This window comes from Camellia sinensis, chromosome 3 (assembly GCF_055761805.1).
Source record: "Camellia sinensis isolate YWXY chromosome 3, ASM5576180v1, whole genome shotgun sequence".
NCBI lineage: Eukaryota > Viridiplantae > Streptophyta > Magnoliopsida > Ericales > Theaceae > Camellia > Camellia sinensis.
The window spans coordinates 193,218,491-193,290,579 of record NC_138963.1 but is presented as its reverse complement, the minus strand read 5'-3'; the positions used below and the strand labels follow the sequence as shown (position 1 = coordinate 193,290,579).

The 72,089-nt window shown below is 40.2% G+C and overlaps 2 pseudogenes across 1 annotated transcript; both read left to right on the top strand.

Annotated features, from left to right (window-relative positions):
* The first annotated feature begins 26,658 nt into the window (after nt 1-26,658).
* On the top strand, nt 26,659-30,848 carry LOC145822126 (serine hydroxymethyltransferase 2, mitochondrial-like; annotated as a pseudogene).
* A 2,438-nt stretch (nt 30,849-33,286) lies between these two features.
* LOC145822125 (putative pentatricopeptide repeat-containing protein At3g15130) lies at nt 33,287-37,206 on the top strand (annotated as a pseudogene). Its single transcript, XR_014363369.1, has 3 exons — nt 33,287-33,432; nt 33,535-33,874; nt 35,878-37,206. The product of XR_014363369.1 is annotated as a putative pentatricopeptide repeat-containing protein At3g15130 (transcript).
* Nucleotides 37,207-72,089: the final 34,883 nt, after the last annotated feature.

The following is a 72,089-nucleotide window of genomic DNA, read 5'->3' as shown; positions in this document are numbered from 1 at the left end:
TGCATTAGCATGCGCACCTCATTTGCATAGAACATGCATTCGCTCGAACTGTTTTGTGCAGTTTACATTCGCGCTTTTTTGCGCATCGCACTGTTTTGTGCATTTCGAATCAATCACACTGTTTTGTGCATTTCAAATCTATCGCACTGTTTTGTGCACTTCAAATCAATCGCACTGTTTTGTGCATTTCGAATCAATCGCACTGTTTTGTGCATTTCAAATCTATCGCACAGTTTTGTGCATTTCGAATAAATCGCACTGTTTTGTGCATTTCAAATCTATCGCACTGTTTTGTGCATTTCGAATCAATTGCACTGTTTTGTGCATTTCAAATCAATCGCACTGTTTTGTGCATTTCAAATCAATCGCACTGTTTTGTGCATTTCAAATCCATCGCACTGTTTTGTGCATTGCATATCGATCACGCTGTTTAGCGTATCGCACTGTTTTGTGCATTGCATTCCATCGTGCTATTTTGCGCATCTCATTGCATTTCGCATGCATTCCATCGCACTGTCTTGTGCACTCGCGTTGTCTACCGCATCGCACTATTTTGTGCATCTATTTGAGCACTGTTTTGTGCATTCACTCTGCATCGCACTGTCTTGTGCACTTTATGGTCAGGCGAGACCTTAAACACGCACGGTCTAGGAGACCCAAAATCCTCTAAAGGTGCAAGTCCTTCGGTGTTTGTCGTGCCCGAACGACTTTTGATAAGTTGCATCATACATGTATCTTAAGCCGCGTGTTGTCGCGCATTCCATGCAACATGCATTTTATACATCATTTGCATTTCAAAAACAAAAAAAAAACACGCATTGTCATGCATTATCGTAAATAGTTGCATTGTCATGCATCATTGGAACATAGTGCATATTGCATTGTAGATCGCATGCATTCATTGCATCACCTTCCGCCTATGGCTTGCGCCTTTCCATGTTGAGCTTGGTCTGGTATGTGCCCATACTTTTCATGTCAAAGCATAGTTCAGTGGACCGTTTTATGTCAGACACGGCTTGTGCGCGTACATGCCTTTCCTAGGCAAGATTTGGTTTGGCCCGCGTGCCATATCCATTGCATTGTAGATCGCATGCATTCATTGCATCACCTTCCGCCTATGGCTTGCGCCTTTCCATGATCGAGCTTGGTCTGGTATGTGCCCATACTTTTCAGGTCAAAGCATAGTTCAGTGGACCGTTCTATGTCAGACATGACTTGTACGCGTACATGCCTTTCCTAGGCAAGATTTGGTTTGGCCCGCGTGCCATATCCATTGCATTGTAGATCGCATGCATTCGTTGCATCACCTCCCATCTATGGCTTGCGCCTTTCCATGTTGAGCTTGGTCTGGTATGTGCCCATACTTCTCGTGTCGAAGCATAGTTCAATGGACCGTTCTATGTTAAACATGGCCTGTATGCGTACATGCCTTTCCTAGGCAAGATTTGGTTTGGCCCGCGTGCCATATCCATTGCCATCTTCCTAGCATATCCATATATATTACATTGTAGTGTAATTTTTGCATTCGGCATTAGGATCGTTGTCCTTTCCCCAGCGGGTCGTTTCCCCTCTTATGTCATTCCACCCAATACTTGTTCTTGTGTCCGTCTACATTACTCATAGTTCAGTAGACCGTTCTATGGTAGACGGACTTGTTACCTCCATCAATCTATTTGACATAGGTGTGGTTCCGAACCACTCGTGATTGGGTAGTGATTCAATTGTTTTGCACATAGTTTGCATTGTTTCAATTACATTGCATCTTCATTTGCATCGTTTATACATTGTTTTGTATATATTGCATATCATTTTGCTTTCATTTGCATTGTCATGCATGTTGCTAACAATATTGTACCTATTAAGTTTGTTTTCTTTACAGGCACGATATTGTATGTACTGTTCATTTAAGGCTGGTGCAACCAGATGAGCCGCACAGGCATTGTACCCTCCGAGTGAGACGTATCGAGAATTACATAATTCTCTTACATCCTTTCTGTATTGTAGTGTAGTTTGGTGTATGCTAGCTTAAAGTTGTCGCATGTATGCTTCATTACAGCTTCCTTTGCATGATCATAAGTTATGCTCGACTTCGTGCATTGTCTTGCATTTTCCCCTGCCTTCGGGCGCATACCTTTTCTGTCTTGCATGTTTGTCTAAGTCTTCGGCCTTGTCAAAAATGGGTCGTCTTTGGGCTTTGACATTCACTCTCGTCATTGTTATGACTTTCGAGTTCTGTCAAAGAGGGGCAACTGTAGACACCCCATTTTTGACCGTCCTCAAGACTTGGACGTCATCATTTGAACACTCGGTGATCATCCATGTTTGTGTTCGTTTGGAGTTCCCCAGAGGTCTCGGCTACGTGCCTTGCCTCAGGACCTCCGAATTCGACCGTTTAGTGTCTGGTTTTGCACCAAACACTTGTGTTCTACCTTGGAAGGGAAGGGAATACCTTGTGAGGCATCCCCACACACCACCGGCCATGGCCAGAGGCCACCGGCTGGTTTTTGCTGCCACCGGCAATGTATATTGCCGGTCGGCACTATTTGTTGCCCGTCGACACTCACTTTTGCCAAAATGGCATCTTTGGCCGGCCGAATACTGTGTATCTGCTTTTGCAAATATTTTATCACAACTGTCTTGCATTTGGCTCCCCTCCATACACGTGTATGGAAGGATCTCCCTCTTTAGAAGCTTGTCTTGTAAGCTTTACAAGACAAGAAGCTTTATAAGAGGAGCCCTTGTCTCCTTTGTTGAGGGTTAGAGACTTTAGACATTTTTGGGGAGAGAAACACAGAGAGAAGCTCTGGTTTTAGGGTTAGGGTTCATACATATCTCCTATCTCTCTTTTTCTCCCTTTGTGTTCTAGGTGTTTTAGTCCATACTATTGCACACAAACACCTAGTGTTTCACCTTCCATTGGCTCCTGAGGTTCTAAGGGGCTGGTTTTGGTGTTTTGGAGTTGGATTCAAGCCAAGGAGGGCTGTTGGAGCACCATTTGTGAAGGTGGTCTACAAGGGTGAGAAACTTCCCTTTTATTCCCCATTTTTGCATTGCTTTTCTACCTATCTTAGAACTGTTTTTGTGCTTAGTGTATAATACAAAAAAGTTCTATTTTTTATCCCTCTTGATTGTTTATTAAGAGTGTTTTGTGGTTTGAGGGTGTTTGACCCCTCTTAGGCCTTGAAAGGCCCCATTTTGAGCCATTTTGAGTGAGTTTCGAGACTTTGGTGTTTGGGCCTCTTCACCACTGAAATCTTGAGGGATTTCAGTGGCGCAGATGGTGCCTTGAAGTCTCCAAAAGGGGAGGGCCACCCCCTCCCCTTGTTGTCCTTGAAAGGGACCCTTTTTGGCCTCTTGAGAGAGCATCATATTAGAGCGTGTATTGATCATGTCTTGGCTGTTTTCCGTGCTTATTATGCCATGATATAACCTTGTTGTGTGTTGGTTTTGGTACACCATACATGCTTAGCATACCTACTATGTAATGCCTTGTTATTGCCTTAATATGCCTTAGGTTGTTAACCCTTATTCTAGCATGTTTTAGGCTTAGTCTTGTGAAGGTTTTGTGCTCATTTTGCCATGCTTTAGGTCTGTCCTAGGTTGTTTGGGTCGGATTTGGCATGTTTAATATAGCCCCTTTGCATTTCGGCTTGTTGGCCTTAAGTGTGTGAATGTATAGCATGACATTTTTGCATTGATTTGGTGATTTGGAACCATCCACCATGTCATTTCAGTCCCCTTTGCATGCCTATATGTTTGCCTTGGATGCCTCTTTAATGTTTTGAAAGCTTGTGTAGTATGCTCCATGCTTTGGCACTTGTGCATGCCTTTGAATTTGAGCCACTTAGATGCCATCTAAGAGTCCCTTTTGCATGGTCTAGGTCTGTCTTGAACCTATTTTAAGTCCTCTTAGCCTTGTGAGGCTTGGTTGGCTTAGCCATGGTTCAAGTCTCTTTGACTTGCTTCAAGTACTTGAGCCATTCATTGCATGCTTGGTCCATTTTGTTTGCTTGGTTTGACACCATCCTAACATGAGTTTCAATGCTTACCTCGCATGCCATATGTCCATGATAGCCTCATTCAAATGTGCTTGAGAGTTGCCTCATTTAATGCCTAAGTGTTGGTCCAATCTACTTGCATGTGTGTATGTATGTTTGATTCCAATTCCTTGACTTTTGGCCATTGTTTTAGACCTATTTGGAGTTGCCTAAATCATGTATAAGTCCATCTTTTTCATCCGTTTGCATTGCCTCATGTTTGCTTGTATGCTTGTATAAGTGTCTTGCCATGTCATGTTGCATCCTTAGTTTGCATGCTTAGGTTGCATTGCATCTTGCATGCATGCCTTGTTCCTTGACTTGGTGATAGGAATTGGGCCTTGGTTCATTTGTTTGGTTTGCATTTCATTTGACATGAAAGTTGCACACTTGATTCTTTGGGCCATCATGCATGGAAATGCGTCATTGGTGGTCCGAGAATCGAGACATATGCCCTTTTGAGTCACAAACATGATAGGAGACATGATTGGTGCATACATTGCTTGAATTGTATTGCCATGCAAGTTCTATCCTCTGCTGCTGTGAGTTGCAGGTTCTGCAGGCATTATTTGCCGACCGGCAGTATACATTGCCGACCGGCAGTAAATCACCAGCCGATGGATTCATTTTGTGCCGGTGACCAAAATTCACTGCCGGTGGTAATTCTACTCAGTCGGTGGTGATTTCCAGTATCCAGAGAAGTATCCTTGAGATTTTGGCAGTCTTCAGAGAGGCAGAGCAGGGAAAACAGAGGCAGCCTATGCATGGCGGTGCGCTTCCGAGCAGGACCCGAGCATGCACCGCATCTGGCTCTCCTCCCGAGGCGGTTTACTGCTTTTCCTAAATTAGTTAATTTGCTTAGCTGATTAGGCAATTTGTAATATTTAATTAGCTTGCGTAGTTAATTAATTTGTATTATTTATTTGGTCCCTCCGAGTGAGGGAAAATCTGTAATAAGTGTGTGTGAGTGGTGTGTATGTCTTCCAATCCCCACTTCTTTCTTCCCTTTTACTTACCTGCTTTGATGGTTAGTATTAGGGCACTTTTAAAATTAGCATACCTTATGCTATGCATGCGTGCATTCATGCATTTGTATTGCATGCATTAGGCTCGGTACATCACGCTAACTGCATTTGTATTTCAATTCCAAATTGAATACGTGCATCAAATTGATCGCATTTCACATGCCATGTTTAGGTTAGCCGAGCCTACTTTGATTGCATCCTGTGTGTGTCGCATTAGGCAATTCAACATGAACTAGGACATGCATGTTTGCTAACTAGTTTACTGTTTTGGCACGGAGTACGATGTAAGTATTTATGCTTTAGCATATCGCATGCGTGTGAATGCTATCATGACAGCATGCTTACCATGTGGCTAGATGCTTATGTGATAAACTGTCTGAATGCCTGTGGGTGAAGGTTGGATTGTCTGAGTTGGAAAAACTCGTTGAAATCCGTATTTTAGCCTACTTGCGAGTAGCAAATTCCAAAACATTTTCCAAAACAAACGGATATGCAATGCTTGTTTCCAAATTAGGCAATCTAGTCTATACTTGTTTGTTGTGCGCATAACATAGTAATTCTAGGCTAATAATTGGACTAAGAACACATAACGTTTTCAAAATCAGATATCATGGTTAGTAGAGGCCGGTCTTCGAACCGGGCGAGAGGGGGTGCTCATAGCTGACCTTCCCCGATCGTACCCAAGCTCCCGAGCCAAGGCAACTTTGGCAACGACGGACACGTGGCCTTCGGCACCGAGTCAGTGTTTCCTAAATTTCCCCATTAAAAAATATTTAGGTGGCGACTCTGTATCTGGCAAAGAAGTCCATGTTTGGCACTTCTTTCAAAAATCTGTTTTTCTCAAAACGATTTGCCGGATTTGGACTCTTTGGTTCAGATTAGGAACCGTGACAATTCGAGAGTCCGAACTGTAGTAAGCCCAAATGAACAGAACGGGACTCACCCTCCCGGGGCGTTCGGGGACCTCTACAGTTTCTGGCGACTCTGCTGGGGATTTAGAGAGCTTGACTCAAACTCGTGATATCTTGTTTTGATTTCATTTATGTGTCTCTTTGCATTGTATGTGCATTGGTGCGCCTAGGACACCGCGTTTGCCATCTGCCATTCCTGAACGGTTTGCCGGAGGCTTGTCTTGTCAAGGCATGACCATAAGGCTGACCGGTTGTGGGCTCTGACAGTATGGGAACACAAACCCCGGTTTTACCGGGGCACCCTTTTCGACCATTCGACCTAGTGCATATTCGGATCCATAGTGACCATTCCAAGCTAGGACAGGTTGCTCACCCGATGTTAGGTTGTTTGAAGCTGCTGCGTGCATAGTGAAACCCTAGCTCCTGACAAAATAGGACAGGGAAACCCTACCCCAACATAGGGGTGTTTTGGCTCTCTTTACTTGCTATGTGCTTTTAAAGTGTATCTCTACAGGAACGTACATACCAGTTTGCAAGTTTGAGTATCGGGCCCAAGGGCACCTGTATCAGTGTTGTTGAGAATCAATTATCTGCGGGTATCAGGGATCAGTTTTGGGGACAGTGATTCTGGGGAACAGTGATCAGTAGTGGAGTACAGTTGTTCGGCTACACCTGTGTTTGATCCGTTTGGGGCTAAAATGCTGCTTGTTTTCCCTTTCAGGGGTTCAGAGAGTTCAGAGGATTGGTGCAGAAAAGCTAGTGTTCCCCTTTGATTGAGGCAGGACTTATGGCGGCACAGAATTCAGAAGAGATCGTAGTTATGACAGCTGCATTAGATCAAGGGATTACCCTGTAAAGTGAGGCCAACATTGATATGTCGCATCCACCCAGGTCGCCTGTTGTGCACCCGGTCTGGGCCCCCCAGTTGTATCAGGCTCGTGAGCCCACCACCTTTGAACTAATGGGGATGATAGGTGATCTCCAGAGGTCTGTGGCGGATCTCGCCTACGGAATGTCAGCTTCACCTCCAGCCGCACCATATGCCGGGAGTTTTGTACCCCAGGAGCCCCCGCTGTTGGGGCGAATTGTGATCGAACTTAGCCAATCGGAGATGGCCTCCAGCTATGGCAATGACATATCAACATCAACCCAAACCCTCGATCAGGCTGAGGCCATAGGAAAAGACAAAATGAAGGCGAATGCCGATCCTATTGAACAACTGTTGTGGGCAGTTGAGGCTTTGAAAGCCGGGGGGATGAACAAGCAACGGATATCCGTAGTTATGGCAAAAACTGTGGAGGATGCTTTCCCCACTCCACCTGAGGGTAGTTCAAGTCAGTCGGAAAATCGGGATAGGCCCCGTCATGCCAGAACAGTTCCTTCTATTCCCAGCCCTGCACCTGGGAAAGATCAGAAAGCTAAGGTGGCGCCAGCCGATCCTTTTGCCTGTGCGGCTAGTAAGAACACTCAGACTTCAAAATACCTGCCCCGAGGGCGCAGGGCCTTTCATGCTCTCTACATGCCTCTGTCCAAGGCACTTCAGATCCTTGCCGAGAGGGGACATCTTAAACCCTTGGAGCCTTGGCCACTCCCGAAGAATCTTCCTGCCACGCATGATGCTGCTCAGTACTGCGCGTACCACCAGCAGACAGGCCATCCTACTGACAATTGTTTCCGCCTCCGTCATGAGGTGCAAGATTTGATTGACAACGAGGTTATCCTCCCGCCCACCTCAGCCAAGTCCGTTACCACCCAGTTGTTGGATTTTGAGGACACAGATGCTGCAAGTATGTAAAGTGAACCACCTGCGGGCGGCATTCGGTATATTTTGGATGTAGCGTCTGGCACGCATTTTTGAGCATCGGTGAAACCAAGTTTTGTAAATTCTGGCTTGGGCATCGAGTCAGTCTTTTGTTTTGAGTCTGTCTCTTTGTTTTGAGTCAGTCTTTTTGCTTAAGGGTCTGTCTTGTTGTATCGAGTCAGTCCCCTTTGTATAGAATACCAGGTGATTCTGGGGTTGTTGTCCCGAACACCGTTTTGTCTTGTAATTATCTGTTGTTGTTTTTAGTCTGTTTCTACCAAGGGGCCAGTTACACCAACAAATTTGAATGAAACAGCTATTGCTATCTCACTTTCGTGCCTGCTTTCAGTATAAGCGCCAGAGGATTTGAACGGGCTGACAGTACATCTCGCCTGCTCTCCTGCGCGCCAAACTCATTGCATTAGCCTAAGTTTTTCAAAAACCCCTTTTAACACTGCGGTGATAAAAACGAAGAGGAAGGAATTCCTCGGGTTTTGCAAAATTTTGATCATTTTGAGAGAAAGAGAAGCATGCTAAGTCTTTTAACGAATGAAACCATGCTTGTCGGCGTGAATACTGAGAAGGGCCCTGGCTTGATCCAGATTGGTTCCACACTATCTTCGGCGCGAGCGATTCGTCGTTTCCTTAAAAACTTTCAAAAACAAATGTTTTACACGGCCCTGTGAAGACCTGTGTGGAACCGCTCTTGAGATTGTGCAGCCTAGGATCGCTCTCAGCCTCAAGATTCAACCCGTCCGTTTCGAACCTTGAACCCGTTCAGCAAGTTCAACGGTCAAACGTCATGCAAGGTCTGTATGGCCAGTTCTGAAGCAGCCCTCGAGCAAGAGGCACTAAAGCCAAATTAGAAGGACTAGATCTCACCGGAAGGAGATTGTGGAGCAACCGGGATGGATTCTTCTACAAATCATTGCAATAGCCGTTCTCCTAGATGCAGAGAGGCTTCAACTTCATACTTGTTACACTTTTACGCTTTGAGAGGCTCGCTGGGCCGAAAACCCGGAAGAGCGACCCAGGCAAAAGTTAGGGCAAGAGAAAAATACAAAAAAAGAATAAAAGGAAAAAAAAGAGAAAAGAAAAAAAATGAAAAAAAAGAAAAAAAGAACAAAGAATGAAAAGATACAAAAATTAAAAAAAAAAAGAAGAACAAAGCTCGCAAGGTCGAAAACCCGCATCGGGCACCTTGGCAAAAGTTAGAGCCTGAGAAAGTGAAGGTTAAAATACCCGAGTGTACCTTAACCGGAACTACGTAAGGCTTGATTCCCATGTTTGGGATACGTAGGCAACTTCATCTTGAAGTCCAGCCCCAACGCTTTCATAGTGTCTCGGTCCATGCAATGGTTTCGACTTCATCCCAAAGTCTAGTCGCCGACACCTTCCAAGGTGATTGTGTCCATATATCTGTTATCACTGTCTTTGTTATCTCTGTGTCCAAGAGTTCGACCACCACCAATGAAGACTGCTTGCGGATCGCTGCGGCACCATCCAAACAAGGGGCAACTTTCCGTTGCCACGAGTCGTCGTGAGCCGCCATTCAAACCAGGGGCAACTTTCCGTTGCCGTGCGGCGTTCTTCAAGCCAGGGGCAATTTTCCATTGCCTCCGATCCGAGGTGGCGCATCTCAAAGAGTAAGTTCCATGCTCGTTGAGCATCATCCGTTTGCAAAAATAAGTTTTTGAAAATTTTTACTGAGGTTGACTATTTCCTCGAAAACTATTTCGTTTTCCAAAACTGGACCATTTTCTCGGACCCAAAAAAGAAAATTTTCAGTGCTTACAGCCTGACTTGCATGGTTTTCAAATCAAAAATCGAACAAGTATGTTAATCCGACTCTCATTTTGATCAAAACTGTTTTAGTAGAAAATAAAAAAATGGTCAAAGTAATGAACTAAGGGCACAGTTGAGCCAGGAGTCCTGTCTCCCCCCCCCCCCCGGTTGTCAACATACTTGCCAGGAGGGCACTCTACCTGCCAAAAGAAATAGCTGTGAGCTAATGGCACCAGGCGTGAACCCGCAACTTCTTATTCATTCATTAATCACCCTGGGGAGGGACGAAAAAAATGAGAGAATAAAGAATAGAGAGGTGTAAGTTGAGAGAAAAGTAAGAAAAAGGGTTTTGAGAGAAAAACCGAGCCTGAGGGCCGAGTGATGTGAGAATCACAAATCAGAAAGGATGGAAAACAATACCTAGAGAAACCGGCTCCTCGTGATCTGAGGTCCCTCGTCTACGTTGACGCGCCTGTGTGTCGTGCCTTTTGTTTTGTTTACTTCAACCTTTGTTTTAGGTCTCTTCCGAGCATGTCTCGTTGTGTTTAGGTCGTGTACCTCTTTGTTTGAGTCCTCCCCGCTGTGTTCAGTTGTAGGCTCGATACTCCGGTTAAGAAAACACCTTTTCTGAAAGTTAATCGTTTATGCTCAGAATGTTGTGCCATTCTCTATATTTGATTGTGTTTCAACTCCAGCTGGTTTCACCTCCGTAGTCCGTCTTGTCAGATTGGGCTGTTTGTTCGGGATTTGCTATGTGCAAAATGAACCGAATGTTGTGTTATGGGTTGTATGCAGATTAATCCCCAACAGAGTGAGGGCTGTGTGTCCAGAATCAGGCAATGGGTTGCTTGGGTTATTTTGCTGTTGGCTGTTTAGTTATCTGATTATTACAGTGCAAGTGTTCAATTTTCAGACAACCAATCAATTCCATTTACATTGAGGTGTAATATCGTGTGATGCGATGCAAAGTATGAAAGGTAAAGATATACGGATGTAACATTTTTAAGATAAAAAGTTCATTTCATTATCCATCTTTTTCAAATACACAAGTTTTGGAAAACAAAAATCTGCCTGCGGCAGTACAAAGTATCCTAACTACCAACAAAAGAGAAAAGTACAAGAAAGAGGAAAAATAACAAAAATCTATATCCATGTCAAGCACTCCAAGGGCTATCAGTCTGTCCTAGTCCTCTTCCTGGACGAAGGTCCAGGAGCATCATCAGCATCGTCGTCAGAGCCTGAGCTAGTGCTGCCTCCGGTCTCCTCCTCTGATGACTCCGCCTCCGACTCTGCCTCCGCCTCCGACTCCTCCTCATCGTCATTATCAGGGACTGGAGCTCGCGAGCTACTCCCGACATGAGTGCGCCCCGCCTTGGTGCGGGGGAATGCTCTGCCCTCCTCATCTCTCCCTCGGGCAGGGACGGAAGGTCCAGCTGGAGCACCTCCTGCCATAGGAATCTGAAAGGGAGGCTGAAAAGTACATAAAAGGGAAATGCATCAGTATACTGTGGATAGTTTATCAGTGCAGAATGCAGTGTATGAGTACAGTGTATGAATGCCGTGAGCAGTTTATCAGTGCAGAATGCAGTGTGTGAGTACAGTGTGTGAATGCCGTAAACAGTTTATCAGTGCAGAATGCAGAGTACAGTGTATGAATGCTGTGAGCAGGTTATCAGTGCAGAATGCAGTACAAAATGCAGTGTATGCAGTGTATCAGATGCTGTGAGATCAGTGTATCAAGTGTTGTGTCGTGCATCAGATTACGTGAATCAGCTTGTGAGTGGTTTGAGGCCGTGATCAAAAGAACATACCGGAATGCTGTAGAGGGCCAAGAGATCAAAGGTCCGCTGTAACATCCCCATCATGGAGGCATTCATCTCCAATGACTGCCGGGTGTACTCAGAAGAAGCCTGCAAAAGTATCAGATTCATCAATATTCTGTGGAATATCAAATAAACTGAAATGAAATGACTGTACAAAAATGCAGTAATACATACCGGAGGCAAGTCGGGAACACCGACAAACTCGTGATCAGCCGGCGGAGGGGCGAAGGGGATCTGATAGGTCGCCCCGCCCTGCCCTCGGAAAGTCAATAAAGCGGGCAGAGCAGGCCAACCGGTCCCCCGTCCTCCCTGAGCTCCGCCCCTGCCGCGGACTCGAGCCCTCCTCGAAGCCCCTGCTCCAGCTCTCGCTCCTGCCCCAGCTGCTGGTGCCACAGGCCTGGCTCCCTCCGCTCGACGGCCACCGCTCAGAGACCGCATAATGTACATCTGCACGTACACTCGGTAGTCGCCGATGCCTCTGAAGCGGGACGCCTCCCAGCCGATAGTGTAATCGGCCATCTGCTCGGTGGTGAGCATCTCGGTCTCCCTCATGTCCGCAGGAGGGTGAACCGGGACTATCTGCTCCGGTAACCCTAGGGTCTGGCGTAGGAAACGGTCACCCAGGTACCAAGCCCGACAGACCGGGCCCTCCAATAAGATCCGAAAACGCGAGGTCTCCTCAACACCGGCAAACCGGTCCCGCATCGTCGCCGGCAATGGAGCCCAAGGCTGCCAAGTGATCTGAAAGTGACATACAGTCTGTTATCTACTGTTTTTGAAATATGCAGTGGAAAGACGAAGCTTAAATGAACTGCAAGTAAAACATACCTCGGCAGGGGTAATGGTGTCGAAGTAGCGGCGGAAAAAGCCAAATGTCTCTCGCGGCCTCCGGGTGCATCTCCCGTCAAAGCGTCGCGAGAATGGGACGACCAGAGGAGTCTCCGTGACTGGTACGAGTGCAAGCCTAGGAAAGTAGGCACAAACCCACAACTGCAAGGTAAATACCAGCGCATTTATCAGATAAAGCAGAATATAGAGTAAAAGCAGAAATAGCAGAGCCGTGTGTTGTGCAGTGTATTGTGCAAAGTGTACAGTGTGTACAGTGTACAGTTGGTGTAAAGCAGAGTATGTGTGTGTCGTGTGTACAGTATACAGCAAGTATAAAGCAGACTACAGTGTGTGCAGTGTACAGAATACAGAAAGCAGAAAGCAGAAATGTAAAAAGGGAAGAAGACATACCTCCCAGACACGCCAATAGCCCCCGAGCAACTGTCCGCTGCCGCGGGAAGCTGAGCTCATATACCCGTAGAGAGTGGCCAGAGCGGCGCCACCCCAGTCGTAATGCAAGATGTCTCTAACGTCCACCAGTGCGCTGAGCAGGCAGAGAGGCACGGTGTTCGCCCGATCGGCGAGGATGGTCGTCCCGAACAAGAACATGAGGAAGCTGCGTGCGTACCTCTCCACGGCCTCCGGAGTCATCGGGGCTGCATCAACAAGGGTGGGCTGGACCCTGAACTGCACCTCGAACCAGGAATATCGGACAAAGCCTGGACGAGCGAGAGGTGGCGCCTCACCCAACAGACAGACCTGAGCAGCAGTCCACTCATCCATGTCGATATCAAAGGGGATCGGATCACCCCCTACCTCGATGCCTGTGAGCATCGAGAAATCGTAAGGGGTCATCGTCATGTCCCCTGCCGCGGAGAAATGGAATGAATCGGTGGTGTCCCACCACCTCTCCACCAGAGCGGCGAGGAGAGGTCTGCATGTAGTGAGCCTGGAGAGTCCTCTGCAGAAAGTGCCGAAGCCCGCCTGGTCCACTATGCGACGGACCGCATCGGGAAGCTCGGCGTACCACTCCCGAGCGCCGGTGTTCCCATACCCGCGGATGGTATGGGAATCCCCCTGCAAACGGAAAATAACGATTGCAAGGCAACATTCAAAATGCCGTTCTAAGAAGCATACAGATATAGCATGCCGGCAAGTTTGGCAGATTTGAGCAAATGCTGGGTACCAGTGTGTATGCAGTGAAATACAGTGTGTTTGGGTGGTTCAGAGCAGATGTAGCATGTGTGCAAGTTTGACAGATTTGAACAAAATATCGGGTGTCGGTGTGCTTACAGTGAACTACAGCGTGTGATGCGTCAGCGTGTTCGGGTGGTTCAGTACAGTATAGCATGTGTGCATACTTTCAGAATCAAGCAAATGCTGGGTACCAGTGTGTATGCAGTGAAATACAGTGTGTTTGGGTGATTCAGGGCTAGTGCAGTGTGTGTGCATGTGTCAGTCCCAAGCAGATATTAGTTGTACGTATGTTTACAATCAACTACAGTATACAGGGTATCGGAACTAAAGCAGTTAAAGAGTACAACTAGCTACGACAGTTTTGTGCCCTACATTGCAAAAAGTAAAGTAGAGAAAAGAGAGTTACCTCGGAAGCGCCGAAGGACAGGTGGGAGGTAGGCTCATGCAGTAATAGCTCGGGTGGCACGTGACTCTCGAAGCTCCGAAATTGGCGTAGTCCGTCGGGGGGCAGAACATGAATCGCCGACAGGTAGGTCGCCGGGTCGAACGGGCGCTCGCTCAAAGGTAGGAGCTCGACCCCGGGATCCATCTCGTGATCCGGGGGAGTCCTGCCGCGTGAAATGTCATCCGCCATGTCAAGAATGATGAGAAAATAGCCGAAGGAAGGAAAACCGGGCTAGTATACGGAAAGCCAACCGAAAAGTCAACCCCCGAGAAGGTCAAAAATGGCCGAAAAGGCCGAAATGTGAAAAGGGTACGAAAATCAAGAGGAAAGTGAGGGGAACAAACCCCAAAAAGGTGGGAACGGCAAACGAGGCACCGAAACAAAGATTTCTTCGGTTGAAAATGTCCGAAACGCGAAGAAAATCGCAAATTCGACGACGAAACGGGCGTAGAACGCGAAGAAATGGGCAAAAGAGGAGAGGAAAACACTCTAGAGAGAGAGGGTGTGAGATTTCGGCGGAAGAGGAAGTAAGGAATAGGGTTTAGAAACCCTATTTTAAAAAACCCGAGGTGAAATGCCGAATCTGCCCCGACTCAGGAACTTTTTGCCGGTCGGCAACATTTTGTGCCGGCCGGCAGAATATTGTGCCGATGGAATTATTTTTCAGCCGGTGGCTTCCCCTCACGGCCGGTGGTGTTCCCACAACCTTGTTTAGGCCATTTGAGTAGTTTTTGGCCTTCATTGCTCAAGAAAGTGCAAGAAAGTGTATCTTCGACGCTCAATCGGCCTCCGTTTTGACCTCGGACCGCGTCTTCTGTGCGTAGCACTCCAACTCATACAATGTTGTATCCTTTGGTATCCTTTTTGGCTCTTACGAGATCCAAAAGTTACCCCGTGTGCGTTGCACGCGTTCATCGCACTATCTTGGTGCATTACATCGCGCTATCATGCGCCTCACAGTTGCATTGTCATGCATACACTACATGCGTTGTAACACGCACCCCTTGCATTGTCATGCACATCTCTCATGCATTGTCATTGCATTTTTATTACTAGCATTGTCATGTATTTCAATACATACGTCGCCTCGCGCATCGTTCGCGTTGTCGTGCATTCCCTTACCATGCATTGTCATGCATTCCGAAACACGTGCGTTGTTACGCAGTTAAGTCCGTTCGCATCATTTTACATTCCGCGTGGCATGCGTGTTATACTCGCATCAATTTGCATCTTATGAGGCATGCGTGTCTCATTTGTTTCATTTTGCATTTTATGAGGCATGCGTGTCTCATTTGTTTCATTTTGCATCTTATGAGGCATGCGTGTCTCATTTGTACTATTTTGCATCCTGTGGGACATGCGTGTCTCATTTGTATCATTTCCATTGGCACGCGTGTCTCATTTCCATTGGCAGGTGTGCCCCATCTTCTTCATAGACATGCGTGTCACATTTTCGTTGGCATGTGTGTCGTCATTTGCATTAGCATGCGCACCTTATTTGCATAGAACATGCATTCACTCGCACTGTTTTGTGCAGTTTACATTCGAGCTTTTTTGCGCATCGCACTGTTTTGTGCATTTCGAATCAATCGCACTGTTTTGTGCATTTCAAATCTATCGCACTGTTTTGTGCACTTCAAATCAATCGCACTGTTTTGTGCATTTCAAATCTATCGCACTGTTTTGTGCACTTCAAATCAATCGCACTGTTTTGTGCATTTCGAATCAATCGCACTATTTTGTGCATTTCCAATCTATCGCACTGTTTTGTGCATTTCGAATCAATCGCACTGTTTTGTGCATTTCAAATCTATCGCACTGTTTTGTGCATTTCAAATCAATCGCACTGTTTTTTGCATTTCAAATCAATCGCACTGTTTTGTGCATTTCAAATCTATCGCACTATTTTGTGCATTTCAAATCAATCGCACTGTTTTGTGCATTTCAAATCAATTGCACTGTTTTGTGCATTGCATATCGATCACGCTGTTTAGCGTATCGCACTGTTTTGTTCATTGCATTCCATCGCGCTATTTTGCGCATCTCATTGCATTTCGCATGCATTCCATCGCACTGTGTTGTGCACTCGCGTTGTCTACCGCATCGCACTATTTTGTGCATCTGTTTGAGCACTGTTTTGTGCATTCACTCTGCATCGCACTGTCTTGTGCACTTTATGGTCTGGCGAGACCTTAAACATGCACGGTCTAGGAGACCCAAAATCCTCTGAAGGTGCAAGTCCTTCGGTGTTTGTCGTGCCCGAACGACTTTTGATAAGTTGCATCATACATGTATCTTAAGCCGCGTGTTGTCGCGCATTCCATGCAACATGCATTTTATACATCATTTGCATTTCAAAAACAAAAAAAAAACACGCATTGTCATGCATTATCGTAAATAGTTGCAATGTCATGCATCATTGGAACATAGTGCATATTGCATTGTAGATCGCATGCATTCATTGCATCACCTTCCGCCTATGGCTTGCGCCTTTCCATGTTGAGCTTGGTCTGGTATGTGCCTATACTTTTCATGTCAAAGCATAGTTCAGTGGACCGTTTTATGTCAGACACGGCTTGTGCGCATACATGCCTTTCCTAGGCAAGATTTGGTTTGGCCCGCGTGCCATATCCATTGCATTGTAGATCGCATGCATTCATTGCATCACCTTCCACCTATGGCTTGCGTCTTTCCATGATCGAGCTTGGTCTGGTATGTGCCCATACTTTTCAAGTCAAAGCATAGTTCAGTGGACCGTTCTGTGTCAGACACGACTTGTACGCGTACATGCCTTTCCTAGGCAAGATTTGGTTTGGCCCGCGTGCCATATCCATTGCATTGTAGATCGCATGCATTCATTGCATCACCTTCCGCCTATGGCTTGCGTCTTTCCATGATCGAGCTTGGTCTGGTATGTGCCCATACTTTTCAAGTCAAAGCATAGTTCAGTGGACCGTTCTGTGTCAGACACGACTTGTACGCGTACATGCCTTTCCTAGGCAAGATTTGGTTTGGCCCGCGTGCCATATCCATTGCATTGTAGATCGCATGCATTCGTTGCATCACCTCCCATCTATGGCTTGCGCCTTTCCATGTTGAGCTTGGTCTGGTATGTGCCCATACTTCTCGTGTCGAAGCATAGTTCAGTGGACCGTTCTATGTTAAACATGGCCTGTATGCGTACATGCCTTTCCTAGGCAAGATTTGGTTTGGCCCGCGTGCCATATCCATTGCCATCTTCCTAGCATATCCATATATATTACATTGTAGTGTAATTTTTGCATTCGGCATTAGGATCGTTGTCCTTTCCCCAGCGGGTCATTTCCCCTCTTATGTCATTCCACCCAATACTTGTTCTTGTGTCCGTCTACATTACTCATAGTTTAGTAGACCATTCTATGGTAGACGGACTTGTTACCTCCATCAATCTATTTGACATAGGCGTGGTTCCGAACCACTCGTGATTGGGTAGTGATTCAATTGTTTTGCACATAGTTTGCATTGTTTCAATTACATTGCATCTTCATTTGCATCGTTTATACATTGTTTTGTATATATTGCATATCATTTTGCTTTCATTTGCATTGTCATGCATGTTGCTAACAATATTGTACCTGTTAAGTTTGTTTTCTTTACAGGCACGATATTGTATGTACGGTTCATTTAAGGCTGGTGCAACCAGACGAGCCGCACAGGTATTGTACCCTCCGAGTGAGACGTATCGAGAATTACATAATTCTCTTACATCCTTTCTGCATTGTAGTGTAGTTTGGTGTATGCTAGCTTAAAGTTGTCGCATGTATGCTTCATTACAGCTTCCTTTGCATGATCATAAGTTATGCTCGGCTTCGTGCATTGTCTTGCAATTTGCCCCTGCCTTCGGGCGCATACCTTGTCTGTCTTGCATGTTTGTCTAAGTCTTCGGCCTTGTCAAAAATGGGTCGTCTCTGGGCTTTAACATTCACTCCCGTCATTGTTATGACTTTCGAGTTCTGTCAAAGAGGGGCAACTGTAGACACCCCATTTTTGACCGTCCTCAAGACTGGGACGTCACCATTTGAACACTCGGTGATCATCCATGTTTGTGTTCGTTTGGAGTTCCCCGGAGGTCTCGGCTACGTGCCTTGCCTCAGGACCTCCGAATTCGACCGTTTAGTGTCTGGTTTTGCACCAAACACTTGTGTTCTGCCTTGGAAGGGCAGGGAATACCTTGTGAGGCATCCTCACACACCACCGGCCATGGCCAGAGGCCACCGGCTGGTTTTTGCTGCCACCGGCAATGTATATTGCCGGTCGGCACTATTTGTTGCCGGTCGACACTCACTTTTGCCAAAATGGCATCTTTGGCCGGCCGACTACTATGCATCTGCTTTTGCAGATATTTTATCACAGCTGTCTTGCATTTGGCTCCCCTCCATACACGTGTATGGAAGGATCTCCCTCTTTAGAAGCTTGTCTTGTAAGCTTTACAAGACAAGAAGCTCTATAAGAGGAGCCTTTGTCTCCTTTGTTGAGGGTTAGAGACTTTAGACATTTTTGGGGAGAGAAACACAGAGAGAAGCTCTGGTTTTAGGGTTAGGGTTCATACATATCTCCTATCTCTCTTTTTCTCCCTTTGTGTTCTAGGTGTTTTAGTCCATACTATTGCACACAAATACCTAGTGTTTCACCTTCCATTGGCTGCTGAGGTTCTAAGGGGCTGGTTTTGGTGTTTTGGAGTTGGATTCAAGCCAAGGAGGGCTGTTGGAGCACCATTTGTGAAGGTGGTCTACAAGGGTGAGAAACTTCCCTTTTATTCCCCATTTTTGCATTGCTTTTCTACCTATCTTAGAACTATTTTTGTGCTTAGTGTATAATGCAAAAAATTTCTGTTTTTTAGCCCTCTTGATTGTTTATTAAGAGTGTTTTGTGGTTTGAGGGTGTTTGACCCCTCTTAGGCCTTGAAAGGCCCCATTTTGAGCCATTTTGAGTGAGTTTCGAGACTTTGGTGTTTGGGCCTCTTCACCACTGAAATCTTGAGGGATTTTAGTGGCGCAGATGGTGCCTTGAAGTCTCCAAAAGGGGAGGGCCACCCCCTCCCCTTGTTGTCCTTGAAAGGGACCCTTTTTGGCCTCTTGAGAGAGCATCATATTAGAGCGTGTATTGATCATGTCTTGGCTGTTTTCCATGCTTATTATGCCATGATATAACCTTGTTGTGTGTTGGTTTTGGTACACCATGCATGCTTAGCATACCTACCATGTAATGCCTTGTTATTGCCTTAATATGCCTTAGGTTGTTAACCCTTATTCTAGCATGTTTTAGGCTTAGTCTTTTGAAGGTTTTGTGCTCATTTTGCCATGCTTTAGGTCTGTCCTAGGTTGTTTGGGTCGGATTTGGCATGTTTAATATAGCCCCTTTGCATTTCGGCTTGTTGGCCTTAAGTGTGTGAATGTATAGCATGACATTTTTGCATTGATTTGGTGATTTGGAACCATCCACCATGTCATTTCAGTCCCCTTTGCATGCCTATATGTTTGCCTTGGATGCCTCTTTAATGTTTTGAAAGCTTGTGTAGTATGCTCCATGCTTTGGCACTTGTGCATGCCTTTGAATTTGAGCCACTTAGATGCCATCTAAGAGTCCCTTTTGCATGGTCTAGGTCTGTCTTGAACCTATTTTAAGTCCTCTTAGCCTTGTGAGGCTTGGTTGGTTTAGCCATGGTTCAAGTCTCTTTGACTTGCTTCAAGTACTTGAGCCATTCATTGCATGCTTGGTCCATTTTGTTTGCTTGGTTTGACACCATCCTAACATGAGTTTCAATGCTTACCTCGCATGCCATATGTCCATGATTGCCTCATTCAAATGTGCTTGAGAGTTGCCTCATTTAATGCCTAAGTGTTGGTCCAATCTACTTGCATGTGTGTATGTATGTTTGATTCCAATTCCTTGACTTTTGGCCACTGTTTTAGGCCTATTTGGAGTTGCCTAAATCATGTATAAGTCCATCTTTTTCATCCGTTTGCATTGCCTCATGTTTGCTTGTATGCTTGCATAAGTGTCTTGCCATGTCATGTTGCATCCTTAGTTTGCATGCTTAGGTTGCATTGCATCTTGCATGCATGCCTTGTTCCTTGACATGGTGATAGGAATTGGGCCTTGGTTCATTTGTTTGGTTTGCATTTCATTTGACATGAAAGTTGCAGACTTGATTCTTTGGGCCATCATGCATGGAAATGCATGATTGGTGGTCCGAGAATCGAGACACATGCCCTTTTGAGTCACAAACATGATAGGGGACATGATTGGTGCATACATTGCTTGAATTATATTGCCATGCAAGTTTTGTCCTCTGCTGCTGTGAGTTGCAGGTTCTACAGGCATTATTTGCCGACCGGCAGTATACATTGCCGACCGGCAGTAAATCACCAGCCGATGGATTCATTTTGTGCCGGTGACCAAAATTCACTGCCGGTGGTAATTCTACTCAGCCGGTGGTGATTTCCAGTATCCAGAGAAGCATCCTTGAGACTTTGGCAGTCTTCAAAGAGGCAGAGCAGGGAAAACAGAGGCAGCCTATGCATGGCGGTGCGCTTCCGAGCAGGACCCGAGCATGCGCTGCATCTGGCTCTCCTCCCGAGGCGGTTTACTGCTTTTCCTAAATTAGTTAATTTGCTTAGCTGATTAGGCAATTTGTAATATTTAATTAGCTTGCGTAATTAATTAATTTGTATTATTTATTTGGTCCCTCCGAGTGAGGGCAAATCTGTAATAAGTGTGTGTGAGTGGTGTGTATGTCTTCCAATCCCCACTTCTTTCTTCCCTTTTACTTACCTGCTTTGATGGTTAGTATTAGGGCACTTTTAAAATTAGCATACCTTATGCTATGCATGCGTGCATTCATGCATTTGTATTGCATGCATTAGGCTCGGTACATCACGCTAACTGCATTTGTATTTCAATTCCAAATTGAATACGTGCATCAAATTGATCGCATTTCACATGCCATGTTTAGGTTAGCCGAGCCTACTTTGATTGCATCCTGTGTGTGTCGCATTAGGCAATTCAACATGAACTAGGACATGCTTGTTTGCTAACTAGTTTACTGTTTTGGCATGGAGTACGATGTAAGTATTTATGCTTTAGCATATCGCATGCATGTGAATGCTATCATGACAACATGCTTACCATGTGGCTAGATGCTTATGTGATAAACTGTTTGAATGCCTGTGGGTGAAGGTTGGATTGTCTGAGTTGGAAAAACTCGTTGAAATCCGTATTTTAGCCTACTTGCGAGTAGCAAATTCCAAAACATTTTCCAAAACAAACGGATATGCAATGCTTGTTTCCAAATTAGGCAATCTAGTCTATACTTGTTTGCTGTGCGCATAACATAGTAATTCTAGTCTAATAATTGGAATAAGAACACATAACGTTTTCAAAATCGGATATCATGGTTAGTAGAGGCCGGTCTTCGGACCGAGCGAGAGGGGGTGCTCATAGCTGACCTTCCCCGATCGTACCCAAGCTCCTGAGCCGAGGCAACTTTGGCAATGACGGACATGTGGCCTTCAGCACCGAGTCAGGGTTTCCTAAATTTCCCCATTAAAAAATATTTAGGTGGCGACTCTGTATCTGGCAAAGCAATCCATGTTTGGCACTTCTTTCAAAAATCTGTTTTTCTCAAAACGATTTGCCGGATTTGGACTCTTTGGTTCAGATTAGGAACCGTGACAATTCGAGAGTCCGAACTGTAGTAAGCCCAAATGAACAGAACGGGACTCACCCTCCCGGGGCGTTCGGGGACGTCTACACAATGCAAAGAATTTCCTAAATGGTTCCAAGATCGCGTAAGCTAAAATTCCTTATAGTATAGTTTACACATGAAGTTTAGTTATGTAAAAATAACATGACACTTGTTTTTTATGTAGATGAACCAATTGCGGAACAAAAAGTCACCTGAAGCAACTAATGAGATGTGGTCATTAGTAAATGGTCCTAATGGCTCAGTGAACACATATTCGGGATGCATTTGTAATGGTGTCCAATTCCATACTCTTGACCGTGACAATTGTCGTAAAAGTCAAAATAGTGGATTGGTAGTGGAAGGGGACCATGAAGGCCGATTGATAAAGTTCTATGGCTACATATGCAAAGTTTGGAAAAAGACAAAACACCTCAAAGTTTGGCGAAATTATGAATCAGCCCCCGAACCACCATATGGATGTCACAACCAGCTTTTCTATGATAAATAGAACCTGTGACAACAAACGGAATGTAATTTCACTTGTAGGTTGGGAGTTAGAGCCAAAAACACCTCAAACTTAACCGGAAAAGGGCGTTAATGGAGTGAAACTATGAAATAGCCCCCAAACCATCGTGTGGCTATCACGAATAGCTTTCCCATCACAAATAGGACATGTGACAATAGAGGGAATGTAATTTTCACTTGTAGATTGGGAGTTAGAGTCAAAAACACCTCAAACTTTACCGAAAAAAGGGCGTTAAGGAGGCGAAACTATGAAACAACACCCAAACCACTGTGTGGTTGTCATGAACAACCTCCCCATCACAAATAGGACCTGTGACAATAGACGGAATGTAATTTGCACTTGTAGGTTGGGAGTTAGAGCCAAAACATCTCAAACTTAATTGAAAAAGGGTGTTAAGGGGGCGAAATTGCGAAACAGCCCCGAACCACTGTATGGATGTCACAACCAGCTTTGTTGTGACAAATAGGACCTATGACAATAGACAAAATGTAATTTGCACGTGTAGGTTGGGAGTTACAGCCAAAAACACCTCAAACTTAATCGAAAAAAAGGTGTTAAGAGGACAAAACTATGAATCAGCCCCCAAACCACCGTGTGGTTGTCACGAACAGCTTCCTTATCACAAATAAGACATGTGACAATTAACGGAGTGTAAATAGCATGCGTAGGTTGGGAGTTAGAGCCAAAAACATCTCAAACTTAACCGAAAAAAGGCATTAAGGGAGCGAAATTGTGAATCAGCCCCTGAACCACCATATGGATGTCATGGCCAGCTTTTCTGTGACAAATAGGACCTATGACAACAGACAAAATGTAATTTTCACTTGTAGGTTGGGAGTTAGAGCCAAAAACACCTCAAACTTAATAGAAAAAGGGTGTTAAGGGGGCGAAACTGCGAAATAGCCCTCGAATCACCATATAAATGTCACAACCAGCTTCGCCATAAGAAATTGGACCTGTGACAATAGACGGAATGTAATTTGCACGTGTAGGTTGGGCGTTAGAGCCAAAAACGCCTCAAACTTAATCGAAAAAGGGGTGTTAAAGGAGCGAAACTGCAAATCAGCCCCTGAACCACCATATAAATGTCACGGCCAGCTTCACCATGATAAATAGGACCTGTGACAACAGACAGAATGTAATTTGCACGTGGAGGTTGGGCGTTAAAGCCAAAAACACCTCGAACTTAACTGAAAAAGGGCGTTAAGGCGGCGAAACTGCGAAACAACCCTTGAACTGCCCTATGGATGTCACATCCAGCTTCTCCATGACAAATAAGACCTATGACAATAGATGGAATGTAATTTGCACTTGTAGGTTGGGAGTTAGAGTCAAAAACGCCTCAAACTTAACCAAAAAATGACGTTAAGGGAGCAAAACTGCGAAATAGCCCCCGAACCACCATGTGGTTGTCACTAACAGATTTCGCATCACAAATTGGCCTTGTGGCAACAGACGGAATGTAAATAGCACGCACTGCTACATCTTGTAAAGGTACAAGAAGTGCCACATGACAAACTGATCAAAACTACGTTGCTATGTGTTTAACTTTTCTATGGTTTCATTATAGGAGTTCACCTCATGATATGATGATTGGCCTCTCAAAGTCAAACATAACAAATTATATATTGTATGCGTCTAAGGCACCGACTTTTGTAACATAGATAATCTTAATATTGGAGCAAGATTATTTCTTTCGTTTTCTGTTAGATAAAAATAACAATATGAAGCTTCGAGACATTGGTCATCTATGAAAATAATAGTACGACAATGGAAAGCTACTTCTCTATGATGTAGTATATGTTTACAACCACCACAATTTATAACCACAACTACGGCATGTAGATAAAAGGGAAACCTCACCAACAGTAGTTTAAAGACTGACAACTTTATGAAAATAACATCCACGGATTCTAATAATTGCCTTTGTATATTTATAGGCCAATGAAATTATAGAAAAGATTTTTTGTGCAGTTGGTTGGAATAAATATTGCATGATACATATATATGCTTTTATTTCCAAGAAGGCATTTATAAATTGTTCTACCTTAAATGCATGTTACATCATTTTCCCTATGTTTAGATCAATTAATATTTTGTAACCAATTGCTATTTTTATTTTTGTAGATGGCTTTTTGCGTGGACTTGTGGATAATCCATTTTGCTGTATAGAGAAGAAATTACACTTTTGTATAAAACTAATACTTTTGTCATCCTCAGCTTTTGTGTAGTTCACTATTACTGATACAGAAAACTTTTGGAAACCAACTGGTAATACCTGTCGTGGTACGTACATCACCTTTTGTCGTGGTACATATATCACCTTTTGTCATGGTACATAGATCACCTTTTGTCGTGGTACAGATTACGATGGTAATTTGTACCATGCCAAATGGCTATTTCGCATGCAAGTACATGTATTTTTTATATACGGAGGGCTTGATTTTTGTATGATTCTATATTTTTTATGGAATTGTTATTTTAGTTCGGACAATAGTTGGTTTGTATGGACTTTGACATTTAAAGTTATTCATTTTTTTGTACATGGATGCAGATGTGAAATGATGGATAGTACACGTATTATTTTGTTTATATACGTATTACAGGTTGCGTGGAATATAGACAGGTTGTGAAGAAATTATAATTTTGTGATAATTGGCGACTAAATTGTTAGTAGCTAAAAAAAAAGTCAGAAAATAGTTTTGGCTACTAAATGTTTAATAGCCAAAAAAAACAATCAAACATTTGGCGACTAAAATATTTTGTAGCAAAAAATAATCAAACATATGGCGACTAAAATATGTCATAGCTAAAAAAATAAGCTGAAGAAATAAAAAAACTTTTGGCGACTAAACCTTTTGTAACAAAAAAATGTGAGACTTTAGGCGACCAAATGTTTAGTAGCCAAAACACAAAATGTTTGCCGACTAAAATCTTAGTAGCCAAAAACATAAGACTTTAGGCAACTAAACCTTTAGTAGGCAAAAAAAAAAAAAAAAAAAAAAAATTGACTTTAGGCGACTAAAATCTTAGTAGCCAAAACATTGTTATTTACTTTAGGCCACTAATATATTTAGTAGTTAAAAATCTTTTCCGTAACTAAACACTTAGTCGTTAAAAATAACTGAACTTTTAGTGACAAAAAAATTAGTCGCCGAAAATGTGATATTTAATTTTATTTCAAACCTTTTGGCGACTAAAAACTTAGTCGACAATGTAGTACATTTGGCGACTAAAATAATTTTAGTTGCCAATGATCTTTCCCAACAATTCTTCCACAACTAATTCTGCGACCAAATATTTTTGCTGCTAAAAGACCTCGGCGACTAAATAGTGACTTTTGGCGAGTAAAAATTTAGTCACCAAAAGTGAAAATTCTTGTAGTGTTATGAACAAGGGAAGCCACAAAGCGAAGGAGAAAATATATATTCACATGGATTTCCTTCTATAATCACAAATGACAAAGCAATGTGTAATTTTTTTGCCTAAATCAACAAATAATGAAACAAGAATGCAACAATCTGAGTATTTGCTTTCATGTTCTCCAATTTCTTATCCACTATTTATGGCATAAACAAACAGAAATGACAAAACTTATTACCTCCTTTGAGCAGAAAGTTTGAGAAAAAGATAGAGAGGATGAAAGAGTTTGTGAGTTTTGGAATGCCTTCTCTATGGATTTGTTGGGGTACTAATAGAACTTTTAGCACCAAAATAAAGGAAAAACTTTACTGCCAAAAATAGAACTCAGGAGGCAAAAACAAATAAAAATTTGAAAGGCCCATGAACAGCACCTCGCTTGTCCTGGCGAGAGGTACTGTAGCTCATAACCATCTCAGCGATGCTTAAGCAAGTCTGCTGGAGCAGTCTTTCACCCTTCCAAGCTTGCTTCTATGGCTGAAAAGAGAGAATGGCTATACTGCAGGAGATGCTCTGATAGATTTTTTTTCACTTACATTTTGTAAATTTAGTATAAATTTTTTTTTCCCGGTAAATTACAAATACACCAATGAATTTTGTTTAAAATACAGATTGTCTATTGTAGTTTTAAAAATTACATATTTCCCCTTAAAATATTTTTATAGCATAACAAATGACCATTTTATTAATAAATTATTAAGTCAATTAACAATTTTTAATAATGCCAGAAATATATCTTAATTAATAATGCTGGTAATTTTATTATTGCGTAGGAGAGTAATTAGAAATTTAATTTTTCTTGTCAATTCAATTAAATAAAAAAAATTGATAATGAAGTATTTATAATTTTCAAAACCACAAGGCAATCCATATTTTAAACAAACCTTAGGGGTGTAATTGTAATTTATCCTTTTTTTTTTTCCTTTTTTTTTTGGTTTTGATATTGTGCTCTGCCTAACATTGTGGTAATGCTATATTGATTTATAGTTTATGGATGTGCATTTTGGTTATAGCAGTATGTTCAGTTGTTTGGGATATTAATTTGAAGCTTGATTTATAACTACATACAATTGAATAAATTGTGGGCACGAACTTGAACTCATACCTTCGGAGAATTTCACATCGGTGTCAGTAATGCAAGCAGTTGGGTCAGTCACGATCAACAAGTGCAGTGAAGGGTATCTTGGTGCTAGATACTATGGAGGAAATGAGTATGAGAATCCACTTTCCTTTCCAGTTACAACACATACAAATTTGGTCGTACCATGATGATAATTAATCATTTATTGAATTGATCAATTTTGTATGTACCTGGTGCATCTGATGTGGGTTTTATGATTAAGTTTGATGATTAAAATTGGTTTTATGTACTTTAAGGTACATCGACATGGCAGAATGGGGAGGCAAATGCAATTACAGAAAAGATTCATGTTTGTATTATGGAGCAATGATACATAAAATTTTAGAGCTCTAATGATGTGGTAGGAAATAAAAAAAATAAAAATAAATAAAATCAAAGTCAAAACATCACATCACATTGCGATCCATTTTCATTAGAGCTCATTAGAGCTCCTTTATTAGAGCTACCAATCATTTTTCTTATATTCTGAACAGTGGTAAAAAAAACGATTGAGACTCTCAATTTTGAGGACCTCATGACCTCCAAAATGATCTACACTACTCATATATTTGTTTTTTTTTTTTTTTGTTTCTATGTGATCCAGATCATTTTGGGGTCATGAAAATCTTAAAATTGGGGTCTCAATCATTGTTGTTAAAAGCATCACATGCCTTATTTCTTGCAGCCAACGTGCAGTCATCATCTGGATCACCTGCTAACTTTCAAGTTTACACTGCACTATTAAAACCACACGAGAGAATCATGGCACTTGATCTTCCTCATGGCAGACATCTTTCACATGGATATCAGGTGATGTATTCTTTTAGTTTAACTTCTGTAAGCTAGATTTGGTGGTAATATCGCATTCCTACTGATTAAAGTGAAGAAATTTGTTTATTGCTCAGTTTTGGTTTATGCTTTTATTTATTTGCTAGAAAAAAAAAAAAAAAAATAGATATATCAGGAACAGAGATGTTGAGAATGAAATACAATATGACTCTGAGAATATCTGTTGGCTTATGCTCATCTTCCAAGTTTTTGTTGTGAAAATGTCCATTGACATTGTTAAAGAGATCCAATTTATACACCATGATGGCTCTATTTTCATAAAGCAACTCTTCAAATGTCATTAGTGTCAGATTTAGTACTCATATAAACTTAACTCTGGTGTTCACGGATTCGAGTCACGAAAACAGTCTCTTTGCTTGCGGGGTAAAGCTGCGTATATCAACCCTTCCCTAGATCCCGTTTAATCGAGAGTTTCGTGCACTGTATACGCCCCTTTATAAACTTAAATCTGGTCTAGGAGAAAAATTCCTTTGATTTTCTGGATAGATATGAATAACCTGTAATTTGCATTAGTGTCCTCTTTTGGTCTATTTATGGCAATGTAATTTCCTTTTCAAAAAGATAATTGGAGCAGGTGTTGAGAGTTCGAAACCTTGAAATTGAAATGCTTCTTGTGGTTTTTAGTGTTTTAATTGTACATGGGGCATAAGTTTAGTAATTATGTTTTGATATTAAATGTAAAAGTCATAACATCTTATCATGATATACTAATTTGTCATTTTATGCATTTTTTCAGACTGACACCAAAAAGATATCTGCTGTCTCAATATTTTTTGAGACGATGCCATACAGATTGGATGAAAGCACCGGTTATATTGATTATGACCAGGTAACTTCTTATTCTCTTTGTGGGGAAGCTGTTCTTATGATTGAAGCAGATTTACTTTCTTGTAGGTCACTGTCGTTAAAATTGAAGAATTTATAGGAAAAAGTGAATTTAATTTGTTCTGTGTTTCAATAATCTGCTGGAAATCCCGCAGTGGCTATGTAATTCGTGAACGTTAATCTACCAAGATTGAAAGATAGGATTCTAAAACTTCCTACTCTACAAGTTTTATATTATGACTTGCGACTTTTTTCACCGTGGTTCTGGTTAACTACTGAGACCTTTTGCTCCAGTTTTGAATAGCCTCCTTTTACTTTTTGGATTTTTTTTCTTTTGTTGCTGCACAATTTTCCCCCTAAAATTATTTCAGATTTGGTTCATAAAACAAGTTCACTTGTATTACTGCAGTTGGAGAAAAATGCCACGCTCTTTAGACCAAAATTAATTGTTGCTGGTGTGAGTGCTTGTGCACACCTATATGATTATGCACGTATTCAAAAGGTAACTCCCTTGCTTTGACCGTCATTGTCAAAATCTGAGAGTCAACAACATATATCTTTCTTTCCTCTTCTTGTTTTTCCTGCTTGATATCTTAAATAGATAGAAATCATGAAATTTTGTTCCTGATCAATTTTACAGGTTTGTGACAGGTAGAAAGCTGTCCCGTTGGCGGACATAGCCCACATTAGTGGGTTGGTTGCTGCTGGTGTTATCCCCTCTCCTTTTGAATTTGCAGATATTGTGACAACTACAACACACAAGTCACTTCATGGACCACGTGGAGCGATGATCTTCTTCAAGAAGGGGGTGAAAGAGATTAATAAACAAGGACAAGAAGTAAGTTTGTAATTTTGAAACTAGTGAATAAGGAAAATTTCTCGTCATCTTCATTATTGGTTACTTGGGTGCTACTTTTTCAGTTACTTGGGTTGCTTTTATTATTGCCCTTTAAGTTCCAAATTAATTCATCAGGTGCAAGGTTTTCTCAATTTTGTATGCCATTTATAGGTAATGTTTGATTATGAAGAAAAAATCAATCAAGCTGTCTTTCCTGGACTTCAAGGTGGTCCACACAATCACACTATTTCTGGTTTGGCAGTTGCACTGAAGCAGGTTGAAATTCTTTCCTGCCTCATTAATCATTTTATTGGATCTTATTCTAACCAGATGATGTTATTTTACTCTGTTTACTTTCTGATTATAGGCCATGACATCAGAGTATAAGGCTTACCAAGTGCAAGTCCTTAGTAATTGCTCAAAATTTGCTGAGGTACTACCATGGGCACCTTTCTAAGCTTACAAACCATTTTATTTTCATTGCAATGTTTCACTGTCACTTTTATCGCTGAGATGTTTTATTGTCTGATCAAGTTTGTTGTGGCAATTTACATGTTACAAAAGTTCGCTAATTTTGCAGACTGTGTCTGGCGGAACTGATAACCATTTGGTCTTGGTGAATTTAAGAAACATGGTAAGAGGATAATATCTTTCTTTGTTTTGCAACTGCTGCTTCATGAGTTTTTTGACTTTCCCTCTTACATTCAACATTAAGCAGAGATAACAGTGATGAGGTTGATTTTAACTAGAAAAAATTATTAGAGCTGTTTTTCCCCCCAAACAAAATTGGACAAGAACATTAACAGGAAACCTTCTGTGGTATGTTTGTAAGAAAAACTCTTCTAAATGATAGGAAATTTGCGAAGTTTACTTGAAAATTTTACCTTCGAAATATTTTTATGTTGCTGTATAAGCAGTCTGATAGGGAATTTTGTACATGAATTATCTGCTTCATTGCCACAAATGTGACAGGACCTCCACATATGTCCATACTTGCATTAGACAATTAGGAGTCATCCCAAATTCCAGTAGCCTCTATATTTGAGAGAAATTCAATTTGATGCTGGTTCATGTGGATTCTGAATAGTTTACCAAGATGAAGGTGATCAGTTGTTTCTTTTGAGATTGTTATCTACAAGGTATTGTTGGCTCTAGAGCTGAGAAGGTTTTGGAATCAGTGCACATTGCAAAACACTGTTCCTGGGGATGTGTCTGCCATGGTGCCTGGTGGTAATCGTACGAGTAAAGCTCTTTTCCTTCGATCATTTTGCATGTACTAGTTATTGTTAATTACTTCATCATGAAGAACTGTTTTATCTGGTGATTCAGGAACTCCTGCTCTCACATCTAGAGGATTTGCCGAGGAGGATTTTGTTAAAGTAGCTGAGTTCTTTGATGCTGCCGTGAAATTGGCCTTAATATAAAGGCTGATACCAAAGGTTCTTGATTCTATTAATTGTCTTCAATGTTATCTTTAGAAGTGATTATTTATGTAAAATCAGAGATTTGTAAACGGAAATAGTTTTATACTTGCTTGCACACATGTCCAATTCTAAAATCAGGAACAAAGTTGAAGGGTTGAAGAAATTTGTGTCAACTATGAAGTCAGATGCCTACATTGCAAAGCTTTGTCATGAGGTTGAGGAGTATGCCAAACAGTTTCCAACAATTGGTTTTGAGAAAGAGCTATGAAAGATAACAACTGACGGAGGATCTTTATAGTGCTAGGTATGTCATACCCAGTGGCCTATTTGAGCAGATGTTTTCGATTGTTGTAGTTTTTTTGCTATCTTGATGCTAGAAATCAAACTAAGAACCAGACTCGTGTTAGAAACGTTTTGGAAAAATCTGGGTAAAAATAGAATTTTTCTTAACTTTGGTCTATTTTTTTAGGTGGGACTTGTGCGCCAAAGTTGGCGGGTCTAAGTGGTAACGCGTTCTATACCACGTTGTGATTCACGTGGTATATTTAGTTGCTCAAAACCATTATCGGGTGAATGGAAAATTGAAGCCAAAGTGAGCTCCATGGAAATAGATTTTTTGATGGAAATTCCTTAAGGTTTGAGAATTGGCTTGTCCCACATTGATTTGGTGGAAAACTTTGAACGGGTTTATAAGGCTTGGAGTTGGAACTTGGGGTAGACCCTAAGGGGCACCCAAGTTTTGTAGAGAGAGGTTATGGGCAAAATGGACTAAACTCATTGGACCCAAAAATCACCTCTCTTTGTTTTTATTCTGAGCATGACATTTCTGGATAGTTGTATGAAATATTTTCAATCTTGTGTCTATACTCTTCAAATCAATGAAGTTCCATAAAACATTTTCAATTGTATTTCACAGTTTTCATTGACATCAGCTTTGTGGATTTCTGCTAATGTAATTTATATTCTGTAAATCTTGGTAGTTGACAAATGATGTATGTATGACCATATAAAAATATTGTTCTTGAACATTGCATTCCTGGATCTTCCTCGACCCATTTCAAAGACACGGGAAGGAATGCATTTTGTGTCCTGCATGCTGAAAATTAATTAGAACTATAATGACCCTTATACTATTTTTACTCTTCTGTCTTGAATCCTTCTCACCCATTTGTTTTTGTATCCATGTTTGTTGTTGAACAGATTCATATGAAACGGGATGTCGATTCAGGTCAAAACAGTCATGGTGGAGTTGGAGTTGGGAAGATTTATGTCCGCCTCATCATGCCGAAAGCACGTTGACTATACATGTGCAGTCAGAATGTACAAGAAAATTCAATTGATGTCTTACATTTTTTTTTCTCTCATTAGAAAAGAGGAGTAAAAATAACAAAAAGAATGATTGTTTTCATTGCAGATGTGTAAATTTTTGAATTTTTAATTGATGCCATGCAATGTATAAACTTTTTTGAAGTTGTAAACTTTCAATTTTTTCCAGTTGGTCAAGTGCAATGGCTAGCTTTTATCTTCATCCATGAAAGCGTATTATAGGGTTACCAAAGCCTGCATCCTAGATACTCTTTAGGCTGTGTTTAGATATTGAATTTGTAAAAAGAAAGAAAAATAGTTGGAAAAAGTGAATGAAAAGAAATATAATATATATATATATATATTTTTCCTTCCACAATTACCTTCACAAATCTGAGATCTAAATACAACATCTTTTATCTTGGTTTTGGTCACTGCCATTTTGCATTATTCTCCTTTAGATTTCTATGCCGAACCACTAGGGTTGTTGTTTATTCTATAAACCTGGAATGTGCATTAATAGAAGCATCCGAATTTTTATTATTATTTTTTTTCCCCCTTGCAAATAATCTATTCTAGGAAGCTATTTTTCAACATTTTTTCTGTTTATTTTATACTAATCATGATCAAACTCAATTTGAAGTTCGATAATAAGAAACAAATTCAGCTCAATAATCAAGCTCTTGATCTACTTGTTAATTTTATTATATATATAAATTATATAATATGTCTTGTTTTATATCATTTAAATACATTAATAAATGAGTTGATAGTATTTAAATCAAAAATGCTAGAGGTCCCAAAAATTCTACCAAAAGTTTTACTAAATATCTTGTGGGACCCACATAGGACCCACATTGTGTGGGTCTCACACCCATGTGAGACATTTGGTAAAATTTTTAATAGAATATTTAGGATCTCTAGCATTACTCTATTTAAATTTAAAACATGAGGAGAGGAGAGATGATTAATTGTGATCAAAATTCAGAGGCGTGTGTGTCAGGCAGAATGTTAGGTTTGTCCAGTTGACTAGATTACACATTTCGATCAATACTTAGTGTTTTTTTGTCACACATGACTGAATTTCATTATGTGTCTGGGTGATAGATCTTTCATTTGAGTTGAGTTAAATTTGGCCATTAATCAATTATCTCGAAATCAGGACCGTGGATGATGTGATATTCCACGGAACATCTTTTTTTCTTTGATTAAAGAAAAAAAAGAAAACTACAGTTGGAAGTGTGGGATAATCGGTAAGGAATAACTGATTGACTGATAAAGCGATAACACATTCTTTTCCCCCCCACAGACTTTTTTTTACCTGAAGAGATGTTTCCTTCTTCACCCATTGTCTTCAACACGAACAGATCAACAACAACAACAAACATGTACCAGGTAATCTTCTACACACATATATAGATATATGTATCTATACTGTATTTATCATCTTCTTCTCAATGGCGTCTCTACCTTCTGTGTTAGTTGCCAACACTCTCAAGCTCGAACCAGACCTCCGTAAACTGCCCTCTTCTCTTCCCATCGAAAAGGTAAATCTTTCTCTGTTTCAATTTCACTTTTTTTTATTTATTTTTTTTTTATCTCTAGAAAAAACTTTCTCTGATACGATTGATTACTTGATCTCTCATCAGCGAAGTTATAGTACCAATACCCAATTGGGTAAAGCTTTGGACCCAACAAGTTTGGATTTCCGAGAAGCGCTTTCGCTGATAAGAGAAGGGACGAGTGTCGAATCGTCGATTCCGCTCTTGCAAGAATGCATAGAGAGGAATTCAGTTTCAGAAGCTCAAGTCATTCATGGCCACATTGTGAAGACTGGTACACATGAAGATTTGTTTCTCTTGACTTTTCTTGTCAATGTTTATGCCAAGTGTCGGGCTATGGAAAATGCACGCAAGGTGTTTGATAATTTGCCCAAAAGGAATGTAGTTACTTGGACGTCTCTTATGACTGGCTATGTTCGCAATTCCTGTAACGCCCTCAGAATTAACCCATTATATATATATATATATATATCATTGACATGCATTATTTAAAGAAAACACTTTAATAATTCATTATAATATCCATTAGAGTCTTACTAAACAAAAGCATTACATGTAACATCAAAGTAAATGCCCTACTGACTTACATCTTTCCAAGCCAACACTTGGACACAAAAGTATAAGTTCTAACTCAAATATAAATAAAGCCCTAGGCTTGAGTGTTTACATGTACTAACAATGAAAAACAAATAACTAAAAATAGTCTTCAAAATCCAAGTCCTTCCAAGCTAAGTCCTTGGAGGTAGCTTATCCCCTGAACCTGAAAATGATGTTCCCATAAAGGGTGAGCCACAGCCCAGTAGAAATATACTAAACCAAATATAAGCAATGAATAAAGCAATAGCATTCAATAGATGGTTAACCAAGATAATCAATTTCTTCATTTTACAGTCTCATGACACTATTGCCTAAGACACGTTTTACTTTCCAACTTTATCAATATGGCTCAGAACCTGGCCAAACTTACAACAGTGAATTATATATATCATATTCACATTCTTCCAATGTCAACAAACAAATGAGACTCAAGCTCAAATCAAAACACTTCATACTTCCAGATTGATACACATTTTAGTGCTGTATCAATAAAAACACTTCTATATAAATAAGCACACATAAAAGTGATACTAATGGAGTCCATCCCCTATCTCCTCCCAAACAAAATCCGGTTTAGAGGTCCATCCCCTATCTTCCCCTAAACCGTGGAGTACATCCCCTATCTCCTCCCACACAAAATAATATATGTAAACACATAACATATAACACACAATCAATACACATAATGTCTGTATTAATTCAGCAGTCAAAACGAATGACTCAACCAATGTGATTAGTTTCAGTTATCCCTAATCCACATGCAGTGTCTACAACAAGCACGGCTATCCTCCACCGATAGCCCAAAACAGTTATTTCTAAACTGAAAATAACTATGTCAACAATTCAATTGACAAATGATTCAAATTAACCAACTACGCCATTAAATCAATGAATTCCCCAATTCCATGAATTTAACCATCTTTTCCCAATTCCATGAATTAATTATACAAATTAATTTAATAATACAACTAGGGTTTTTTTTCCAAAATTTACCAAAGTATCCCCAACATATCAAAATACCAAAACTTAGAACAAAACTTATAGAATGGAGTAGGAAATCCCTACCTCGAAGAAAATAACCCAAATGGTGAAGACAGAGATGAGTGACCAAATACCAATGTGCTCCAAATCGCCAAATGTTCAGATCAAATGAAAGCCCTCGACTCCCTCTATCTTTTTAATAAAGCAACTAGGGTAGAAACACACTCTAAATAGATCAAACCTAAGAAAGAAGGTGAGTAGGGAGAGAGAGAAGTCGGACCTAGGGTTTGGAATCAAAAAGAAGATGAAAAACTGGACAGGCTCGCTCGAGCGAAGACTTGGTCGCTCGAACGACCAGACACGGAGAAGCTACGCTCGAGCCAAGGAAGCCTTGCTCGAGCCAACAACCCAAAAGCTCGCTCGAGCGAAAGAAAACTCGATCGAGCGAAGAACTCAAACCCTCAGGTCTGTAACCAGACACACGCTCGAGCGAAGAACCTATCGCTCGAGCGAAGAACGAACTAACTCGCTCGAGCGAAGAAAAGCTCGCTCGAGCCAAAAACCTCTGCTCACAAGTCTTACTACAAAACGCAATCCTCGCTCGATCGAAGAAACCCTGGCTCGAGCGACGGACCAAAACAAAGAGCTCGCTCGAGCGAAGAACTGCTCGCTCGAGCGAAGAGTCAAAATTCTGGGCAGCAACCCTTTGCTCCCAAGCTCAACCAACTAGCTACAAACCTGCCCATTGCATCCCCCAGCTCAGAAATAGGAAATTAAAGGACGATAACAATCATAATACAATGGCAGGAGCTACGGAACCTAAGTCCGGATACAATATTCAGATGGGAAAAGACCGGGGTCGCTATAATTCTCAACCCAAGCTCGCCTTCCCGGTTTTCATTGAAATGTTGGAAGTTGGTGCTTATCCTACGAATTATACACTTGGAGTTGTTTTAAATGCTTGTTGTTTGATGCATGCAATTGGGTTGGGGAAGCAAATCCATTGTTACATCGTAAAGTATGACATTGAATACGACACAAGTGTTGGGAATGCACTTTGTAGTTTATACTCCAACTGTGGCAGCTTGAATTCTGCGGTTAAAGCATTTTTGAGAATTAGGGAACAGAATGTGATTTCTTGGACCACGGTTATATCTTCCTGCGGTGATAATGGTGATTCTGGAATGGGTTTTAGTTTGTTCGGTGAAATGCTTTCTGAGGGTGTAGAGCCGAATGAGTTCACATTGACTAGAGTCTTGAGTTTGTGTTGTGTAATGCAGTCTTTGCGTATAGGATCGCAGGTTCACTCGTTGACCATTAAACTTGGGTACAAATTGAACCTACCCGTAACAAATTCTATTATGTATTTGTATTTGAAATGTGGACATGTTCGAGAGGCGAAGAAGTTGTTTGATGGAATGGAGGAAGTCAGCTTGGTTATATGGAATGCAATGATTGCAGGGCATGCCCAAATGATGAATCTTGCAGAGGATGGTATTTCCGCACACCATAGCGGAGTTGAGGCGCTTAACATTTTTCTAAGATTGCACCGGTCTGGCCTAAAGCCCGATCTATTCACCTTCTTAAGTATATTGACTGTATGTAGTAGTTTGGTGGCTTTGCAACAAGGCGAACAAGTTCATTCTCAGACTATTAAGACTGGGTTTTTGTCTGATGTGGTTGTGGGAACCGCGCTAGTGAACTTGTATAATAAATGTGGAAGCATCGAGAGAGCAAGTAAAGCTTTTGTAGAGATGTCTACAAGAACTTTGATATCTTGGACTTCGATAATTACAGGGTTTGCTCAACATGGTTGCTCACAACAGGCGTTGCAACTCTTTGAGGATATGAGATTAGTAGGGGTTAGACCGAACAAGATCACCTTTGTGGGTGTTCTTTCAGCTTGTAGCCATGCTGGAATGGTTGACGAGGCATTGGCTTATTTTGAGATGATGAAAAACGAGTATAAAATCAAGCCCGTGATGGACCATTTTGCGTGCCTGATCGATATGTTTGTGTGGCTAGGTCGCTTAGATGAAGCTTTTGAGATTATCAAGAAGATGGATTTCGAGCCCACCCAACGAATTCATATGGTCCACTATGGTTGCAGGCTGTAGAAGTCACGGGAATCTGTGTCACGACCCCAAACCGCCCCTAGTAGTTTGGTGCCGTGATGGCTAGTAATCCGAGATTACCGAAGGCCAACTTTCAAAATTCGCACACAATCAGAGTATAATAAACGGGGCTCACAAATGCGGAAGCAATAAATCAAAATACAAGTGGTCCGTAAGAGCAGTGCATAAGTCAAATGAAATGGCATACATCCTTACATAACTTTACAAATTGAATACAACAAGGTAAAATACGTATTACATCTTGATCAAAAGGCTTCTCGAGCCGACATATACAAAATGCAGTGAATACAAGCCAAGAAGCATGATTTTCAAGATTCGCCGACATAGACAAAATGACATCACCGACGTGAATACAAAACAAAGCCGACAAAAATCATGGATCCAAAACAAGCTTTCAAAAACACAGCCTAGGCGTCGCCGACGTCCTGTTCATCACCTACATATATATAGAGAGGGTGAGCTTGGATACTCAGTGAATGGTACTAGAAATAAAGGTTTTGCATGAATATAGCCGAAGTCTTTCAAAACGAAACATGCCAAAACCATACGAATATTAGCCGAGGTCCTTTCAGAGCAAAACACATCAAAACTTTATCAAAACAAGAGATGAACCGTATTCATCTATCAAGTCTTACAAGTCTCAAGGGATGCTTACTGGCATCGGCAAAACACGAATCAAGCTTTCCGAACAAACAAATCCACGCGGTAAACCGTCAGTGGCAAAACAAAGACTGCACGATCCGTAATCGATTAGTCAAAGGTACTGCGAAAGTTTATAGTCCTCCAGCACAAGGGACTTGTGTTACTTAAGCCCGTAGCTCTTTTTAACACGATGGAACTTGTGTTACTTAGGCTCGTAGCCCGCTTTAACATGATGGAACCTGTGTTACTTAGGCCCGTAGCCCGCTTTAACACAGTAGTCTTTCCAAGAAAGGACCGTATCCTTTTATACTTAGTGCTGCGAAAGTTTAGAGTCCTCCAGCACAAGGGACTTTTCAAGGATGACATCAAAACAAAGCTTATACTTGATACATCAAAACAGAGCTATTCATTCATGCTTGACAAATACTTTTATCAAAACAAAACAAGGCTTTATCAAATCTTTATAACATAACTTTATTAAAAATACCACTCACATAGATCTTCTCGGGTGTAGGCTCAAAGCAAAGATCAAGGACCTACAATCACATGGCAATCACATTCTCAAAACAAGCTTTACATGCATGCAAATGATCCCGGCATTCTCACCAGATCCAACTCAATAACAAAGCAAAACATGCTGGGAGTTTAAACACTGCTCCCGTCTCATGAAAACACACTGGGTACCAACCAGGTCTTTGCCGAGGTCCTACACCTCCTTGCCGAGGTGTGGTCCCAATGGCCTCATTCAAAAGCAAAGTCGGGAAAACCTGGGTTTCCCTTTGAAGAACATGAAGAACATGATGAACATGATCATGAGGAAGATGAATGCAAGATCATAACTTGTTACAAAAATCTGAGATTTCATGCTATGAGTTCAAAACATGGACCTGGGTACCCATACAAGAAGGTCATGCAGGAACAAACACAAAACATGGTTCTTGTTCCAAACTTTCGGATCAAAACGAGACTTTTCTTCAAGAACAAATGAATACTATCTTTCTTTTCCGAAACCAACTTCAAATTGATGCATGACATGCAAAGCAGATTCGATCATGCAATGCAGCTAGATGATCAATAACAACAACCAGAGTAGATTAAGATTCTTACCCCAAAGCTCGAATCTAACGGCTCAAACTCCAAAAGTCAACTCGAAAATCTACTCTCTCACTCTAAAACTCCTTCTCCCTCTTCTAGAGTTTCTCTCTCTTCAAGAACAAAACTTGCAACAAAATGATACAAAAGAATGATATGTTCACAGGCCCACCGGCTGACTTATCCTTCAGCTCGGACACGTGGCGCTTCCGAGTTGGTTCAACCCAAAAGGTGACTGATTGATAAGACAAGTCTATGACAAAGCGTATGCAGCAAGCTAAGGCAAGACACATCGGCAAGTAATGACATCGGTTAAAGTCAAAGCTTCGGCAACAAGGTAACAAAGACATCGGCTAGGGAGGACGACACTTGACTAAGCTGTGCCACACCTCGGCCTGGGTGTGCCACACCTCGGTCTAGGCCATACCTGCCCAAGGACAAGGATCACTAAGTACAAAACATCTCGGCAAACATGCCCGGGGTGAAAATGGGGGTCGACCAAGTGGTTCTAAAACAGTTCTAAGTACAAAGGTTCAGAGGTGAACTAAGCTCAAGATGACCTCGGCTACACACCAAGCAAGGAACAAAATAATGCAAGCAACACTTAAACAAAACAAGGCAAGGCAAAACTTGCAAAATAACATAACAAGACAAGATCACGCATGAATGTATGCAAGTATGACAAGAGTAAGGTAAGGGTTGCTACAGTCTACCCCCCTTAAAGAAGTTTGGTCCCCAAACTTAAGTTACCTTGCTCTATAAACAACTCCGGATAACGGACTCTCACATCCTCTTCCTTTTCCCACGTGGCTTCTGTGCCATAATGCTCCTTCCATTCGACCTTTACCATTGGTATCGACTTGTTTCTCAACCGCCTCACTTGCCGGTCAATAATCCTCATTGGTTTCTCCTCGTAGCCCAAATCCTCATTAACCGTAATCCCAGAATGATCAATTATATGTAGTGGATCTCGGATGTACTTCCTCAACATCGAAACATGAAACACATTATGGACTTGGCTTAATTCGGGTTGCAAAGCAAATCTGTAGGCAACGGAGTTAACCTTGTCAAGAATTTCAAATGGCCCAATATAACGAGGTGCTAACTTACCCTTCTTTCCAAATCTGGAAACTCCTTTCATTGGTGAAACTTTCAGGAATACATGATCCCCAACTTCGAATCCTAACTCATTCCTTCTCTGGTCGGCGTAGCTCTTTTGTCGGCTCTGGGCAGTTTTAATCCTCTGTTGGATAAGTTTAATCTTTTCTGTTGTTACTTGAATCAATTCGGGACCAAGCAGAGCTCTGTCTCTAATTTCGGTCCAACATATCGGCGACCTACACTTTCTTCCGTACAAAGCTTCATACGGCGCCATGCCAATGCTAGCTTGATAACTGTTGTTGTAAGCGAATTCCACTAAGGTGAGCTCCCCAACTTCCTAGGAAGTCCAATACACAAAATCTAAGCATATCTTCAAGTGTCTGAATTGTCCTCTCTGTCTGCCCATCCGTCTGGGGATGAAAAGTTGTACTAAATCTCAGCTCGGCTCCGAAAGCCCTCTGTAGACTCTGCCAAAAACTAGAAACAAATTTAGGATCTCGGTCTGACACAATTGACATCAGCACTCCATGAAGTCTAATAATCTCGTTCACATATAACAAGGCAAGTTGATCGGCGTTGAAGGTAGTCTTAACAGGTAAAAAGTGTGCTGACTTAGTTAATCTATCAACAACAACCCAAATCGAATCCATACCTTTCGGTGTCTTCGGCAAACCAATCACAAAATCCATGGAGATGTGTTCCCATTTCCACTCAGGAATCGACAAAGGTTGAAGAAGTCCTGCCGGTCTTTGATGTTCTGCTTTCACTTGTTGACAATGCAAACACTGGGACACGAATTCGGCTATTTCTCTTTTCATATTTGGCCACCAGAAGATCCGCTTCACATCTTGATACATCTTGGTGCTTCCTGGATGAACGGCAAATTTGGAGTTGTGGGCTTCTTGCAAAATCTTCCTTTTTAACTCTAGGATGTCGGCCACGCATAACCTTCCTTCAAACTTGAGCACTTGATTTTCGATGGTGTATCCTGATCTCGGCTTTGTAACAATCTCCTCGGCTATTTTCTTGAAGAATTTATCCTCTATCTGTCTTGTCTTTACCTCATCAACAATAGTCGGCTCCATTGCTATCATGGTCAAATATGCCAAATTTCCATCTGACTTCCTGCTCAAAGCGTCGGCCACACTGTTAGCTTTACCTGGGTGATATTGAATTTGCATATTATAGTCTTTCAACAACTTAAGCCACCTTCTCTGTCTCAAATTCAATTCCTTCTGAGTGAACAGGTACTTTAAACTCTTATGATCTGTAAAAACCTGACAAGAAGCTCCATACAAATAGTGACGCCAAATCTTTAAAGCAAATACGATGGCTGCTAGCTCCAAATCATGGGTGGGATAGTTCCTTTCATGTGGCTTTAACTGACGAGATGCATATGCTATGACTTTACCATTTTGCATCAATACACAACCCAAACCCTTATGCGATGCATCACTATATATATGAAACTCTTCATTACCTGATGGAAGTACGAGTACTGGTGCTGTAACTAACATCGTCTTCAGTTCCTGGAAAGCTGACTCCCGATCTTTAGTCCATTCATACAGTGTTCCCTTCTTAGTCAATTGCGTCAATGGAATTGCAATCCTTGAGAAATCCTTCACAAACTTCCTGTAATAACCTGCCAAACCCAAAAAACTACGAATCTCGGACACATTAGTCGGCCTCGGCCAATTTACTACGGCCTCAATTTTGCTAGTATCAACCGAGATACCCTCTTCATTAATCGCATGACCCAAGAATGAGATAGTAAGAAGCCAAAACTCACACTTGTTAAACTTAGCATACAATTTCTGGTCTCTCAAAATCTGTAAGGCAAGTCTCAAATGATTTTCATGTTCAGCTTTACTCTTGGAATAGATCAATATATCATCAATGAAGACAACTACAAACTCATCTAAATATGGCTTGAAGACTCTGTTCATTAAATCCGTAAATGCAGCAGGGGCATTGGTCACCCCAAAAGGCATTACTAAAAACTCGTAGTGGCCATATCTTGTCCGAAAAGAAGTCTTCTCAACATCTTCGGCTTTAACTTTAAGCTGGTGGTAACCAGACCTAAGGTCAATCTTAGAAAAGACTCGTGCTCCTTGTAATTGATCAAGCAAATCATCAATCCTAGGTAATGGGTACTTGTTCTTGATAGTGACCTTATTAAGTTCTCTATAATCGATACAAAGACGGAGTGTGCCATCCTTTTTCGTAACAAATAAAACAGGTGCTCCCCATGGTGAAGTGCTCGGCCTAATAAATCCTTTATCCAACAATTCTTGTAATTGCAGTTTCAATTCCCTAAGTTCAGTTGGGGCCATCCTGTAGGGTGTTTTGGAGATCGGCTGGGTTCTCGGCATGATATCAACAGTAAACTCTATCTCTCTATCGGCTAAGTGGCCAGGCAATTCGTTCAGGAAGACGTCGGGAAATTCATTAACAACTGGGATGTCGGCTAAATTAGCATTTCCATTCTGATCACCCAGTATACTACACAAGTAGCCTCGACACCCTTTCTGAATTAACTTATAGGCCTTAATGGACGAAATCAAGTAAGGTGGGGGCACTATCCCTTTACCCTGGAAAATAACCTCGGCTAGGTTTGGGGGTCTCAGTGTGACACTTTTCGAAACACAATTAATAGATGCATGATTTGCGACTAACCAATCCATTCCCAGTATAACATCAAAATGAGTTATGTCCAGAGGCATTAAATCTACTAACAATTCAACATTCTCAATCACAACAACACATGCTCTATAAATGGATACAACAATCATAGATCTCCCAGATGGAGTAGACACAGATAATACATAATCAAGGGGCTCTAGTTCTCTATTAATTCTCTCGGCAAACTTAGCAGATACAAACGAATGCGTAGAACCCGAATCAATCAACACATTGGCATCTTGGGAGCAAATTAGGAGTATACCTGACACCACTGTCTCAGCATTTTGAGTGTTCCCTGGTACTAGCGCAAATACTTTGCCCTGTCTCATCTGTCCTTTCCCAACATTACCCTTTTGGACGGAACCCGAGATATTCTCACCTTTCTTGTTGTTATCAGCCTTTGTCTTAGGGCAATCCTTCACATAATGACCCATTTCGCCACATTCATAACAAGCTCCAGACGTCCGACGACAGACCCCGAAATGTTGCTTCCCACAATCCGAACACGTCGGTTTAGCATTACCTTCCTGCCTTAGGTTACCAGCACTGCCCATGTTCATCTTCTTCTTGGTGCCCAGCTGTCCTCGGCGATTGTCATAGTTTTGTCTCTTTCGCTGGTTCTCCCCCGAGCTCTGGTATCGATTCAGGTTAGCTTCGGCCAGAATGGCTTTGTCCAACACTTCGGCGTAAGTCGGCATATTATGCAAGTTAACCCGGTCTTGAATCGGTCCGCGAAGCCCACTCTCGAACTTCCTGGCCTTCATGTATTCATCGTTGGCCATGTGAGGTGCAAACCTCGCCAACTCAGTAAAAGTGCGGTTGTATTCCGCCACTGTTCGGTTGCCTTGCGTCAAAGTCTGAAATTCGGTAGCCTTGCGGTTTCGAACACTTAGGGGAAAGTGTTTGTTGTAGAACAACTCTAAGAATCGGGTCCAGGTCAGATCTGGATTGCTTTCTCAAACCATCATCCACCATCTGCGAGCGTCATCATCTAACGTGAATGCTGCCAACGTCACCTTCTGAGCGTTGGTGCTAGGAAAGATCTCGAACAACTTTTCCATTTCCAAAACCCACGCCTCAGCCTTCATTGGCTCTATACCCCCAGAGAATCTCGGTGGTTTCATTTTCTTGAACTCCCTGATCAAAGCTATCGTGCCATCCCCATATAAGGCTGGCTGCGGAGGAACTTGTGGCACTGGAGGAGGTGGAGGCGGAACTACATTTTGGCCGTTGGTCTGCTCGGCCTGAGTCGACGTAGCACTAGCATACTGCTGTCTTGTTTGCCTCAACTCGCGGGCCAAACCTTCAACTAATCTTTCCAGTCTGTCCAATCTGTCTTCGGGCTGATCCCGGCCAATTGGAGGTCTACCTCTCCTCATGATGCTTTGAGCATGCAAAGTGTGACTTTAAAACAAATAAGCAAATAACCACGTAGGCAAGTAACAAATAGGTATGTCAAGACAATGCACACCTCGTTCAAATAGCAAGCACCATGATGCAATCCTAACATCTTTCTAAGGGAAATCCTATGCTCTTTAGGATTCAAAGTGTGTGAATAACGTATACTGAGGAACTTGTGCTCTGATACCATTCTGTCACGACCCCAAACCGCCCCTAAGAGTTTGGTGCCGTGATGGCCAGTAATCCGAGATTACCGAAGGCCAACTTTCAAAATTCGCACACAATCAGAGTATAATAAACGGGGCTCACAAATGCAGAAGCAATAAATCAAAATACAAGTGGTCCATAAGAGCAGTGCATAAGTCAAATGAAATGGCATACATCCTTACATAACTTTACAAATTGAATACAATAAGGTAAAATACGTATTACATCTTGATCAAAAGGCTTCTCGAGCCGACATATACAAAATGCAGTGAATACAAGCCAAGAAGCATGATTTTCAAGCTTCGCCGACATAGACAAAATGACATCGCCGACGTGAATACAAAACAAAGCCGACAAAAATCATGGATCCAAAACAAGCTTTCAAAAACACAGTCTAGGCGTCGCCGACGTCCTGCTCCTTTAGGCATTTGTTGAACCTAATTGGTGAGCAGGCTGGTCCTGTTTTGATTAACCTTGCAACTTGGGTTGTCATGAAAACCTGTTAATTCCATTGTTGTGAAATAATGTATCGAACTATGAATCGTTTTGCTAAAGTAGTCAATTATCAATCGTATCAAATCATTAATAGTAATATTCACTCATTTTTGCATAATATATAGTTTTTGTATCTATATAAACATGTAGTGTTTAAAATAAAATGAATATCAATATAATTAAATTGTATAGAGGTATATACATATAAAATTATATATATCAACATAATTAATTAATTTTTTTAATAAAAAATTTGGGTAAACAGTGATGTTTCATACATTATACAAACATAACTAATCATAGCAAATCATAATTAATTGCAATTGAATCGTATGATTCACTGAATTTAAAATTTGATAGTACAAATCAAATTATTTTAGTTGAAACCTGTATCGAGCTTGGGTTTGAAAATTATTTTTTTAGTAAATTTTTTGTTTTTAGTGATTTTTATTTTGTTTTTAGAACTTTTCAAAAATGTGTTCACTTTTAGGTCTTACTGAAAAAACAATATCAACATGAGTGGTGTTGCTAGACGCTCACCACTAAGAAGAAAACTAGTACGAATTTTTACTATAAAATTACGAGACCTAATATATTATTGGGACAATTTATAATAAAATATGCATTGAGTTTTTAATTTTATCAATTTAAATCTTAATTTTTTAATTTATTTTTAATTTAAATCATTGTTCTATTTTTGTTAACTAAAATCAATGAGAAAATAGTATTTTAGTTATTAAATTCAATGTATATATAAAATGTTTGAAATACTCATTTTTATTGAGTTTAATGTTTAAAATACTCATTTTTTATCCATTTTACTTTACGAAAATAGACAAATGGTTCAAATTGAAAATAAATCAAAAGTTCAGAGTTTAAATCGATAAAATTAAAAATTTATTTTATTATAAAAGTCAAATCTTTTTTTCTTCTTGTTCTTTTTTTGGTTGTAATTTTCCCTATATTATTCTATCATGACAATAAAAAATAAGGTAAACATTTATGAAGGGATGGAAATCTTTTTAGATACAAGTCTTGAGTGTGCTTCCTTGGAGTATCAAGACTTTCACACGTTCACAATAAATTTTTTTTTTTTATTTATGATTTTTTATGTTGAAATGTTAGTTTCCCTAACTAAAGACTAATATATGAGAATTGTCACCAAAATCCCTGTAAAAAATTATCATATCCTCGAATGATTTGACTTAGAAGGCTTATCATTAATTTTTAAATAAAATTGCCACTACAATAATATAACTACTATTGTTTACTAAAAGTTATAATTATAATATTCAATGGCTTGGAAAAATCATCATGTTTAAGGGAAAAAAAATCTACTATTTTTAAATTACTACTATTTTTAATTAATTACATTATTGATTCTTTCTTTGAAAAAAAATCTTTCTATTTTTAATTAATTATATTAAGGGAAAATTAGGAAGGTATTTTATGTAAGAGTTTAAGGATAATAACAATTTATTTGCTAGTTAAAGTTCTTAAGATTTGAAAATCCATGAAGATAAGGACAAATTTCAATAGAAATGTTAAGAATACCCTTTTAACAATTGGCATTGATAATGTTGATTAATTGGTAAGATATGGGTTGGATCGATCCACGTGCTCCACGAGTTGACTGTCCTTCGTCCCCTTAATTAGGTACCTGCAACAAGTTCAGTAGGAAGGTTCCAAAACGAAGGTGGTTCCTTCCAATGGACTTTCCAACGATCAAGTTAGACAAGAAGATGCTCGAAACAACAGTTTTAAAGAGAAGGTTGAAAGTAGTGTAAGAGAGAGAGAGAGAGAGATTACTTGTCCCTAAAACTTCCTCAGAAGCTTCCTAATATCTCTTACTAATCATTAACTTGTCCATACATGTTGTGCCATTGGCCGAAAGCTTGCCACCTTCTCGCCGTCGGACATGGTGGTTTCATCTCATCCCAAAATGAGAGGTCTTTATTGCATTTAAAGCCTTGACAGTCTCATTTAATGCTTAGTGTATGAGTGCTATAATTTTACAGAATCTTTGTTTGCCACGTGGCTAACTCCCTTCCTGACACATGTCTAACTGGTGTCTGGGCTTGGCCACTGTGAGTTCCCTATTGGGCTTGGTGTCAAGCCTGTTTGCTAGGCCTCAACCAAGTGACTTTTTGGGTAACCCAAAACAATTGTGGATTAGGCCCTTCTGGGCCATGCCCATCAGCAGTCCCTTATTCCTGAGTGCTGCTTCAGTACAATGAAGGGAATAATAAAGGTAAAAGTAGCCCCCTAAGTCGCAGAAGATAGAGGGCCGACCAACCGGTTTGAGATACCAGAGACGGCTGGCCAAGTGCATAAGGATGGTCGAGCAAAGGTGTCAAAGGAGCAAAGTGGCCGACCAACGAGGTGTTCGACCGAGGACGACCGACCGTCAAGGTATCCGACTGAGGGTGTCTAACCAAGTGTCAACCCCGACCGGCTGAAGGGGGCCGACTGAGTGACAACACCGACCGACCGACAAGGGGGCCGAGCAACAGACCTGATCGACCGAGGGTGAGGCGAAGGGGTAAATGTTCTGGCAGGGTGCGGGGCTCAAGGAGCAAGAATGCACGTGATGATGTAACGTCAAGTAGAGGGTTAGTGGTGCAAAGGAGCAATCCTATCTATCTACGTAGAGCAATCTAGACCGCCGATGTCAAGTAGGAATGATTTCGAAGGTGAAAAGTTGCGATAGCGCTTGAATTCGAAAGGGCTAATTGTATTAAATTACGATGGCGCGTGAATGCGAAAGAGCTGATGTATTAACACTTGTGCTTTTTGTTTTCCCTTTCCACATTGGCAAATTTTCAAACTGACAATTTTGAACTTTAATCCTTGGAATATAGGCAAACCGTGGGCTTTTGCATTTGTGTGTTTCACATACCTTATCGCAAAAAACCAACACCTTACAAACTTTGCCTCCTTTATTTCATCTAATTCTTATCTATTCCATATTTTGAACTTTCTCGTCCCTGCGACCAAAGCCATCTGCAGAAATGTGATAGAGAAGGCCCAAGAGAAAGCACTTACGGTAACATCTGACTTGTTGGGAGATGACAATGGAGTTGCTCTGGTAGAGAAATATAAGGTGGAAAAGATGGTCGAAATGAGGGGAAAGAGACCACATCGACCTATTCCTCTAACAATGATCTCGGCCGCCCAATCGATTAGTTAAGTGGCTCCGAACCACTGGCACACCAAGGCTAACAAGTCGTCATTGACGGTAGAGGACTTGGAGAAGATCCGAAGGAAGTATCAAATTCCTAAGAACGTGAAACTAAGGCTGCCAACGACGGAGGAGAGGGCGTCGGATGCCAGGCGAGGAAGTTTACGTTGCACGAAGAGACGCTTCATGGGGGTTTAAGACTGTTGCTCCCTCAACTCGTGACCGATGTGCTAAATCGACTAGAGGTGGCACTGAGGCAATTAGTACCAAATGCTTGAAAGATACTAGTCGCCAATACGATCTCCTAACCATAAACGACGAAAGGGCGACAGATAACGGTCGACGAGTTCTTCTCATGCTATAAGGTGTCTAGCCAATAGGAGACCTAATTGTTGCTACAAGTGTCGCTAGGTAGAGGATTGGTGGCTAGGCTCCTCTTTTCAGTTAAAAGGTGGAGGACAAAGTGGTTTTACGTTTCGGTGACTGGTAGGAATGAGGCGATGACAATTTGGAAGATCCCCACCAGGTCCGTAGAGCAAAAGTTAATGACGGTGAAGGAGAGGGAAGTGAAAGAGGTGAAACAATGGCGAGAGAAAGAGGGGCTTAAGTGGGATGATTTGGTTAAGCCCTCTGCCATCTTTGCTACCTGTTTGGGTCCAAAACCGGTAGATAGGGACCCCACCCCAAAGAAAGTTGAGGCCAGGAGGAAGGCCCAAGAGGTTGATAACTGTTAAGCGCTTGTGACGGCGAAAAAGCTGAAGGAGCAGGAGGTGGGCCCAGCTCTCAAGCCATATATGCACAAGGTCACTCATCCATGTCCTAAAGCCTTGGGGGAGTGGGACCTAAAAACTATTGTGCCATTGAAGGCACTAGTTGATCTGATTAAGGAGAGAAGCAGAACCAAGATATAGTAAGTAAAAAAGAAAAAAATGAGCATTGCCAGGGGCGGAGAGGAGGATAAAAAGGCTAAGAAGGCCAAGGAGAGCATGCCTGAGCCAAGGGCTGAGCCAACAGGGAAGGTAGAGGTGGTGGAACCAAGGCCAGGAATGGTCACTAAGGGAGATGAGGTCGACCCCTCCATTGTAGAATTGGTGGACCTGGATGAGGCAGAGAAGGAGAAAACAGTTGACTGAACGGTTGGCCTGCCCTATCAAAAGAAACAAATGGGGCAAAGCAAAGGATAGAGAACGAGTGCCCAGCCCCAGTGCACACAAGTAGGATTTGGGAGAGTTCTATCTTCGGATTAATGAGTATCGCCGCTCACCATTTAAGTGCAGTGGTTGGTCTCTCATGATCCGAAGCGAGTGAGCCATCTAACATTCTGTGTGATACCACAGCTGCCACTGAACGCCAATTGGGCACCATGGACGACGTGGTCATCAGGGACATTTCTCGATTTAGGAAGGCCAACCTTATGAGAGCGTTTTGCTCAGCCCAAATGGAGTTGCTAACCTTGGCAGCTGCTTTGTTGGACAAAGAAGTCGTTGCGAAGATGGTGACAAAGTCGATGAAGACCCAGCTGGAAAAGTGCACTCTGAGCTGGAAGTGTCCAGAGTGGAGATCGCTAAGTAGCAGAAGACAACACGAAGTACCTGCACCAAAGGCTTTACTTATGGGCAAAGGGTAAAAAAGATGGAGGTGTTAGCCTTGGTTTAAAGCCACATAGCTGACTGAGTGAAGATAGATCAATCTGAGGCTGTGGCTGAACTGGAGGGCGTCAAGGCTCAGCTGGGCCAGCCGAAGTTTGAACTAGAGGCTGCTCACCGAATGGTGGAATCATTGGAGTCTGAAATGGCGACAGAGCGAAAAAAAGGTTTGGACGCCCAGCAGGCCTTCACTATGGCTAATGAAAGGCTATAAGAGGCTCTGACCAACAATGAAGAGCTACATTAGTTATCTCTAAAGGATAAGAAAGAGGCTCACACTCGAGTTGCTGAGTTAGAAAGGGTACTCAGCGCAGAGAAAAAGGCTCTTGAAGAGGAGAGGAGCAAGACTGCAAAGCTGGCCAAGGCGATAGCGTCAAAAAGAGTGGCCTACCCCGACCTCTATACCCTAGCAGTGGAACAATTTAAGCAGTCTACTGAATTCCAAATAGTGATAGACGCTGTTGTGGCCTCAAGCCTTGTTAGAGAGGGGGGGCCTAAGGCTGGTCCATCAAGCTCAAGTGCTGCCAATCTGGTGGAGCTGCAGACTAAGGCGGAGATAATCTAGAATTTCCAACTGTCCGACTATTTCAAGCACTTGTTGAGCGAGTATTAGGATAGCGGCTGGGTGAGGTTTGGGCAAAGAGCGCAAGTGACCTTCTCAGACATCGACTTTAACGTTGTAAAGCCATAAGATGAAGACATTGCTTGCACACTGCTGGATGAGGGGAATGAAGAGGAAGATCTCCTATCCAGTGAGAAAGAAAAAGACAAAAGGGAAACAAGCTGAGTTGTATCTCATCAGGTGTAGTTGTAGTGTTATTTGATTTGTTCTTTGTAAAAAAAATTTACATTTTATAATAAACTTGTGTATAATACAAAAACTGACCTTATGAATTATTGAGTTATAACTGTTGGTTTCATTGTGTGTGTCCATTGGAAAATGAAGTTTGAAAAATATAAAATGTAAGGGTAAAGGTAAGGGCTCAAACATCAATTGAAAGTAAAATAAAACAAAACTCCAAGTAACAATTAAAAGTGAACGTTTATGGTGATATTTAAGAAGGTCTGTCAGGGTGGCCACCAATCACACAACTACATAAAAAGTGGACCTGTGCAAAAACGAAAGTTGAATTGATGAAGTTGATCGACCAAGACTCGAAAGTGAACTAGATTGAGCATTTGAACTCGTATAAAAGAAAGTGGCATTGCCAACATTGAATTTGGACTTGAAAAAGGTAATTAATGGAACAAGGTCAAACTTTAATGAATAGAACAAGGTCGTAACTGGTGAAAATTTTGTTGAAAAATGAAGATTAAACCTCGCAAAAAGAACCTAAACTAAGAGACGTGGACCCTTCTTTCCATTGTGCTTTTGGACTTAAGGATGGTCGGCTGACTACAAGATTAGCTAGTTTGGACTCAGTCTGGTTGAGACTTATTGAACTCAGTCTGGCTAAGGTCTTCGCGCTTAGGCTGGCTGAGGCTGATTGAACTCAGTCTGGCTGAGGTCGTCGTAATCAGTCTAGTTGAGACTAATTGAACTCAGTTTGGTTGAGGTCTTCACACTCAGTCTGGCTGAGGCTAATAGAACTCAGTCTGGCTGAGGTCATCGTACACAGTCTAGCTAAGACTGATTAAACTCATTCTTGCTGAGGTCTTCACACTCAGTCTGGTTGAGGCTAATTGAACTCAGTCTGGCTGAGGTCTTCATGCTCAATCTAGTTGAGGCTGATTGAACTTAGTCTGGCTGAGGTCTTCACGCTCAGTCTAACTGACGTTGATTGAATTTAGTCTATCTGAGGTCTTCATTCTCAATCTGGCTGAGGCTGAGGCTGAGGCTGAGGCTGAATGAACTCAGTCTTGCTGAGGTCTTCGTGCTCAGTCTGGCTGAGACCCTCATGCTTAGATTGGCTGAGGTCTTCATGCTCAGTTTGGTTTAGGCTTATTGAATTGGAGATAACACTCACAAAATGTGCAAAATAGGTAACAAAGGTTGAATATCTTTTTAATTAATGCGAAGTTTTGCCATGGTGAGCTTATACATTGTATTGAAAAGATAAAATTTAATAAGCTATCTGAGTTGAACGAGACAACAAAATAAACGACATGAAAGAAAAATACTTTATTTTACTGAAAATACCGCTTCAAATGCTTAGCATTCCAAGGGTGAAGGAGATCTCTACCTTCCATATCTTGTAAACAATAAGTGCTTGAGTGTGCCTAGATTTGACAATGTAAAGCCTCTCCCACTTAGCTACTAGCTTGCCATCGGCTGGGTTTTTGGTGGCCAGGGTTGCCTCCCTCAAAACTAGATCGCCCACAGTGAATTCTCTAGGCCAGACTTTAATGTTATAATGCTTCATTATCCTCTGTTGGTACGAGGACAGTCTGATAGCAGCTGACTCACGTAGTTCTTTAATTAAGTCCAGTTCTGCCCGTTGCAGTTTTTTGTTTAATTTTGAGTTTGGATGCATTACTTGGGGGGTTGGTAAGCCAATCTCCACGGGAATGACCGTCCCAACGCCGAATGGTAAATGAAAAGGGGTCTCTCCAGTGGGGTTCTCGCTGTCGTCCGATAGGCCCAAAGTACATTCGGTAACTCTTCTGCCCAGAGTCCTTTAGCAGCTTCCAACTTGGTCTTAATAATCCTCAACAGAGACCGGTTGGTGACTTCGACTTGCCTATTCGCTTGGGGATGGCCTGGGGAAGAAAAACAGGTCCTAATGCTGAGCTTCTCGCATAATTTCCAGCTTCCAACTTGGTCTTGATAATCCTCAATAGAGACCGGTTGGTGACTTCGACTTGCCTATTCGTTTGGGGATGGCCTGGGGAAGAAAAACACATCTTGATGCTATCTCCTCACATAATTTCCTAAATTTGGCATTGTCAAACTATTTGCCATTATCTGACACAATGGCCTGAGGGATCCCGAATCGACACACGATTGACTGCTAGATGAACTTGGTAGTATTCCATTCGGTGATCTTGGCAAGAGGCTCTGCTTCCACCCACTTAGTGAAGTAGTTAATGGCAACCACAGCGAACTTGACTTCGCCTTTCCTAGAGGGCAAGGGACCTATCAGGTCAATTCCTCACTTGGCAAAGGGATAGGGACTGCTAAGTGTGAACAGTTTTGTTAGAGGAGTATGAGGTATGTTGGCAAAGCGTTGGTGTTTGTCATATTTAAGCACAAAATCGTTGGTGTCTTGGCTAAGTGTGGCCCAGAAGTAATCCATACGGAGACTTTTATGGCCAAAGATCATCCCCTTGAGTGGTTTCCACAAACTCCTTCATGTACTTCTCTCATCGTCTGGGTAGCTTGATCAGCATTTAGACACCTGAGGTATGGTCGTGAGAATCCCCGCTTGTACAAGATACCTTCAATGATAACATAATTGCACAACTGAACTCTGGCCTTGTTGGCCTCTTTCTTACTTTCTAGTAACACTCACTGCTCTAAGAACGAGATAATGTCTTGTACCCATGGGATATGCTCATTCCAAAGTAGGTGGACCGCTTGTTGAGCTTGTGGAATTGTTGGGTAAGCCAAGTATTCGATTATGACTCCGTGACTAAGGTCTAACTAGTCTGCCGAGGCTAATTGGGTCATTTTGTCTACTTAGGAGTTCTCAGACCGTAGGATATTCTTGATATGGAAACTATTGAAGAGGCGGGTGAAGGATAGAGCAATGTCTCTGTATGATCTCATTTTCTCTTCTTTTGCGTCAAACTTCCCACTTATCTATCTGACCACCAATTAGGAATCACTGAACACTTAGAGACAGTCTACCCCAATGCCTTTGGCCAGCCAGAGACCTACTATTAGGGCCTTATACTCAGCCTTATTGTTATCGGCGTCAAACTAGAATCAGAGGGCGCATTTGAAGTCCTCACCCTCTAGGGTGGTGAGGATTAAGCTAGCTCCACTGCCTTCTTTTCTGGATGAACCATCGACAGTTAGAGTCCACGAATGAGGGTCAACATCCTCAAGAATGACGGGGGCTGGTGGAGGAGGTATGTTTGGGGTGAGATTGGTGAACTGTAGTATAAAATCTGCAACAGGTTGGCCTTTAGCAGTTATTCGAGGCCGATAGGAGATTTCATACTAACTCAATTCAACAAACCACTGCATGAGCCTACTAGATGACTGTGGTTGCTGCATAACTTTTTTTAAAGGTTGGTCGGTGAGGACCATGATAGAATGGGCTTGAAAATATGGTCGAAGTCGTCTGGAGGTGATGACCAGAGCTAGAGCCATCTTCTCTAACAAGGGATAGTTTGTTTTGCCCCACAAAGCGCTTGGCTTATGTAGTAAACTGGGCGTTTGACTGAGTCTTCCTCCCTGATTAGGGCAGCACTGACCGCAGTATTGGAGACTGCTAAATAGAGGAAGAGGGTCTTCCCTGAAATTGCTTGAGAGATGAGAGGAGGATTGGTCATGCACTATTTCAGTTGTCGGAATGCCTCTTTGCATTCGGCATTCCAAGTAAAAGCCTTCCTAAGCACTTTGAAGAACGGGAGTCACTTGTCGATTGCCCTTGAAATGAACCGATTAAGGGCAACTACTCTGCCACTGAGCCGTTGAACCTCATTGACTGTGTTGGGAGACCACGTTTCTATTAAGGCCTTGATCTTCTCTAGATTGGCCTCAATTCCTCTATGGCTGACCATGAAACCCAAGCACTTGCCAGACCCAATGCCAAAGGCACATTTCTCTAGATTTAGCTTCATTTTGTACTTACGCATGGTTTGGAAGGTCTCTCACAGGTCTGATATGTGATCTGAAGCAAGCTTTCTTTTGACAACCATATCATCAACGTAGACCTCCATATTCCTACCTATCTGTTTTTTGAACATGGCATTCACCAATCGTTGGTAAGTGGCCCCCACGTTCTTTAGATTGAACAGCATCATACGGTAATGATAAGTCCCATTGTCTGTGATGAAAGATGTGTGCTCTTGATCGGATGCATGCATTAAGATCTGGTTATAACTCGAAAAAGCGTCCATGAAACTGAGCATTTGGTGGCCTTCTGTTGCATCCACCAATAGATCTATCCTGGGTAGAGGATAACTATCTTTGGGGCAAGCTCAGTTGAAGTCAGAATAATTGACGCAGAGTCTTCATTTGCCATTATTTTTGCAGACCAAGACCACATTGGATAACCATTTGGGATAGTCCACATTTTTTATGAATATGGCTTTCAATAGTTTGTCGACTTCTGTAGCGATGAGATTGTTGTGCTCTAGATGGAAAATGCGCTGCTTTTAGAGGAATGGTCGGAATTGGGGCTAGATTCTAAGGCGATGGGTAATAAAAGAAAGATCAATACCTAGCATGTCCTCATGAGTCCAAGCAAAGACATCGTTGTGTTTGGTTGGAAGAGCTGTAAGGTCGGCCTTGGCTTGAGGACCCAGCTGGCTGCCAATCTTAGCCGTTTTCTTTGGGTCAGCGAGATTAATGGGTATTTTGACTAATTCCTCCACTGGTTTTCCACGGATCAATTCCTCTCCATCCCTAATGTCAAGACTCTCAAAGATCATGGTCTCCTTCATCTGCACGTCTTTTAATGAAGCGATGTAACATTCTCTAGCTACAATCTGTTCACCCCTCACGGTGCCAACCCCATAATCAGTTATAAATTTCATTGTCAGATAGTACATGGACGTCTTAGCTTGGAAAGCATTGAGAGCTGTGCGCCCAAATATAACATTGTAGGCGGAGGGGTAGTTAACGACCAAGAAGGTAAGGATCTTTGTGGTTTGCCTTGGGTGCTCATCACTAGTGATTAGAAGATGGATGGATCCTATAAAGGTTACCCAATCTCCAGTAAGACCAACTAAGGGATTTTTCAAGGGTGATAACTTTTCTTCCCCGATCTTGAGTTGCTTGAAAGCATTGAGAAGATAATATCGGATGAGCTGCCATTGTTAACGAGTACATGCCTGAATTTGTGGTTTGAGAGAAAATAGAAAATGACCAATGGGTCGTCGTGAGGGTACTGGACTCCGGTACAGTTTACGTTCGTGAAGGTGATCAACTCTGACCACTGTTTAGGCTGCTTATGGGGCCGGTCGACCGTCGTCACTTCCTTGTCCAACCCTTGTCTAGTCTTTTGAATCTTGATATGTTGTACCAATCGAGCTAGTCCACCGCACGCAAGTCCGCCTACAATGACCCTGATTTTTTCCAGTGGAGGTGCGGGTCCTCCTTGAGCTCGCGGTTATTGTGGAGCTCTATCATTATTCGGCCTAGGCTGGTCGGCTTGCCTTGGCAGAATGCGTTTGTTGTTTCACCTTGGGGGATCGGCCTTGGCTTTTTAGTGTGGCCAAGGTGTGGTGAACCGAGTTAATCGTCTCTGACAAATCAGTTCTTCAACCTAATCCTTAAGATTGATGCACTACTCGATGTTATGGCAATGGTCTCGGCAAAAGCGACAATATTCAGAATGGTCCCGTCAGATAGAGGGAGACTTTAAAGGTTGGGGCCATTTTAGGTTATAGTCTTGTTGGATTTGGTTTAGGACTTGCTCCATAAGTGAGTTAAAAGGGTGTGCCGATCGAAACTAACAGATGGACGAGGAGGAGCTGATCAGTCAGAGTGTAGGGGTTGGTCGGAATATTGAAGGGGTCGGTGAATGTATTGGGAGTGTCTGTGCTTGGGCTCTTTTCTCTTGTCTTTGGATTATGGGGGTTTAGGCGTAGAATCTTGGCGAGCGGCCAAGAGTCTTCAGCGTTCATTTATTTCTGGGCTTTGGCGAGGAGGATGGCCATCGTCGTTGGAGGATTTTCGGAGAGGGAAAAGAGGAAGTCTAATGGGCACAATCTGGCCATGAAGGCTATTAAAATGACCTTGTCATCGTTCTCCTCGATCTATAAAGCTTCTAAATTGAAGCAAGTTACAAAGTTACATAGTGACTCTCCTTCCGTTTGTCGAATATTTAGTAGCTGAATCACTGGGTGTCACTGATGCTGAGCGCCAATGAAATGGCTCAAAAAATACTCGATTAGCTAATTAAAAGAAGTGACCGAGTCCGGCTAGAGCTAACTAAACCAGAGCCGCGCCCAATGGCGGAGCCAAGAAATTAAATCAAAGGGGGCACTTATTAATTACAATATTAATTTTTTTTTATAAAAATATTTAACATAAATTTTTACCATTAACTTCAAGAAAGATAAAAAAAAAATTAATCAGTGAGTTTGGTTTTAGTTTCTGAATTTAGTTTTTCGAAAACTAAGTTTTTTATTTTTCAATTTTTTTTTTTATTTTAGTGAATATTTTTAAAATTTTAAACAATTTTTTTATTTTTTTATATGCACATTACTTAGATATGTATCCAAATAGTAAAATATTTGTGAAAAAATATTTTAAAAAATTAATAAATACACAAAAATATGAAAAATGTACTGAATTTTCATATTATTTATATATTTTTTGGTATTTAGTGTATTTTTTAAAGATTTTTTCACAAATATTATACTTTTTAGGTATATTTATGTTAGGTGTGTCTAAAATTTAAAAAAAAAATTGCTTAAAATATTAAAAAAATTTATTGAAAACATTAAAATACGAAAAATAAAAATAAATAATTTTTTGAAAATTGTTTTCTGAAAATTAGAACCAAATAAGCTAAATATTATTTGTAATTAGTGTATCATGGACAATATTAAAAAAAGTTATGGATATAAAGTTTTAAAATAAAATATATAATGATAAAGTAATTTTTTTATACAAAATATGCGTAAAAATTCAATATAATAGTTATACCACGTTATCATTAACATGTGATATCACCAACCAATCGTAAAGAAACTCATAGAGAATGAACGCTACATGTCAAATGTAACTAATAATTCAATAAATTCTATATTTTCATTGAGATTAATTATATTTGCATGTTAATAGTAATAGATATCACCATTACATTGAAATTTTCATAAATAATAGTATCGTAATCACTTTATTTTCAATCAAAATAACCACTATTATTCTTATTATTTTAAAAATGTCATTAACATTTAAAATAATATTTTTATAATTTTTTTTATTTAAAGTATTTTCTTTATGTTTGCTTTAAAAAAAAAATTGCAAAACCCAGGGGGGGCACGTGACCCCCCTGGCCCTTTGATAGCTCTGCCCCTGGCCACGCCGACCCCTTAAAGATAACAGGGAAGGCCTGACACATGATCTCGTTAAGGAAAGCATGAAGGATCATGAGCATCCTGTATGCTTCCAAGTGGTTGACCAGATCATTCATACTGTCGAAGGTGTCGATCGACGATATTTTAAACTTACGGAGTAGAGGTTTATCTCTAATAGAGGTGGTAAAGGGGAGTTGGCAGTAAAGGAAGGTTTGTTCTATGTGGTCTTCACAACCCCTTGAAGTTGGAGTTTCATGGCTTGCAGCTCCTCATCCCAAATATGAAACATTGTGTCTTCTGGCATGAAGTGGAGGTTGAACACTACTAGCCTCTCCTTTAGGGATGGAAACATGATGTAGCATATAACGGTTATGGAAGGGTTGAAGCTTCTCCTAACGAAGCTGCTAGCCTATAGAATAAGGGCGTAGGCCTTCCAAGTTCGATGGTTGAGCTTGTGGGGCAAATGGTAGAAGAAGGGGTCCTTGGGAAATATGTGGTTGATATGGGTGGTGGTTTTGAACTTGGTCTTGGCTTAAAGAAATGTCCTGTGGCGGCGGAGGGGAAGAAACAGAGAGATCACTCTGAAGCAAAGCGTTGATCAGGGCTTGGTTTTGCTCGACCAAGCGGTTCATGCTGTTAGGGAGTTCTGTGAAATATGAAGGTGAGTGGTTTAGGTTGGAGAACTCAACTTGAGGGTTGTCAGCATTGTGTTGCAAAGCCATAGATTTCATCGTAATCATTCACTCCGACGTAAAAGGTGGGTTATAGTGGAAGCGCTTCCGGCGACAATGAACACAACAATCAACCAGAGTATAGTTCCCACAAACGACATCAACAGATAATGTTGTTTGATCGGCAAGATATGGGTCGGACCGATCCACGTGCTCCACGAGTTGACTGTCATTCGTTCCTTTAGTCAGGTACTTGCAACAAGTCTAGTATGAAGGTTTCAAAATAAAGGTGGTTCCTTCAAGTAGACCCTTCGACAATCAAGTTAGACGAGAGAGAGAGAGAGAGAGAGAGAGAGAGAAATTACTTGTCCCTAAAACGTTCCTCAAATCTTCCTTATATCTCTTATTAACCATTTTATTGCCCATTCATGCTGTCATATTGGCCAAAAGCCTGCCATCTACTCACCATCGGGTATGATGGTTTCATCTCATCCTAGAGCAAAAGGTCTTGTTGCATTTAATGTATTAACAGTCTCATTCAATGCTTGGCGTATAAGTGCAATAACTTTGCAGGATTTTTTTCTATTAGGTAGCGAACTCCCTACCTGACACATGTCCAACTAGTGTTTGGGCTTGGCCACTGTGAGTTCCCTATTAGGCTTGGTATCGAGCCTGTTTGTTGGGCCTCAACCAAGTGACTGTTTGGGTAACCCAAAACAACCGTGGGTTGGGCCTTCTTGAGCCATGCCCATCAGGTATTATGAAATTCCATCACCTTCTCTCTTTACTATAGATAAGTTGTAGTTTGGAATGTGTTTCAAAACTTTAAAATTTATTAGTCTTTGATCTGAAATTTTGTATTTTGTAAAATTTATATTTTTCAATCGTCTAGTCAAGATCTATCAATATGAAATTTTGAAAAGTAAGAAAAAATTTCACGAAGTTTTCTGACTGAAAGTCAAAAAAATTTCACTGACTTCTCAATTGTCTAATTTCTAAAATTTCTCTAAGAAAAAATAAACAATTCACAAATTTCTCTGAGCAATTACGAAATTTCTCTGAGAGAAAATAAACAATTTTGAAATTTTTCTAAGAGAAAATAAGCAATTCAAAATTTTCAAAAATTTCTCTAAGAGGAAATAAGCAATTCAAAAAAAATTTTGAGAGAAAATGAATAATTTAAAATTTTCTCTAAGCAATATTGTTACTGAAGCTTAAAATCAATTATAGTGACATTTAACTGATTTTAGTGAAATTTCTCTAACTTGGGTAAGTGAAATTTTATTATTATTATTTTTTAATTTCATATTCATCAAAGATCTTGTTCGATAAATCTTAATGAGAAAATTCTAAAAATATAAATTTTATAAAACACAGATATGTAAATAAAAAATTATTGAATTTTAAATTTTTTAAATCATTCCAAAGATAGCATAACAAACTATTAGTGCTGGGGGTACTTTGGTCTGAAAATGGCGTTGGAAGTCTTAGAGGACTTGAACTAAAAAACTTTTTTCTTATATCCTTAAACTACTAAACGTTATAATAAGGGAACTGTAGTATGACGACCTCGACCTCCGGACTATTAGATTATGTTATTTTAATGAACCTAATTGCATGGTTGTGTGTTTATTTATGTGATTACATGTTTAATTTTGTAATTATCTGTTAGTACATGGAATATCTATTCGAATTGACCATTTAGAGACAGAAATTGACAGCCTAGATGGCTTCAGAAACAGAAATTGATTAGCGTAATAGACTAATTAAAATATTTAGAATTTTATGGAAACTTTAATTGAAAATTTATTTGGATCAAAATAATTAGAATAAACTGATTGAAATTAATTAGAATTGAGCCTAGCTAATTAACATTAATCAACCTTGATTAGGCTAAGCTAATCATATCATATAAATAGGTCCATTAAGCTTATGAACTCACATTTACAACATTTGAGCTGAGATTTTGAAGGAAGGAAGCTACGAACTCAACACCTTAGAGAGAGAAAAGAGAATTTGTAAAGAATTGGTGGAAGACTTGAAGATTTGAGCTAGGATTGCACTTGAATTTAAACTCTAGGTATGGGAACCACACTCAATTTTTGTAGATAATCCATATAAGAAATGAATGCACCAAGCTATGAGGTCACTTGTATGAATTTAGAAGGTATATGCTAGGATCATCTTGGTTATGGAAGAATTGAGCATGATTGCATACATGCATGCATCAATCACCAATTTGAGTTTGAATTCCATGAAATTCTCTACATGCATGGAGCCCTTACACATCTATTTGAAGAGTTTTTCATGTTCTTACACTTTTTATGCCATTTGGTTAAGTTTTGCAAAGAGATTAAAGAGTTCTTCTCTTGCATGGTTTTAACTCCATAGTTTAAGCTAAATTTTGGGAATTTGATCCATGAATTTGAGTAATTGATTTCAAATAAACTATATTCCCATGTTTTGTAATGTTTTTCCATGCTTTTGTACCTAAAACATGAGTTTGGAACCTTTGAATGCCAAATTTGAAGCTCAAACACAGTTCTGGAAATTCCAGAATTTGTGTTGTCCGCTCGAGCATATAAGTCGAGCGTGTAAGTTGTGCTCCTAGAAGTTTTATAAAGTTTTATAGATCGCTCGAGCCACCAAAGTGGCACTTGAGCGAGGACCCTTTTTACTCAATCTTTCGCTCGAGCGATCGTCGAGCGGGAAGTTCATGCAACTAGTACTTTTGCCAAGTTTGTAGATCGCTCGAGCGACAGATGTTGCGCTCAAACGACCACCTTTTTTTTTGAACCTCCGCTCGAGCAAAAGAAATTACGTGTCACGATCCAAACCCGCCCCTATAGGTTTAGCATTGTAACCGGCCAGTAATCCTTGGATTACCAAAGACCTCTAAACAAAATAACGTATAATCAAGGGGCTGCGGAAATAAATATACAAAATACAACATCCATTGAGTTGTGCAGACATACATGGGACAATATAATTTTAAATTTTATAAGCATACTTATGGCATCACATAAGTACAGTAATCATATGTCACCCCATGTACACATAACCAAAAACAAACTGTTCATTTAATAAGAGAAAACAAAGTGTTAAACATTCAAAGGACATGGCCACATGACTTGACTTGTTTCGAAACCTCCTCGGGAGGTGCAAAGGGTGGCTGACAAAACAAAATCCCAGGCTATCAACTTTAGCCGTGATCATGTGTCTGGTCACCTACATACATAATATAAATAATGAGCGGAAGCCCAATGAATAATAACAAAGCAAAGGGTTTCCATGAATGATGATCCATATCAACTCCAAAAGATAGATTCGTATTTATTTCAGAAACAGAAGCAGATCCATATTTATAATCAAGCCCAAATCATACATAGAAATTAGAGTTCGTGCTAAATCATACGTGGTACATCCATTAGCGCTAACAAAACAAATACAGAACAAATGGTGGTTATGAGTAACCAATTCCATAAAGGAACCTCCGGATCCAAGTAACAGATGTATGAGCCCCATGATGGAGCCTCCGTTATGGGTAACAGAGTGCAAACATATTAAGTTCCATAATGGAACTCCAATACCAGGTAACAGCTAACAGATATCACATGATGCTAAAAATGCCACGAATACATTGTCAGAAATTGGATAATCATTCATTGTACAGAACATATCATTTCAGGAAACAGATCTTAATTCATCATATAGAAAATAAATAAAGTTGAATATATCTTTACTAAGTTATTACTTACAGTTGGCTTCGGGTGTAGATAGACAGAGCACACTAATCAAACGGTTTACAGTACGTGATCTACATCAACACATAACAAATACATATTTGAAACACATGTTGGAATATATCTAACTCATTATGTTCCGTTTTTAGTGTATTTCTACATTTTACGCTCATTATAATGTCTTAATCTTGGCTTACGAATGCCTAGGATGCAATAAGGATACCAAAATACATTGGAAAACACTTGGTCAAATTTTTGAAAGTAAGGTCCCCGCTCGAGCGTAGCTTTCTTCGCCCCAGCGGACATGCAAGATATGAGGGGATGCTCGAGCGCAACTTCCTCTGCTCGAGCGTTCCACAAGCTTTGAAAAAGTACTGGTTATGCAATTTTCATGCTTGACGGATACTCGATGGTCGCTCGAGCGTGAGACTCATTTCCCCGCTCTAGCAGTCTACAAAAACATGAAAATTCTAGGAGCATACATTTCACGCTCGAGCGAACTTTTGGTTGCTTTAGCTGAGATGCAAAAACAAAGGTGTCCGCTCGAGCGCAGGATCTAACGCTCGAGCAGAGAGTTTGAATTCTGAAATTTCTAGTGCAAATTCTTAAGGAACAACTTACAAATCTTAGTGAATCATGCATGCATGGTTGAATTCTTTGTATATTCATCTTCCTTAGCTTAAATCATGACATGAATCTTTATATTCTTTTGAATTCTTACATTAGCCATTTTAAATACACAACCAAAGGGTTGAATTCTTACCTAATTCCTTTTACTCTCTAGTGTTTCCTTTGTTTGATCATAACTCACTCACTCTCTCTCTCTCTCTCTCTCTCTCTCTCTCTCTCTCTCTCTACGTTTTTGAGCTCAAAGGATGAGGAAAGGAAGTATAAAATGTATGGTAGTGGCTTTAAGTGGGCTTACTAAGGAAAATTAATTAAGTTAAGTTAAGAACAACTAAGTGAGATCATTTATTCTAATTATTTGGTTCCGAATCGAATTTCAATTCAACCTACTACAAAATTCCAAAAATTCTAACTAACACATAATTCAAGTCAATTTTGCGATTGGATGCCAATAAGGCCTTCGATTTACAAAATAGAACAGAATAGAAATTCAAACGGATATGTCTACAATGAACAGATAAAAACTCAAATAATGCAACATATATGCAATTAATTCAAAATCTGATCGTAATAACTTATTAGGCATGTTAAATCATAGATTAACGTTAATCATGGGTTGGGATTGTCACATTACACTTGAGCGGAGACCCAGTTTTCAGCAAATTTTGATAAACTCTTTTAAGTGCATATTTGCATCCTCATGCCACTCCAAGTGTTCTTAGGCACCATTTGGACTCATATAGTCATAGAATGAGTTAGAAACACATAAATATAATTGAATTAAAATGAAATGGAGTTTCATTGTGCTTTATTTATTTATTTTTAAGTGGACGTCTTAGGCTTAGTGACACCACTAACCACTGTGAGTAACAACTTTATAAAGATATGTTCAAATTATCTTTACTTTCGAAAATGTTATTGCTATCGAAATGGATATGTGATTAATTGAACGAATTATTGAAATGATTTGATAATTGATAACATGGCCTATTGAAAACGTTATTTTCTTATAATGAATGAAGTTCTATTTTGAAATGGTTTTGTGGCATCCATCGAATATAAGCCCTTGCTTGGGGGTAACAATACCATGGCTAGGCCCTTGCTTGGGGTTAACAATACCATGGCTTTTGGATTGATTGACATACAGAGATCTCTAGTATGGTCCGTTATTACTGGAATGTTGTCACTTAATGGATGTACCAAATAAAACGATATTGAAAGATCTTGATGATGAAATGAAATTTTGGTTTGACAATATTATTGAGCTTTATTCATTTAACCTCTTTATTCTGTTATTACTCACTGGGCTCTAGCTCATTATTTATTTATATATATAAGTAGGTGGGCAAGCTGAACATCAGAGTTAGAAAGCCTTGAGTCTACCCCGGGCTAGCCTTTTGAGAAGCTTCCAAGTGAAGTCATCAGGCTCAGGTGGAGCCATATTAGTGGAACCCCTTTTGTTTGTTTCAGTGGTTTTGTGATAATGTTTTGTTGGGGTTGTATATTTGCAAGACATGAATTTTATGCAATTGTGATAAATGTACTTTTGGAACAAATTTTGCTTATTATACTAGTTCTCTACATATACGCGTAGCTCAATGGATAATTTTTATGTCATTTTAAACTTTTATATTAAGAGATTAATTGTATGGAGGCCATAGGTAATCTATGATTACTGGTCGGTTATAATGTTAAACCTATAGGGACGGGTTTAGGTCTTGACATGTAACTAAATCTCCCATCAGGTATTATGAAATTCCATCGCCTTATCTCTTTACTGTAGATAAGTTGTATTTTGGAATGTGTTTCAAAACTTTAAAATTTAATAGCTTTTGATCTGAAACTTTGTATTTTGTAAAATTTATATTTTTGGAATCATCTAGCCAAAATCTATCAATATGAAATTTAAAAAAAAAAAATTCACTGAGTTTTCTGACTAAAAGTCAAAGAAATTTCACTAACTGCTCAATTATCCAATTTATGAAATTTCTCTAAGAAAAAAATAAGCAATTCACAAATTTCTTTGAGCAATTAAGAAATTTCTCTGAGAAAAAATAAATAATTTTGAAATTTTTCTAAAAGAAAATAAGCAATTCAAAAATTTCAGAAATTTCTCTAAGATAAAATAAGTAATTCATAAATTTTTCTGAGAGAAAATAAACAATTTAAAATTTTCTCTAATCAATATTGTTAGTGAAACTTAAAATCAATTATAGTGACATTTAACTAATTTTAGTGAAATTTCTCTAACTTGGGTAAGCGAAATTTTATTATTATTATTATTTTTTTTGAATTTCATATTCATTATGGATCTTGTTTAATAAATTTTAATGAGAGAATTCTAAATATATAAATTTTATGAAAAACAAATGTGTAACTAAAAAATTATTGAATTTTAAATTTTTTAAATCATTCCAAAGATAGCATAACAAACTATTAGTGCTAGGGGTAATTTGGTCTGAAAATGGCCTTGGAAGTATTAGAGGACTTGAACTAAAAACTTTTTTCTTATATCCTTAAACTACTAAGCGTTATAATAGGGGAACTGTAGCTAAATCTCCCTTATATTATTAATTCTTTCTTTGAAAAAAATCATATTCACCTTGTTTAGTCTCAAGTTTTAGAATTCAATTTTTTTGAAAATTTAGTCTTTAGTTTTCAGTTTTCGTTTTTTGTTTTTAGTGAATTTTTTTAGTATTTTAAGCATTTTGTTTTTACTTTTCAAATGCACTTAACCTACATGTATCTAAAAAGTAAAATATTTGTTAAAAAAATATTTTAAAATATCAATAAATATACAAGAATACGAAAATATACTGAATTTTTATATATTTTTTATATTTTTAGTATTTAATGAATTTCTTAAGGTTTTTCTTACAAATATTATAATATTTAATTGTATTCATATTAAATATATCAAAAAGTAAAAAATTTTGCTTAAAATATTAAAAAAATTGACGAAAAATAAAAAACAAAAAACTTAGGCTCCGCTTGATTTAATTTTAGAATCATGATTTGAGTGTAGAATTGTGTTTTGAGTTATGAGTTTTTGAAAAGAGAAAACTTGTCTGGTTATGAATTTTGAAATGAGTTTTCAGTTGTATTTTGAAATTGTTTTGGATTTTTTTTTATTTAAAAAATTTCTTAATTTTATTTTTTTAGGTTAAATATTTTTTATTGTAATATTAAATTTTTTTAACGTGCACTGTATTTACTACATTTGTGCACTATATTTTTTAAAAATATTTTAAATATTTATAAATTTAAAATTTTAATTATTTTTATTTATATATTTTCTCAGTTTTTATTTTAAATATTTACTTTATTTTTAAATATTTTTAATTTTTTTTTAATTTCAAAAAATTTTGGATCGCCCATATATATTTAAATCATAATAAATTATTTGGCTAATACTTAAAAAAATAACAAATTTTTTTTTTCAAAAAAATAAAAAATAATTTTACAAAACAAAGTAAAAAACTATTTTTAATTTTTTTTTTGGTTTCAAAAATCGAATTTTGAAAAGAATTTTGAATTAAATGTTTAGTTATGAGTTTTGAAAACGATTTTGAAATTTTTGATTGAAATTATGATTCTAAGATTAAATCAAACCCTACTTTAATTTTAAAAAAATTAAAACCAAACAAGATGATTAATTTTCTAATAAATGTAACTCATAGAAGTAGGGCTAGGTATGGGGTTATCAGAACCGTGAAAATCGCCCAACCCGAACCACCCGCAGCTATTTAGGCGGTTTCACATAATCGTTAGGGTCGGATGTGGGTTAGGATTTTTTTTGTTTTGCAGATTGCATGCGGGTCGCGAGTTTTACTCATAGCCGCACTCACCCGCTTGTATCTATATACATTGTTTAGCTTATACCTTTTTTGCGAAGTGAATGTGAGTCAATTAACTTATTATGTCCTATGCTTATGGTCTATTTTCTTTTGGAAATAAATTTGATAGATAAGCTGTATTTTATTTGAGATAAATCATTTAAAAAATAATGATTTTATGATAAGAAATATGTAATTTTATGGCTTAACATAATATTTAAAAAATAGAGGGAAAAGGCCCAAAAAGAATATTTAAAAAATAAAAAATAAAAAGCTTAAAAATAAAATTTTAAAAGAAAAGTCTAATTCGCAAATCATCTGCATATCTATAAACTCTATCTATATAAATTACAATCGATGATTGTGAGTTCAATTTTTTATTAATCATAAATATGCAAAAGAGTCTAAACTACAAAGGACTCGGGGTTCCTGCTGTGGATAACTCCCTGCCATGCCTGCTGTGAATTGAAACGGCACCGTTTATATATATATATATATATATGTGTGTGTGTGTGTGTGTGTGTGTGTAAGGGTTTCATTAATTCTTCTTTTATTATAACAAAACAATCAACCTAGCTAGACGTCGTTGTCTTCTCTACCCCCTCAAGTAAAACGTCTCTACTTTACATGGAGTAGAAAAGTTGTTGTTTTTTTTTTTTCTTTGTCTTCTCTCAAACAGATTGAACAGTGTTCTCTGTCTTTGCTTCACTGTCCTTTTGCCGGATTTACAGACCATTGTTGTTCAACAAACTGGTATGTGTATCTATATACACTACAAGAAAATGGGGCTTAAAAGACGGAACTATTTGCGACGGTACACTTGCCGTCGCAAAAAGTCATTTTTTGTGACGGTATTTTTCTACCGTCGCAAATACTCTGTTTTTTGAGACGGTATTTTTTACCGTCGCAAATACTCTGATTTTTTGAGACGGTATTTTTTACCGTCACAAAAAGTCACTTTTGTGGTTTTTTTTTTAAGTGAATATTTTTAAATTTTTAAATATTTTTTTTAGATGCACTTTACTTAAATGTATCTAAAAAAAATGAAAAAATATTTTTAAAAATTAATAAATACATACAAATATAAAAAAAAATGTATTGAATTATTGTATTTCTTTTGTATTTTTGGTATTTAGTAAATTTTTAAAAGATTTTTTTACTTTTTAGGTGTATTTATGTTAGGTGTGTCTAAAAATGAAAAAAATTAAATATTAAAAAAATTCAGTAAAAATAATATAACACGGAAAACAAGAAAGTATAATTTTCTCAAAAGAGTTTTAGGAAAACTCTAACCTAGCATAGTGATTGTGGTTTTGAGACAACTTCATATATATACAGTCACAAAATAGTTTGAATAAATTCAACGGTATTTTTCTGTCACAAAAAAAATAAAAAAAACGATGTCGTCTTACTCTTTTAATATAACATCTCTTTTCATTCATTTTTTCATCTTCTTGTCTCTCTGTATTTATCTCTCTCTGTTCTCTTTATCTCTTTCACTCATCACTTTTCTTTCTCTGTCTGTCTGTGTATCTCTCTCATTTTCTCTCTGTGTCTCTCGCATATCTTTATTCTCTCTATCTCTTATGTCTTCTCTCTTTATCTCTCTCGCTCATCTTTCTTCTCTCTATCTCTCTCATATATTTTTTTTTCTCTCTCTCTTATTTATATCTCTCTCTATCTCTCTCGCCCATCTCTCTTTTTCTGTGTCTCTCTCTCGCTCATATCTTTTCGCTTTATTTCTCTCTTTTTGTCTATTTTTCGCTCATCTCTTGTTTCTCTCTCTTTTTCTATCTCTCATTCTCTCTCTCTGTGTCTCTTTTTCTGTTTATCTCTCTCTCTGTCTCTCTCTCACTCTTACTCTCTCTCACTCATCACTCATTTCTCTCTCTGTATGCTTGTCTATTTGTGTATTTCTCCCTCATTATATTCGTCTTGCTCACTTTCTCCCTCTCATATTCTCTATTTATCGAGCTTCTTCTCGATTTATCTATCTTTTCTCTCATCCCTTTTCTCTCTCTGTCTCTTTTTCTGTCTCTCACTCTCTATCTTTTTCTCTCTCTGTCTCTCTCTCTCTCTCTAACTCATCACTCTTCTCTGTTTGTCTGTCTGTCTGTCTCTGTCTCTCTCTTTCTCTCTTTCTCTCGTTGTCTCTCGCTCATATCTCTTCTCTCTATCTCTCTCATCTGTCTTGTAAGAACCCACATTTTTTTTCATCTTAATCATGTTCATGAGCATTTGCATGATTATGACTTGTTAAGCTTGCATGTGTGTGTTGTGACTTGTTTTGCTTTAACAAGTGAGATTCGTGCCTTGATTTGAAACCTTGTGATTTGTCTAAGCGTAGTGTACTTGTCTTGTTCCTTCCTTGATGTTAAAACTTAGGTCACGCCTTGCCTCTAGCCGACGTTATTTCAATGCCGAGGTCATCCTTAGTCTAGTATTAGTATCTTGAAACCCCTTGTTGACCTCAGTCCTTGCCTTGACCACATTAGCCGAGATGATACCTTGCACCCGAGTGATCTCGTCCTGGAGCGGTATGACCTAGGCCGAGGTGTGGCGCATCTAGGCCAAGATGTGGCACAGCTTAGTCAAGTGTTGTCCCTCCTAGCCGAGGTCATTGTCATCTTAGTATGCCTCGTTGTTAGCCGATGTCATAGCCTGTCAGAGAGCCCATACCGTTTTGCTTGTTGAACACCCTTCCACCATGCTTTGTCTGGCCTGTCAGCCACCTTTTCAGGATGAACCCAACCAATCGCCGCCACGTGTCTCAGCAGAGGGTTAACCCCAGAACCGGGTATAGAAAACTATCATTTGGTATCATAAACTTGCCTTGTAGAGAGAGAGAAGCTCTAGAAGAGGGAGAAGAGTTCTTGAGAGAGAAGTAGATCTTCAAGCTTGATTTCTAGAGATCCAACCGTTAGATCCGCATTCTAAGGTTAGATTCTTGATCTACTCGTAATGTTCTTTATGTTTATGTTATTGCATTGCATGATTGAAAATGATTTGTAAGCCATGCATCGTTTTGAAGCTCGATTTTAGAAAGAGAAAATGACATTCATGTGTTCTTCAAGAAAAGTCTTGTTTTGATCCGAAAGCTTTTCGCCTAGACTCATGTTTTGTGTTTGTTCTTGCATGATTTTCAACTACGGGTACCCAGGTCCATGTTTTCAAACTCATAGCACGAAAATCCCAGATTTGTGATGGCGGATTATGATCAAGCATTCGTATTTTCCATGTTTTCACACTCATGTTCTTCATGTTCATCAACAGAGGGAAACCCAGAGTTTCCCGACCTCTTTCCTTGCATGTGGCCCTCGGGAACACACCTCGGCAAGGAGGTGTGGAACCTCGGCCTAGACCTGGTTGGTGCCCAGCATGTTTTCCGAAAACATTTGTGTATATGAGAGACTCGTTTGAAAGCGCATTCAATAGGCTTTGCCATGTGTTGTAGGACTTGGGCTTGTCTCGACCCCGACGTGTGAAGAAACGATGTGAGTGGTATTTTTAATAAAGCTATGTTACACTTGCTTTCATAAATCTCGTCTTGCCTTGTTTTGAAAAGTACTTGATCTAGCATGAATGACTATCCCTATTTTGTATATCAAATGCTATCTTGTTTTGATGACTTGTCTTGACAGTCCTTAGTGCTAGAGGACTATAAACTTTCGCAGCACAGCTTGTCTTGACAGTCCTTAGTGCTAGAGGACTCTAAACTTTCGCAGCACAGCTTGTCTTGACAGTCCTTAGTGCTAGAGGACTCTAAACTTTCGCAGCACAGCTTGTCTTGACAGTCCTTAGTGCTAGAGGACTCTAAACTTTCGCAGCACAGCTTGTCTTGACAGTCCTTAGTGCTAGAGGACTCTAAACTTTCGCAGCACAGCTTGTCTTGAAACTCTTGTCTTGATATGTCATCACCCCTTGAAATAAGTAGATGTTATTAACATCCAAGGAACATGAAAGCCGGCAAATGAACTTGATTTCCCTCTTGATCGAAAAGTATGCTATGTATAGTTTTGAAAGAAATCTTGGATATCAATCATGCAAAACCTTTATTTCTAGTATCATTCACTGAGTATCCAAGCTCACCCTCTCTATATATATGTAGGTGATGAACAAGAAGGCATTGAGGCCTAGACGTGATTGCCGATGTGTTTTGGGTGCTTTGCCGACATGTTTTGGATTTGCGTTTTGCATCGTCTTGAAGATTATGCTTCTCGGCTTATGTTTTCTTTGTTTGTTTTGGCATATGTCGGCTTGAGAAGCCTTTTGGTCAGGATGTATTTTGTGTTCCATTTTGTTGTATCTAAAATTGTAAGACTTGTAAAGATGTTTGATGTATGGCATTCCATTGGACTTATGCACGGCTCTCATGGACAACTCGGTTTATATGTATATTTTGCTTCCGCTCTTGTAAGCCCCATATTTCATACTCTGATTGTGTGTGATTTTTGTAAGACGGCCTTCGGTAACCTCGGGTTACTGGCCATCACGGCACCAAACTACTAGGGGCGGTTTGGGGGCGTGACAGATTGGTATCAGAGCACAAGATCCTTGTAGTACGTTAATCACACACCTTGAGTTCTAGAGAGCCTAGGATTTCCCTTAGAAGAAAGTTAAGATTGCATCATATTGCTTGCTACTTGACTATGTGTGCCTCGTTTTGGCTTAGACGCTCGTTACTTGCATATGTGTTATCTGTTTAGTTGTTTTAAAGTCTCATCTTGCATCTCCCCCCCCCCTAGCATCATGAGGAGAGGTAGACCCCCGGTTGGCCGAGATCGATCGGAAGACAGGTTGGAGAGATTGGAAAGGTTAGTCGAAGGCTTGGTTCGTGAGCAGAGGCAATCTAGGCCGCAGGATACTGGTACCACTTCTATGCATGCCGAACAGACGAATGGCCGATATGCAGCTCCACCCCCTCCGGTGCCACAAGTGCCTCCGCAGCAAGCTTTGTATGGGAACGACACGATAACTCTAATCAGAGAGTTCAAGAAGATGAAACCGCCGAGATTTCAGGGAGGCATAGAACCAATGAAAGCCGAGGCATGGATTTTAGAGATGGAGAAGTTGTTTGAAGTTTTCCCCAGTACAGACGCTCAGAAGGTATCTCTGGCAGCATTCACGTTAGACGACGATGCTCGTAGGTGGTGGATGATGGTCCGAGAAAGCAATCCGGGTTTGACTTGGGCAAAATTTTTGGAGTTGTTCTACAACAAGCATTTCCCCCTCAGCGTCCGAGACCGAAAGACCACGGAGTTTCAGAATCTGGTCCAAGGGAACAAGACGGTCGCAGAATACGATCGTGCCTTTACTGAACTGGCGAGATATGCGCCTCATATGGTTGATGACGAGTATCGAAAGGCGAGGAAGTTCGAAAGTGGGTTGCGTGGGCCGATACAAGATCGGGTCAATATGCTCAATATGCCGACGTACGCCGGAGTACTGGACAAGGCCATCCTG